Source organism: Vulpes vulpes, chromosome 12 (assembly GCF_048418805.1).
Source record: "Vulpes vulpes isolate BD-2025 chromosome 12, VulVul3, whole genome shotgun sequence".
NCBI lineage: Eukaryota > Metazoa > Chordata > Mammalia > Carnivora > Canidae > Vulpes > Vulpes vulpes.
The window spans coordinates 185,702,694-185,774,782 of record NC_132791.1 but is presented as its reverse complement, the minus strand read 5'-3'; positions in this window follow the sequence as shown (position 1 = coordinate 185,774,782).

The following is a 72,089-nucleotide window of genomic DNA, read 5'->3' as shown; positions in this document are numbered from 1 at the left end:
TCTCTTTTTCTCTGCTTATTGTCTCCTAGACCTTCTCCTGCCTATCTCACCCTCCTATTTTAAGACAGCACTACCATTTGGGGCACAGTCACGGTGATCCTGGCACTCTTTGACAACGGTAAAGCATTGTCACTGTCCCAGTTGTAGATTGGCTCAGCTCCTGGGTGTGGAGCAGCCGTGTTTCCTCCATCCTCGCATGTTTTGCTAGATCACTTGAACCCTTTCTGCAGCAAATCTCGGACTTCACCAGTGCTTGTTCACAGAGATGTGCCCTTCCAGACTAGGTCAGAGGCCGTGACCAGACTATTCCCCACTGGGTGTTGGAAGCCAGCAGTCTCAGCATGACTTCTGCAGCAGGAGCCCAGCAGGACCACAGGTCCAGCTGTGCGCTTGCCATCTTGCCTTTCTGTTCTAGATTGCTCTGTGGAAATGTTCACTTTTTTTTTTCAATGCTACAATGTCTTTTCAGACTTCCAAATACTTACTTATTTAATTGCTACAATATGTTTGGTGCAAGGTGGCATGTAGGAAGCAGAAAATCTGAATTTATGATCTTTCCTGTTTGGATATGTAAATGGTCTTTAAATATACTACCTATGTCATTGATCTATTGAGTCTAATTTATTATTGTTTTAAGTATTTGAAGGTGTACTTTCTACACTAAAAATAGTGAAGCTTCTTTTGTCATATGTGTTTTATTTTTCCGAATCTCATTTTATATAAAGACATATGACATATTATTTATTTATTTTTTATTTTTAAAAAAGATTTTATTTATTTTTTCATGAGACACACACACACACACACACACACACACAGAGGCAGAGAGAGAAGTGGGCTCCTCTCAGGGAGCCCGATGTGGGACTTGATCCCAGATTCTGGGATCACGCCCTGAGCTGAAGGCAGACGCTCAACTGCTGAGCTACCCAGGTGTCCCTCGACATATTTTTTAAATGACTTTAATATTGTCAGGTTTTATAACTCACCTTTATGGTTTCTTGGTTTCATGATATGGAGAGGAAACCTTGTCATTAGCAGAAAATGAAAAAAAAAATCATCTAAGCATTTCCCTAGCCTTTTTGTTTGTTTATTTAACTATCTGTTGCCTCTGAAATTTATTTTGATGAATGGAGAGACAAAGGACTCTAATTCTCCCCACAAGGACTTATGTGTTTACCAATATTACTTATGAATAATCCATATTTCCTTCCTCTTATTCAAATTGTAGTTTTCCCACATACTAAGTTCACAAATATACTGATGTATTTCAGGCTTTATATCTTCTATTGATCTGTCTATTTGCATTATTATCATGCAGTTTTAATCGATACATTATGATACGTTTAAATCTTTGAAAGAGGTATCACCTTTTTGTTATTTTCTTCAGTCTTTTTTTTCTTCCTGACTAGTTCTGCACTCTTGGTCTTTTAAATTAAATTATTAGATTTAGATTAATACTTTTCATGTTTTCCTTGAAAGATTTTTGGGACATTTATGGTAATCTCAGTACATTTACATATCAATGTATGGACTTAAATTGAGTAGTTTTATAAATAAAGATTATGTATTTAAGTGATCCTTTGTGTCTGTCATTTCATAACAGCCCTGGACAGTTCTTGATGCATCAAGCATTAAGTACTTAATGATATTTGTCATTATGTGGGTATTCTTATTTTATATTTTTGTTTATAATCAGGTATTATTTCTAAGAAAACATTTGATTTTTATCACTCATTTTATATTCAACACTCTCAATTGCATCTCTTATTATTTAAACTTTCTTCAGTCTCTTATTATTTATACTTCCTTTGCATTCGCATGTGATTTCTCCATAATAACTTATAATTTCAAAATGATTTAAAAATGCCCTACTATTTCCAAAATTTTCAAACGCAGTTTCCGGAAACACTGTTGTACCACCCTTATCTCATTCTCTTTTTCCTCATTTTATTGTCTAGTACTAAGTGTCTGATACTAATTTCATTGTACTAAATCATGGCTGTTACCATGTACATTCATATCTTTATTTTTGACTGTGATAGAAATGTTTCAATATTTTAATGAAGGATTAGGTATACTCTTGAGCTTTGAAATGTATTAAATGCCTTCTTAATATTTGTTGAAATGAATACACTAATTGTACTAATTGTACTAATACGACATGATTCTTACAGTTTTTAATTGAACCTCAATTGGTTATGGTGCTATATATATTACTGTATATTGGATTATTATATTATGTATTCAGATGCTAACAGTTATTTCTTTGTTTGGTATTCATAAATGAGATTGAACTGTGGCTTTCTACTTTTATGTTGACAGGAGTTGGTGTGTCAGGGAATATATCTTTTTACATGTTATTTCTGCTGCTCTATTAAGGCATTGACTTCAGTTTTGAAAATAGATTTATTTAGAATGGAAAGATATGCAACTATGACCCACTGTTTTAATTTTATAGTTATTCATGTAATAATTCCCAATAAATGTCAGATATGAGGAAAAAAGGAAATTTCTGCGTGGGAAAACTTAACTTACCCAATTACTCATTCAATAAACACTTAAAAGTATTTTCCATGTGCCAAGCACTGTCTAGGATCTAGGAAGGGAATGACATAGTCTCTTTACGCAGGCAAAGTTTCTGCTTTCATGAAGCTTATGTTCTAGTTGGGGGAAAAGATAGATATCAAGTGGGTGAACTAATATCACCATCTTAGAGTGATTGTGTTTCTGTATGAGTTGTTAGATAGAAAATATGCCAAGGAAAGTGAGCAAAGGTGAAGAGTGGAGTACACATCCATCCCTGTCCAGGAGAGGCCTCCAGAGATGATATTTGAGCTAATATATATACGACACAAAACTAAACTACTCAAGTACTATTTTTATAAGTATATAATGGACAAAATGGGGGGCACCTGGGTGGCTTAGTAGTTGAGCATCTCCTTTCAGCTCAGGGTGTGACCCCGGGGGTCCTGGGATCGAGTCGGGCTCCCTGCATGGAGCCTGCTTCTCCCTCTGCCTTTGTCTCTGCCTCTCCCCCTCTCTCTCTCTCTCTCTGTCTCTCATGAATAGATAAATAAAACCTTAAAAAAATAATGGAAAAAGTGGGCCCTTATAGTGATCTCTCTTTACAATCTTTTCATATACACAATGCATTTTATGTTCCTTTGGTGATAAATACATGAAAAAAGAAGAAAAAATACTTTCACATATAGGACGCAAAGAAACGAATGTTTCTGGTATTTGTCAGAATCTGTGCATACAAAGAATGGAATCCTTCAGAGTGACTCCCATAGCAAAGTTTACACATATTTTGAGAATGCAGCTATGACTCAATATATTTAGGGACTTGTTGCTGGATATTACTCCCACAGACAGTTTGTGAGACGCAAGAAATTCTATTTTGTATTCATTCTGAATTGGGACGCATATTAGCCAACAACAAACCCAATTCACTAACTTTGGCTCTGAATAAGTAATTTTAGGTGTTCACAAAAGTAAGTGGTGTTGTCCCTGAACAATAGTAGTTTACATAATTGTTCAGGCACCGTTGTGTAAATCAGATACTCTACGTTTCCCAGTGCAGGTACCAAAGAATTATTTCCAAAAGCTTTTAGGAATACCTCAGTGAAGTTCTTTCTCCAAAAAAAGAGAAATACTACTACTACTACTACTAAAAATAATAATAATTCTAGACTTTAGCCTCTTTATGAAAAATGTTTGTATTCTCTTACTCATTTTTTTAACCCTGAGTGCCTAGAAAATACCTGATATATTGTTTGATTCTTGGTTAATATGTATTCAATGAACAAAATATTTTTAATTCAATGCTTAATGACAACCAAATATTTGTTGAGAAGAAGTTACTATACCCTGCAAAGTGAACTATGTTTAGGCTTCTTTCCACTACTCTAATGAATAAATTTTTATTCAAATAATAAGTAAAGCAATATAGAACGACACAAAGAGAGGTATAGTTGTTAACTATCTGTATTTTGTACTAGAATAAAAATGGCAGGAGGTGCATTGTGAGTCAACCAATATTTAAAGAACAGCTGTCAGGAGACACTCGGGTGGATCAGCCGGTTGGGTGGCTGCCTTTGGCTCTAGTTGTGGTCTCGGGGTCCTGGGCTCCAGCACCACATCAGGGCTGAGAGCCTGCTTCTCCTCCTTGTGCTGCTCCCCCTGCTTGTGCTCCTTTCTCTGTCAAATATATAAATAAAATCTTTAAAAATAAATAAATAAGCAAAAAATAAATAAATAAGATAAAGAACATCTGTCAGGCTTTGCTCTAATACAAAAAAGTCATTGCCCTCAAGGAACATCCTCAAATTCTGGTGACACTACAGTTTTCTCTTTTGTTCATTCTCTGTTGCCACGTTGGTTTGTTTGTTTGTTTGTTCGCTTTCCTCCACCTCCTTCTGTTTCTCTGCCTGATGTTATTATTTTTACTTTCAAAAATAGATGAGAGGCTTTCAGGAATCTGAGTTGAAGTAAACAAAATATATGAATAATTGCAGAGATCACATTTTCATTGCCAGCTACTGCTCATAGTTCAGTCTTAAAGAAGTATTTTCAACCAAGCATACAGCATGTACAGCTGTTTTCCTATTGTTCTTTTGTGCTACTTCAGATTCTGCAGACACAGAAAATGCTATTAAATGAACAATTTATGCAAATTCCTCAGAGTTGAATGACATTTGCATATGCCGTCTGTCAAAAAGTTCTGATGGGAGAGAATCTGATAATCTTCCTGCCTGAGTAAGGTAAGGGGACGTGGACAAGAGAACTGAGAATGATCTTTTGAGCAACGGTCACGCGGAAGGCATGGCTCCATGAGTCTGCAACCTTCCCTTCTTGGTGGTTTTCTGGGGCCTGGTCTCACATGACCATCCAGTTAAAGAGTTATCATTAAAGGTTGTCTCACGTGACAAGTGCTTCATTGTGATATTTCTAATTCTTCTGTCTACTACACATGGGTTTCAGAAATACTAAATCCTTACTCTGCTAATAAATTTTTTTGTGGGTGATTAGAATATTAACAAAATAGTTCAACAGCCCTAAAAATAGTTCCCACAAAATACCTGATTATCTCGACCAATAACATCATCCATTCAACCAAACATCATTTTACCCGTGTTTGGTTTGTGTTCTCTCTCTGAACACCATATTTGACTGCCTTTCACGCACCGGGTGTTGTGTTGATAGTTCAAAGATCCTTGTGGAATTGACGTATTCATTAATTTGTTATCCAAATCCAAATTTGTGTGTATAGTATACACACAAATTTTGTGTATACACACAAAAGCTCTTAAATGGAATCTCTTCTCTCCACTACGGTTACTGTGGTAGATAACACACTGTAATCTTCTGCAATGTATTTCGTTTATTTGCTATGAACCTGGAATGCTTTTTTTTCCTCTACTCATTTATAACTGACATTTACATATGAAGGCAATTTATTTCACATTATCACTCACCGTTATGGAAAACTACAACTCGAGGCACATTCACATAGAAAGTATTGGAGAAACTATATCCGTTTTCAGTCTCTGGAAAGTGTGTTCAACATTGCAAGCACAGCTTCCTTGCACTTATTTACTTATTTGTGAGAGGTAAGTTTGTATGGTGGATAGAACGCCGGGCTGAATGAAAGGTGTGGAATAATTTGATTTTCATCTAGGAGTCATCCACAGGTTTGCAAGTATCCTTAGGGAAGAGAAAATACCTCATTAAGGGGCATATATCCCCATGATATGTAGAGTTATCACCAACATTTGTTGAATTGAATTATATTAAAGAAGATTGCTACAAATTTTACCATGTCTGTCTCACTCACTATGAATAAAATCAGAAAGCTGTCCTCGGTGGCAGAGATATATTGTTCCATTGGCTTTCTAACCCAAACCTGCTCCTAGTCTCCTAAATGCAGACCTTAAGTTACAGTGATTATGCAAATAGTCATAAGCAGTCATTCATCTGCTTCCTAAGCTGGTGCATAACATATAATTAAGCGTAGGAGATTTAATAAACACAATTGCATTCTCTTCATGCTTGAGTTTTCAATATTTTATTCCTTCCAGTCTTATTTGAGTTGCCTTGCCCATATTCTATCCTTAGTGTTTTTGAGGAATCATGAAGACAAAGAAAACCAAAAGTGAGTTCTGGGGACTTGGAAGTAAAACTATTCTAATCCCCAAGAGTCCCAGATCCAGTACAAATGTAAGCCACTTCATTTGGAGAACAAAGATTTACCTTGGAATCTTGGAAAACACAGATTTACCTTGACTTTACTGATCTTTTCCCCTTGATTCCCCTGTAATCTTTTGGTGAGATTATGTAAATTGTTTTACAAGGTAAGTTATATTCAGGGAAAAGTCTTCTGTTGATATAAACTGTTTTTTAAGACAAAGTTCTTTTATCCCACTGCCTAACAAGCTGACAAAAAGAAGCCTGATTTTGGAAGCCCAAATATTAAACTTCTTGGGCTCAGATATAAATTGGAGTTTGAAAAAAAATGTGAATCAATATAACAAAGTCCATAGCAGCGAAAAATTTTTTTAAATAAAGATATCTTACCCTCACCATATTAACAAACTCATAACCATTCAGGTTGAATTCAACGTCAGGTTAATTGCATTTTTGAATGCATGTCTGATTAGGAGAGATGCAAATTAGACTTTTTATTGTTCTGATTTTGTATCTGGGGAGTATTCTGTTTGGATGAAAGAAGCTTCCATTTGATTTTTAAATTTTTGGAACTGTTCTGAAGCATCAGAACTGTTAGGTTTGTGTATGCTGCTCAACATCCAGGCAGGAAACAGCATGAAATGATTGCTTAATATTCTAATGTCCTTAAATTACAGTCTTTATAAAGCTGCTTCATTGAACTGGTAGATTTTTTTCATCATTTTATTAGACAAATTGGCTTACATTGAAAATGTATAGTATATTAAGTGCACAGAGCTAAAATACTCAACTAGAGTTTGTACAATGATTATGAATATCCCAGTATCTAATTTAAACTGTTATCATTATAAATAAATCATTGAAATAGCCAAACAACTCTTGTTTATTATTCAAATTGTTATTTTTCTGTGCACTTGCCACATTATTTATTCATTTAATAACTGGAACTTCTAAGCTCATGCATGTTTTTATGAACAATCATAAAATGTTGCTTTTGTGATACACAGAGCCAAAAATGTATTTCAAGGTTACTGCCTCTCAAGAGCTAGTAGATCTTAATTACTAGTTGTGTGAAACAGTGTCTTAGATATGCAAGTTTTTTCTCAAAATTACCCTATATGTATTCAGTGATTCAGACTTCTAGCCAAGTGTTCTTATAAAAAGATGTAAATTAGTTTTTATGAGCATTACGGGGGAAGAAACTGATCTATCTTTGCAGAAGGTCTCTGTGATGAATAAAGCTTCGATGTAAGAAGAGTGTGCTATGGCAATTTGTGTTTATTACATACAAATTATTCCATCCAATATACATTTATTTTTATTCTTCGGATATGGACTAATTATCTACTAATAGCCAGGCACTGTTGTGGTCACAACATAATCATATTCAAATCTCCAAACAACCCTGTGAGAAGGATGCTATTATTTGCGACTAGGGACACAAAGTTTATGATTAAAAGGAACATCTGCCTTAAGGTCAAATACACATAATTTTAAAACAGTTTTTATCAATTATACTCCATTTGATTTGGAAATAACAGTCAGTCTCACTGAGTTACAGATTCTTATGTGTAAAGGAATGAGAATAGTATTGTCCAAGATGTGGCAAAGATAATTTCAAATAAAATTGTCTAACAAATGTGGAGCACTTTAGAGAATTTGACACACATAGGAGGTTATCAGGAAATGCTAGTTTCCTTTTCTCCTTCTCTCCACCCAGGGCAACTATGCTAAACCATATTGCAGTTTGCCCCAAATCACATGGTGTATGCGTGCAAATCTACAACTACAACTTCTTATTCCATGCTCAGTCTTTGTTTGCTGAAATCAACCGCCTGCCTGATTTAAGACTGCTTAGTTTCATTTTTCAACATTTTAAATTTAAGTATTTTGTATCCATCCCTTCTGTCCTTTATTGAAATGAGGGCAGTGATGAATTGATAGCTTTTTCAGTAGAAATGCATTTTTAAAAAAAGATTTTATCTATTTATTCATGAGAGACACAGAGAGAGAGGCAGAGACACAGGCAGAGGGAGAAGCAGGCTCCATGCAGGGAGCCTGACATGGGACTCGATCCTGGGTCTCCAGGATCATGCCCTGGGCCCAAGGCAGGCACTAAACTACTGAGCCACCCATGGAATCCCTAGAAATGCATTTCTTAAGAAAAAAGGGAAATTTCTATTTACCTACTTATATTCTATCAGTAAGAAGTAGTATTGAAATAAAATAATCCCATTACCGTGCCGTGTTTTGCACTGCTGGTACCATAATGCCTTCAAAATGATGAGATTCTGAATATCATAGAGTTTACAGTCTCATTGGAAAGACAGCTTGTAATCAAATAATAACACATGCAAAATAATAATACAAAGTTGCATAGGACAAGTTCCACAGGTGGAAATATAATAAGTTATGAATATGAGTATATTGGCAACCTGATCTGGACTAAATATTAGGGAGGTCTTCTGGAAGAGAATTTTGGAGTGGTTTTTGAAAGACAAGCAAGAAATAAATAGACAAACAAGTTTGGGGAGCAGGGGTAAAATGAAGCAGAGGTCACACAGGTGTATAGACCTAGAAACAGGGATTATTTTGTTGGAAAAAAAAAAAAACAAAAGAAAACTGAAATAAGGCTAACATGACTGAAGTTGAAACAAGAGTAGGTAGTTGTGTGATGAGGCTAGAGAGATCGATGAGCAGGACCAAATCTCACAGAGCATTGTAGGCGATGATGAGGAGTTATCCAGAAAATATCTCATTCACAGCAGATAGAGTTTTAATCACAGAGATGACATAACTATACTTTTAATTTCATTTTTAAGCCTTTTTTTGGTATTGTGTGGAGAAGGGTTCAAGAAGATGGATGCAAGAAAGCCAGTTTGGAGGTTGGTAAGATAGTCGAGGCACTAAAAAGTGGTAGCTTAGAATTAGTGGTGAAATGCTTTGCTCATGAAAAAAAAAAGTGAACAGATCTCTGAGACTTGTAGGCTGTTCTAAGGAAATCAAAGGAGTGGTGTATTTTGCTTGCCTTGCTTACCTTCTTCATCTGACTAATTTCCAATTACATCTCCTATTAGAAAGCATAGTAAATTGCTCACCCGATTTAAGTACCTTAATAAATTCAGTCTTAGACTCCTTGGAATGTTCACTACAGTCGTGTATATTTGTAAAAGTGTGCAAATAACTTAAGTAAGAAAAGTGCAGTTTTATGCATGTAATGATATACCATGGGAACATTGAAATATTTATCAGAACAATGAAATGGCATGGAAAAATGTGCAAGTTATATTCTGAAGTGAATAAACAATTTTTAAAAAGAATATCTGAAATGTGATCCCTCCTCCTTTTTTTACTCCTCCCCGCCCTGGCCCCCACACACATATTGAAGGAAAGGAAAACTGGAAGCATGCACCAACAGTGTGATGGTGATTTACTGGGAGTGATGAGATACAGATGATTTTTGTATTGTGAGTTTTCCATTTTTTTGTATTTCCACGTTTTAGACATCGAATATATATTACCTCTTAAAATTAAGAAAACATAGGCACACCTGGGTGGCTCAGTGGCTGAACATCTGCTTTAGGCTCAGGTCATGATCCCGGGGTCCTGGGATGGAGTCCTGCATCAGGCTCCCCACAGGGAATCTGCTTCTCCTTCTGCCTGTGTCTCTCTGCCTCTCTCTCTCTCTCTCTCTCTCTGTCTTTCATGAAAAAATAAACAGAATCTTTAAAAAAGAGAATAAAGTTAAGAAAGTACATAATGAGCTGTTTATTAATTATTTAGAAGCCTAGACAACTAGGTCAAGAATAAAGGACATTTGGATTCTCCCTATATGAGTCATGTTGGTCCAACAGATATCTTTGTATAGTACAATCTAAAAATAACTAACTAAATAAATAATACAGACTAATATCCTATCCCTCTTTAGAGAGTAGGAGTTGGCAAGATTATCTTTTCTAAGCTTCAAGTATTTGATGATGTTAAATTGTTTGTTTCAGGGAGCTTATGATCAGATTTAATTTTCACAGAGCCCAAAAAAGTAAATTAGAAATGAAATGTATCAAAGTTTTTCTTCCTCAGTTAATTATTCCTACTACATGAAGTAATAGTGAGTGATACCTTCACTTCATCTGGAAAACATTTTAAAACATTTCACATATCTGAATAAGTTTATACAGTTGTTTCCTATACAATTAGTTATATAATTATTGAACAATTTTCAGGAGGCATTGGCTTACACTTTAGATCACCTACATTTCATGGTTGAAAATACAAGCCTATCAATGCCTAAAATCATGCCATTCATCTTCATTATTGTCAGCATTGTTCCATTATTTTGATGCATGATGGTGCCATGCCCCTGGCTAGTGTGAGAACCTCCATGCATGAATATCAGATCCCAGAGCTTCAATCCTCATTGCATAATAGCATTCTTACCCTTGAACTGATTTAATATCCACTTACCAGCCTGAAAAGAAGGTATGAGAGGCCATTTTTCCAGTTTTTCTGAACACCTCTAAATACACAAGCTCTAAATAAATCGAGTAATAATACTCTGTTATGTGTGTACTGTACTGTATTTTGTACTTATCAAAGTATTTCTTCACTCATTAATTCAACACAGTTTTAAGCATAAATGCAGTGATATTCACCATGTGAGACACGGATTCCAATGTGAGATCATGCTTTCACAAGGTCGTCTTCATTGCCGTCTTTGGGACAAACAAGGAAAGCATTGATTACTCTCATTTTATAGATGGAGAAACAGATACCTAGGGAAATTTCCCAACCTGTCCAAGGACACACATAGATATAAATTATCCTGAATCTTCATGTTCTATGTTTTCTATTCCATCTTAAATCTTAACCACACATTGACTTAATGTATTATAGTCCACTTGCACTAGATAATCTTAATCACCAGAGAACAGTTAAAAAAGAAAAAAAATCTATGAACTGGGGACATTAAAGCTCAAGAGGAATGGACTACTATTCTAAAACTCCTACTCCTTTACCTGATGGTCACAGAAAACAATCACTATTTTTTTTTTATATCAGTGAAGAAGAACCATAGAGGCAATTAGGTAAAATACAGAGATTTCAAAGGATAAATTCAGGGGAGTATATGATAGCAATACAAACTTCTCAAAGAGAAGCTTGGGCTATGTTCTGTTTAGAGATGTTAACCGATTCTCAAGGTAACAAGGTAAAAGCCAGTATTGCTGAATTTATTACCTAACTACAGAGAAATGGGTTCTGATTCCTGTGTCCACCCAGTCCATTATAGAGACTGTACTTACCAGCATTCCCTATATCTAACGCAGCTCTGGCTATTTGGTAGGGATGGATAAATATCTGATGGATTCAAACAAGAGTAGGAGCAAGTGAGAGAGAATGAATGACAGAAGAAAAATGTTGATTCAAAGAACATTTTGTCAACGGGAAATAAATAAAGACTAGTGAGTCCTAAAGTACCCCCCAATTCATTTCTCTTGTGAGCTGAGCACACTCCTTCGGCATCTCACATTTATCATGATGTCTGTCCCAACTGCCAGAAACAGCAGTAGACATTCTTTGCTGCCCAATGATAATCAAAAAAAAAAAAAAAAAAAAGAAGAAGAAGAAGAAAAAAAGAGCACATGAACAACATTGGAGCCTGCAAAATCTGGCACTAACTCTAAACAGTGATTGAAGTGGATTATCCACAATTAATAGAAAAAAGTCGTTAAAGTGCATCAAGGATTGAAACTAGAGAGGATGACAAAGGTTTTCTACTGGGTAGTGACCAATTCAGAATTTGTCCCAGCCCAACCTTGCCCTTTGTGCTCTAGATAATTCTGAGTCTTGAATTATTTCTTGAGTCTTGATTCCCCGTTTATCATTACGATTATATATAAAAGCATATACTCTGTGAAGAAGATAACTAAATCAGTTATCTTCCGATACCCATCATAAGTTGAAAATATTGTAAGTCAAAAACGCATTTTACAGAGTGCCTGGGCGGCTCAGTGGGTTAAGCATCCGTCTCTTGATTTCAGGTCAGGTCACGATGCCAGAGTCATGGGATCAAGCCCTTAGTCATGCTCCAAAGTGGGTGTGGTGACTGCTTAAGATTCTCTCTCTCTCTCTCTCTCTCTCTCTCTCCCTCTCCCTCTGCCTCCCCCACCAGCTCATGTGTGCATGTATGCTTTCTCTCTCTCTCTCTCTCTCTCTCTCACACACACACACACACACAAAAAAAAAAAAAAAAAAAAAGAAAGAAAGAAAGAAAGAAAATGCATTTAATATACTGAACCTACCAGACATCATAGCTTAGGCGAGACTGACTTAACCTTGCTTAGAACGTTGACATTAACCTATAGTTGGGTAAAATCATCTAACACAAAGCCTACTTTACAATAAAGTGTTGAATATCTCATGTAGTGTGTTAAATACCATACTGACAATGAAAAACAGAGTGGTGGTGTGGGTACAGAATGGCTGTAAACAGGTTGTTTACCTTTGTAATTGAAAGCTGCCCAGAATCACCAGAGGGGATAGTATAGCATATCACTAGCCTGGGAAAAGACCAAAATTTCACATTTGACGTATGGTTTTACCGAATGCATACTATTTTCACAGCATCGTAACATCAATCATCATAAGTGAAATCATAGTAAATGAGGACCAACTGCATTTCTTTAGCATCTCTCTCTCTCTCTCTCTCTCTCAATTATTGAAATGATTTGTGTAAAATGTTAGGCCTTTTAAACAACTAGTGCTTAAAACCTTGAATTCATTGAACATATATTTCATAAGTGAATATTACATTGTTTTGGCTGCTGAAAATAAAAATTCAACTGAAATGTGTTCTCCAGTATTGAGGAAGCCATTGTCTAAGAAACTGTGGAAGTACTTAGTCTCTGAAGATCTTTCTAGACATTCATTTATTTGGTTCTGTGCAGCTTTAGGCATAAGGAGTAAATGTTAAGCATATCTTTTAAAGCTTGGCATGAATTTATTTCCAGTAAGAAACTAGTGTTGAATCAATTTGACAAAGTATAAACCACCAAGAACTGGTGTTTAATGGATTAAATACTGTAATCACCCTGCAGAATAAAATAAAATATCTCAAATCACTTCAAAAGGAAAAAATACCACCTATAATTCACCATTAATGTTACTTCATAGACTCAAGTCCAGTTTTTCTCTCCTGGATGTCTTATGATGAGTCTTACTGAGCTTAGTACCCTTTCCTAATATCTCATACCCATTATTTTTTAAATAATCTTCTCATTTCGCTTTCCCATTTAGAAAAACATAAGAATCAGGATGGAGCCAAGTAATTTCAACCCAAGGATACCATCTCACACTACCCCAAGAAGTGATACCCTTTGATCCCTCCACAAGTCTGTACCCATAAAAATTCAAAATCCTTATATTAAAAATGTATATTTATACATATTATTGATCCTGTAAGCCTGTATAATCTTAAATGATAATGATTCTCACATATTTCCATGCACTTGTGTGTAACATGCTGAATACCAGTCTAAACTTTCTCTCTCCTGTGTGTATATACGCACAGACCCAAACACATATAAATGCATCTATACACCTACATCTGGAAAACTAATATATATATGATTGTCTTTGTTGTACAGATGATTATATAATCATATACACACAAATATAGCTGATTAAGTATAATTGTGTATAATCATGTAATATGGATTATCCTATCTATGGATAACCATATACAGGTAAATACAGATACAGAAATACAATAAATAAGCTTAATATCAAATAATGTAAGTGAATTACCCCTATTTTACAAATGAAGAACTAAGACTAAATTATTTAATATATTTAAATGAGGAGCTAATAACTACATTAGCAAAGTTAATGAATAATTTTTCCTTAGCTGCAGTGGCAGAGCCAGTAACAGAACCAGAATATAAATTCAGGCTTCTACCTCCTAGATTACATCACTCCGCCTCTCATAGGGGTTGATCCTGTCTCTTTTTGATTGATCAGTGTGTACCACTGTCTGACCTAGAGCAAAGTAATCAATGCATATGTGTTGAATGAATATTATCATGTGAATTTTTATAGTCCATGGGTCCAATTTCATATGGATGAATCTTAATAAAATGGTTTGCTTGTGGATTGGTTTAATATGGACTATCACTGAAAATAAATTATTTAGAGGTAACATATTTAATTGGTTTCAGTGCTCTTTCCAGATAAGGTCAAGACGTCTATGCTCCAGTGGCCTCCAATATGCACTAATAATTCAATATTAACATACTATTTTTATGCTCTATGGCAATAATTTACTTTCCACAATTTATTCCTGTAAACTTTCTTCAAAAGTGTGCCTTTTCTGAACTCAAAGACTCATTTCTATTGTAGAAGCTTGTCATAAGTTGTCATAAGTCCTATGCTATCCCTCATCTTCCATCCTTCTTATACCTTATTACTTGTTTTTAATTAAGTGGTCACCTATTGTATCCTTCTGAGGCCTGTAAGTGTAATGGGTATAGTGGTGAGCAGAAACGGCTCGGGCATCATCAATTCTTTCTTCTAATCTAGAAGTTCATGTTGTCTTTTTCACTGGACCTTTATTTCTTTATGATGTATGATGATTTCATGAAGTCCTCCTCATTTTGTATTCTCCTAAAAATGACACAACTCTAAAATGTACTTGGGTCCCAGCATATCAGTTACAAAAGTCTGTTTGTCTTCTGAATACCAATTTCCCTTTCCCTTATTTTCAAAGTTTTGTTTGCTGGATTTTGTACTTTTGTTTACTCCCATCTAATGAGAAGAGATATATCTGGATGAATAATTTCTAGCAATGGCCCCTGTTGTAGATCCCCCTTTATCTGCTTCCTTTTGGGAACTGGGGAGAACTGCAGACCTCCTTCTTCTGTCGGCACTGGATTTGTAGAGTGCAAATTACTAGAGAACCAAACAGATAAAGATTTAAGGCATTTTCTGTATCCACCTCATCCTATAATCTTTTATTTGTGAGGGTTACATATTCTTTAAGCATGGGCATGGGTAACTGCCAGCCTCAACCAAGCCACTTTCTTTCTCTCTGAATGTTGATTGGATACGGACGAATTTAACCAAATTTAGAGAAAAGGGCATCACTGTTGATAATCCTCTTTTTATTTAATCTGCATTATCTTTACATTGAGTTGAAAAACATCTCAAATTTAAGAATGGGCTGCTCACAGCCTCTGCATATAATGTTATGTGCTCGAGTGTGTTGGCTTTCCCCCACCCCCAGATTTTTCTCAATTATTGTGCTGAGAATGTTGAAGGAGTATTTTCAGAAAATTCTAGTAAGATTCAATTTTAAGCTTGTAGTGCCCCAAATAGTTTTAAGTTCATAAAATACCTTACTGCCTGATAGGAAACAAAAGTAAGTTTTCTAATATTTCTTTTAAACGATCTAATATTTTGATAATGTAATTCAGGAGAATATTTGCTCTCTCAGGAACTCCCATTATCTTTCTTCTAACCAACAGCCCATGCTATCTAATCATCTCATTTAGAAATTAATAGATAATGGATGGTACAATAGAAATAGTGAACTTATTGAATTGTGTTGGTTTGACTAACAAGGCTTATATGTAATAGCTGATATCTCCCATTTGAATGCCTTAGCTGGCTGATTTTGGAAATCAATAAAGTAACTATTAAATCAGGTCTTTCCATTTAGGCGTAAAATATGCTTCTGTAAGTTATAAAAACTTAAAAAATCTCATTAATATTCAACATTATTTTAAACAAAAATGTTTTAGGTAATACCAAACTTTTGCAATGCAAAAAGCAACAAAGTGATTCAGGTTTGCAATTCTGAGAAGCAAACTTGAGGAAATGTTTCTGGATGTGTCTGGAGTACCTTTCATAAACAAACAAACAAACAAACAAACAGAAAGCAACAAATTAAGTATGCAGCCACAACCTCTTTCTAGCAAATATTGTTAAGTATCTCAATTTTTAAAATGAGTTTGAAATAGGTCCTGTTCCAGTTCAGGGTGGCTGCTATGGACAGAAAGACTTTGCAAGGCCAAGAGTAGTCAAGTGTGTGTTAGAGTGGGCATGCGAGGTAGCTTGATATCTGGGTGTTCCAAATGGAAATTCAAAATACTTGACCTTCTGACTCTAGAAAGATGGAGATGTACTTTTTCTTATTCCTCCAGGGAAGTGTAAGCAAAACCCTGCATATTATACGTAAAGCACATACTAAAAAGATTCTGAAAGGTAGAAAGAAGAAGGCACACAGGTGAGGGATCTTAGGACTGAAGTAATGACATGCTTTGAGTTTCCTGGGTTTTGTTTTTGCATTATGCATCTAAGACATGGAAATAAAGATGCTAGTGACATGAAATGTGCACACGCACACACACACACACACACACACACAGAAAAATAAACGAAAGAAAAAAAAAAAAGATCAACCAAAGCCTACTCCTTCCAGCCAGTGGACCAAGAAAGGGGCACAACCTAACAACACTGAAAACATTTAGATACTGCTGCGCTATAGACACCACACACTGTGGTTCTACCTCCACCCCGTCCCTAGCAAGATGGAAAGCCTAGACTCCCCACTCTTCTCAGACTGAAGAGAGTGGTCCCACCCCCTCCTCTGGGATGATGACAGAGAGGGCTGAGAATGTTGCCAGTTCCCATCTTTGTCTAGCTGCAATGACACCTTCACCTCCATCTTGGCAGCGGAGACCATGTGGAGGAGCCTAGGCCTCTATTCCCACCTTGGCTGTAATGAGGTACCCCTTCCCCCCGGGGGGGGTGGCATCAGAGGAGGCCTGGTGGAAAGTCAGGATATTCACACTGTCCTGTAGTGAACGAAGCCACCTCCTTCCCCTGCTCCAGGTCATCTGAATCCAGGAAGGAGAAGATAGAAGTACCAGAAATATACATATAGACATATTTTCAACCCTGAAATTTCATATCAATTTCTTGCATTCTGTGAATGCAGATTTTATGATTTATAATTTTATTTATGTACTATTTAATAATAATCCATAACATAAAAAACAAGATTTATCCATCCATTTACCCACTGTTGAAGATTAATCCATTTCAATTTTTTAAAATGTTTTATTTTTAAAATGATTCTCTTTATTTATTCATGACAGACACAGAGAGAGAGAGGCAGAGACCCAGGTAGAGGGAGAAGCAGGCTTCATGCAGGGAGCCTGAGGCAGGAACCGATCCCAGGCCCCCAGGAGCATGCCCTGGGCTGAAAGTGGGCGCTCAACTGCTGAACCACCCAGGCATCCCCCATTTCAACTTTTTAAGCTTTATTTTTTAAAAGAGCTTTGACAGTGAACATATCTGTGCCCAAGTACCTGTAATGTGTGTGTGTGTGTGTGTGTGTGTGTCTGTGTGTGTGTTTTATAGGGATTTGAAACCAGATTGCCTGGTTCTTAATCCAGAAATATGAAAAGGAAAAAAAAAAACAATATTGTTCTCCTTGACATGATCATGAATGGTACATCCTGATTAGAACACCATGGAATAATTTCTCTAATTTTAATTACGGGATTTTAGTCAGAGAGTAATAGTTAAGACATTTTAGTTTTCAATCATCACCGACCAGAAAATCTTCGTTTGAATGAAATGATACATTTTCTGCAAATCTTCCAATTTTTTCTTTGCAGCAGAGAGCAGGGTTTCTTCCCATTAAACCCCAGGATTTCTCAGATAAACATGTTCACACAAATTCCTCATTAATAAGGAGTCTTATATATTGGCTCATCTACATAGAAATATGTTTACAATATCTAGGAGACCACGTCTCCTATTACACAGTATTTTTGCCAGGATGTGAACAAAAAAAAATCAAATTCTCAAATCTAAGATATAAGCAATACCAGCCATGCCAATTGTATCTGTCAATTTATTTGTCAAATTTCTGAGAGAAATATCAGATTGTTTAGAGCACAGCTTTTGATCCAAGCTAATTATGGTTTTTAAAGTGATACATAGCTACCTAAAATGACAAACATGAATTATTTGACATTAAAGACAAACATTCAAGTGTCCTAACTTTATTCAGTGAAAATGTCTAAGACTTAAAGACCACTTTACCTAGGAACATTTAAAATGAGGCAAATAGGAAAAAACAAAAAAACAAAAAAAACAAAATGAGTTACCTATGGTCCCTTTGAAATTATTTAAGAGCCAAAACACTGTAAGGTTGCAAGCTGATGTACACACACAATTTACAAGCATGAATTTTGGGGAACGTGCAAGCTAGATTAAAATTATGGAAATGAAAGAACAAAATACCGGTTTCTAGGGAACATAAAGCAAGACAAATTGGAAAGGAAAATATGAATAACCAAGTCAGGCAGAAACTGGAAGAAAGTTAAGAACAACTAGTTAAAAATTACTTTGGTTACAATATCCCCAGATGATTATTTCATTTCTGCACAAAGATCAGAGTTGCATATAATGGGTACCGCTATCCGGCCATCCCCTAAATTAAGTAACAAGTTCCATAACACTTTCAAGTGCTTTGGAATTTTAAGGTTTTTAAATTCCTCATTTTTTTGTACTTATTTATCATTACATACACTTCAGTCTCCAAAAGCTGTCATGAATTAAATTCTCATTAAAACTCATTATCAGCGCAAATTCTATATGAGTGGAAGAGGAAGAGTTATGTAACAATTTGGGAAGGTGAGGAAAATACTTATACCAGAAATTTAGAGTGAGAGTAAATGATTCACTTGAATACATAATAGAGCTTTGAGTTTTTAAAACCCAAATATAGGGCAGCCCAGGGGGCTCAGCGGTTTAGTGCAGTCTTTGGCCCAGGGTGAGATCCTGGACATCCAGCATCGAGTCCTACATCGGGCTCCCTGCATGGAGCCTGCTTCTCCCTCTGCCTGTGTCTCTGCCTCTCTTTCTGTGTCTCTCATGAATGAATAAATAAAACCTTTAAAAACATTAAAAAAAATAAAATCCAAATATAGGAAACATGGCAGATACATAAGTTCTGAAACCATTAGTGATCATATTTATAATTTCCCTGTGGAGATTTGGGGCCCTGAGAAAATGTGAGTAATAGTGATATTCAAACTATTAATATTCTGATGAAATTATAAATGCATGCAAATTAATTATACGATGTGAGGTTCATTGTCGAAATTTGCTATTGGACATCCAGTAGGGGTTAGATGTTAAAACCTAACATTGAAAAGGCAGAATATGGAATCCTATAAAAAGATAAGTTTTCAGAAATTCCAAAACAAAAAAAAGGACAGCAACAAACTGTAGAGATCAGTTTTTACTTTGTTGTGTTTGTGTTGTGTTTTAACATGCTCATCTGGAAATAAGTGGACATTATTGAAATGAGTTAAAGGGAAAGATATTTGCAGAGCTAGGTTCAGGTATATGGCATCCCAAGGTTCATGCCTGTGGATACACCTCCCTGGCCTACATATCATACCCTCCAACACTTCTTATTTTCTTCCTGGCATGTCAAGGGCCTCAAATAAGGAGGACAGATCAGTGAATGGGTTACATGAAGAGCAGTTTTGGTTGCTGTTGTTTTTGTTTTTAATACATTTAGAGGAAAGTTCACATTTTCATTGTCAATACCCTTATAACTCATCATAAATTGTCATCATTGTTCTAGGATGTAAATTGTTCATGCAAAGTTCAGAACTTAGAGTTAATAAGGTGGAAAGGTATAACCCATAAAAACACTGAGAGTTTGTTAAACAGATTTAATTACTAACTTCCTGATCGTACCTGGTTTCTAAATTTGGCATGAGAGAAGAACAGAAGTGTGAACAGTAAAAGCCACTGAAATAGAGAAGCAAAAAAATATTAGTATCCAGGAGAATAAAATCAGGAGGAACTGACGTCCAGGGCTGGCCCTGAAGGAGTAATTTGAATTCTACTTACCCTAACATTGACATTAACACATATGCTGGACACAATTCAATTTTCAAATAAATCTGCCTGAACCCGTTAGGGAATACGAACAGGGGGTAGGACACGAAGGGCTGAAATTCTTGAGGAAAAAAACTGCAACATCATAAGCTCCACACTTATCCATCTTCTCCTAAAGCTTGTGCCGACGCACAGCAAGGTGAAATGGAACTCAAGAACAGAGAATAGAGTCCTGAGCTGACAAATTGAACTGGGACTAAATTGGCAAAATTTTTGAGAGGAGAAGACAGGAAAGAAGTGAACCACAAATTATTTGTCTAATATTCCGTCAAGGAATTGGCCAATTCCAAGAGGAGTTGCTCGAGCACAAGGCAAGACCGAAAGACCCAGAATAAAACAACAGCCTGGGAGATTTCAGCAGTCATATGCTGCTGAGAAGAGGAAGGCGGGAGTTCAAGCCCTCCAAATGTGAAAGGGACGTGGCAGGTCCAACCAACCCTGGAAGTGAGGGCAAAATTCAAGTCCACCGTAGGAGATGAAGTCAGAGACCACCCACAGCAGCATCCAGACATGTAACCGGTACTCCGCCAGCCAGAAAAGGAATGTAGTTTTCTTTGGAGTAAATAATAACATCCAAAATCTCTACGCTTTTTAATTAAAAGTATATGGCATGCCATAAAAAACTCACAAAGGTTGCAAAACAAAAGTACAGAACCAAATCATGGAATACAGATGATTCAGAGCACCTCGGTGGCTCAGTGGTTGAGCATCTGCCTTCAGCCCAGGGCGTGATCCCGGGGTCCCGGGATCGAGTCCCACATCAGACTTCCTGCAGGGAGCCTGCCTCTCCCTCTGCCTGTGTCTCTGCCTCTCTCTGTGTGTCTCTCATGAATAAATAAATGAAATCTTATAAAAAAGAGAATTCAGATGATTCATGTTTTGATATAATTAGGAGATGATGAAGAGACAGTAAAGTATCCCCCCAATTGAGAAAGCACTTTGAGACCAGAAGACAAAGTAGGCCATTCCATACAGTTTTACAGTTCTATTTCGGGTATCTTATTGAGGGGGGCAATGAGGCAGGTGGTGATCCAGGCACCATCCACCTATTCCCTCCCAAGTCCAGACCTTGGTCCACAGATTTTATGGAGCAAAAGGATATGCAGAGGGACCCTGTAGTGAGATCAAAGGGTTTGCCTGTACCTAATTGACAGCTAACCTTTCATTTGATCCTGAAGTACCACCTGTGCATCAGGAAAGAAAAAACTATGTTATCCCTAACAGATTCATGGGAAATCAAAGCAAGTGTCCCCCACCCCAGTCTTGGGCATTTTTTTTTAAATTTTTATTTATTTATGATAGTCACACACAGAGAGAGAGGCAGAGACACAGGCAGAGGGAGAAGCAGGCTCCATGCACCGGGAGCCCAATGTGGGATTCGATCCCGGGTCTCCAGGATCGCGCCCTGGGCCAAAGGCAGGCGCCAAACCGCTGCGCCACCCAGGGATCCCAAGTCTTGGTCATTTTAAAGGTATTTTATAAATCTCTAAGGGGGTTGGAACATGTAGCCCCAAGAGAGATCATGGAGCAAACATGAACCAAATGGAAGGCCGAAAATGAAGTCGGTATTGTCAGCACTCTTACAGATAATGATTTCATAGTAATTATAATTAATAAGTTCAAGATATTAGAGGAAAGTGTGAATTCCATAGTGGAGTCTTCTCTCTCTCTCTCTCTTCTCTTTCTCTCTCTCTCTCCTCTCTCTCTCTCTTTCATATTCATTCTCCTTGAGTTCCATTTCATCTTGCTGCAAATTGACACAAGAAAAAGGTAAATGCAGAGTGTGTGTGCTTGTGTGTGTGTGTGTGTGTGTGTGTGATATTCAAAGGACCTTTTTTGCTGTGTTGAAAAGAGAAAGAGAGGCAGGGATGGAGTGAGACGAGGAGAAGCCTGTATGGTGGTTACTGCAAAAACCTGTGCATCTAAAAAAAAAAAAAAAAAAAAAAAAAAAAAAAAAAAAAAAAAAAAAAAACCTGTGCATCTAAACATGGTGGTTGGTACCACAATGGTGACAGTGAAGGTGAGGAAAATTGTTTGGCTCTGGTTATTTCTTGAAGATAGAGCCAACAGGATTTCCTGCTGTGTTGTTTATGGGGTCTCAGGGAAAAAAAAGATGAGCCAAGAAGGAATCCAGTTCTTTTGTCATTAGCACCTGAAAGGAGCTGCCTACAACCAAGTTAAGAAACACTGCAGGAAAAGCAAGTTCGGGGAGGAAAATCTAAAGTTGTCTTTTGGGCATGTTATTATAAAAAAATATTAACTGAAATGGATAGTAAACTCAACCCATTTATCATCTATTTCAACATAAAAAGATGGAATACATTGATCGCTTTTTGCCTTTCCTAACAATTCCCTGGAGTAATATAGGAAGTAAACTTAATAGAATCAGTGATATTTACTACTTTTTGAGCATAAATCTTCACTTGTTCTTTCTCAAGTGAGTAGTGTGGTCTCTTACAATTACTTTTTTCCTCCAACCTGTTCAAATATTTGGCAGGAAAATGGCCTTATCAGGTCATCATGGAGCCTCTGCTATTGCTGAGCTAATAATACATTTTTGGAAAACTCCATTTAAACGTTGCAGATGAAAATCTATGCCCACTCTCTATGTCACTCCCAAACACATTGGAAGATGAGCCACAGGGGAAGCCCATATGTTAGAAAGGCATGCTTCATTTAGCTATTGCAACACGATGGCTGAAGGGTGCTATAGATGGAGTTGCTCAGAAAAGATTACATCTCCTGGCTTCTGGCAAAGAAAAAAAAGAAGCATAAAAAAGGCTGTGCTAAGGGCTAAGAGCTTTATTGAAATTCTACAGGAGCCTTACAGAAACTGTGAGCTTCTGACTTGTTATCAGGTACCTGCATTTGGGCATCCTGACACTCTATAATTGAAATTCATTGCTGGACCTTTAGTCTATAAAAATGGTATGCTGTCATTAGCGCTGACTGCTTGCTATATTCTCCTGTCACTCCTTAGGCCAACTTAAACCATCTCAGATGAAATAGCCTATTTCATGTCAGACCTCAGCGTTTGCCACTATTAAAGTGGAAAGCTAAAGCAATGTTTAGCAATGTGGTAAAGACTAATGCGGTAGGATTGCTAGAGAAGTAGGAGTCTTTCTTTTTTTTTTAATTCCCTTAAAATTTAATGTTCTCATATGGTACCATCTCTGTTACACTGCTTCTGTCAGAATGAGAATTATTACTTTTTTAATTGCATTTTAATTTAACCTGCTAAAGCCACACAGCTACCTTATACTTGAATGTTAGTTCAGTAATAAGACAAGTTAACATAAGAATTACAAGGTAATATTTCATACTCATGATGTGAAGAATTGAGGCAATTATGTGGATAATTCAGCCCAAAAAAAGCCATGTTGATATATGTATATATATTTTAAATGCTTAGGTAAGAAAAGAAATCCTGGATTTGGGAGATTTATCCTTTAGCTTATTCTGGAATACCTGTATTTATCATTTGATGTCAAGTTATACAGTCAGATGGTCGCAAAGAACTTTGCTGTCCCAATTACTCATGTTATGAGAGGAGTCACCTCATTAACCAAAGAAATCGAAGAACCTAGCTGTTGACAACTAGAATTGTTAAGCCGTCCCAAATTACCTAAGCACACAGACCTAATAAGGATGAAACTTCTCAATGATTTAAGAAACTAAAAAATACCACTGAAAATGATTTTGCTTTTCTATCCCACTGTATGGTCTCAATTTTTGTTCATGGATACGGAGGAAACAAAAGAAACAGGTGGTTTTGTTTTTTAACCACCACCATGAAATGATTTTTGTAAAAGTAGATAATGTAGATAATAGTATTTAAGGGTGATAGAAATATTTATCTCAAATTAATACTGGGTTCTGTTCCAGGTCACTCAAACTTAGCATGTGGTTAAATACTGAACATTTTTTTGTCCTTCTTTCTTTTTGAACCTTTAAAAGTTCAAGACTTGTGTGTGTGCATGTGTGTGTGCACGTGTGCGTGTTTATTTTAATCACAATGTAGTCATAGTGCATTGCCTTGAATGCTAGAATACATGTCTTGGCTTCATTGCTTATGAACATAGTGATCTTAATATGGGTCCCTTCCCATTTGAGCACCAGAATCCTTACCTTAAAATGATTAGTTTGAGGGGCACCTGGGTGGCTCAGTCAGTTAAGCATCTGCCTTTGTTTCAGGTCATGATCGTGGGGTCCTGGGATGGAGCCTTACATCAGTCTCCCTGTTCAGTGGGGAGTCTTCTTCTCCCTCTCCCTCTGTCCCTACCCACCTCCCACTCACTCACTTTCTCTCTCTCAGATAAATAAAGAAAATCTGAAATAAATTAAATTAAATTAAAATGAAATGACTAGTTTGTATTTGGTGAACAAGCTTTATAATTAAAATATGACACACCATTGGATTTTTCTATTAAGGAAGAAGTAAAAAAGTTGCCGTGATCTGTGGATGAGAAGCTCACAGAGGCTCCCAGGAGACACAGGTGAGCTTGTGCCTTAGAGACTGCCTCAGTGTATTTCACTAACTCAAATAATTTGCATGCGGTAAAATCACAGCTTTCATCTCAGTGTTCCTAGAGCCCAGAAAAACACTTAAACTGTAATACAACTCAATACAGAAAAAGTAATCCAATTAAAATTGGGCAAAACACATGAACAGACATTTCTTCAAAGAAGACATATAGATGGACAACATGAAAAGGTGCTCAACATCACTCATCATTGGGGAACTACAGATCAAAACTACAATGAGATACCATTTCACACCTGTCAAAATGGCTAATGTCAACAACACAAGAAACAACAGGTGTCGGCAAGGTTTGGAGGCAAAGGAATCCTCCCGTGCTCTAGGTGGTAATGCAAACTGGTGCAGCAACTGCAGAAGAATGTATGGAGTCTCCTCAAAAAGTTAAAAATAGAATGGCTATACAACTCAAAGCCCCCCCACCCCCCCACACACACACTGGGTATTTATCCAAAAAATACAAAAGCACTAATTCAAAGGGACACATACACCTCTATGTCCATTGCAGCATTATTTACAAAGGGGGGAAAGAGGATGGGAATTAAAGAGTACACTTATGATGAAAAAATAAAATAAAATAAACAGGTGTTTATTTTATAATAATGTATTACATTTACATTTATTTAACCATTGTACAGGAGCAACTGTTCAATGGCCATTTGGAGAAAATGTAGAAACTGAGAGAAAGGGGATCCCTGGGTGGCGCAGCGGTTTGGCGCCTGCCTTTGGCCCAGGGCGCGATCCTGGAGACCCGGGATCGAATCCCACATCGGGCTCCCGGTGCATGGAGCCTGCTTCTCCCTCTGCCTGTGTCTCTGCCTCTCTCTCTCTCTCTCCGTGACTATCATAAATAAATAAAAATTAAAAAAAAAAAAAAGAAACAGAGAAAGGAGAAAAAAATGTAGGTGAAAGTAATAGAAAGAATGAGAAGAGAAGGGAAGGAGTCAGCACCTATCATCACACATTCATTTTTGGTAATTGTTATGGACTGAATGTTTGTGGTAATCCAAAGTGTGTATATTGAAGTCCTGTGCCCCAGTGTGACTATATTTGGAGATGGGGCCACTAAGGATAATTAAGGTTAAATGATATTACAAGAGTGGGGCCTTGATCTGATAGGATTAGTGCCCTTATAAGAAGAAACACCAGAGAACTCTCTCTCTCTCTCTCCCCCCCTACACACACACACACACACACACACACACACACACACCCCAAGGAGAAGTCCATGTGAGCACCCAGCAAGATGGTGACCATCTGAAATTCAAGGGGATAATCATTATCTGGCATCTTCATCATGAATTTATAGCTTATAGAACTCTGAGAAAATAAAATTCTGTGGCTTACAACACCCAATCCACGGTATTTAGCTATGACAGCCTGATCAGATTAATTTAGTAAACCATCCGAAAACTGGAAGACAACTTTACTGTACTCAATGGAAGACGATTCTTTTTCTGTCTGTCCTTTTATCAAAGTCCTCCTTCAAACTCCCGTCCAAGTAACCATTCCCCACTAAAGCTTTTTAACTCCCAAACCCCAACCAGTCTCATTTCTTGCTGATTTCCTTTAGTTTTGGGTTTTGGTATGTTTTTTAATCCTTATCTATGTTTGTTTGTTTGTTTTTTTAATTTTGACACCCCCACTATACTCTAGAACAATTAGGTTAGAAACTCCGATGGTGAGAACCAGACATCATGTTTTAAAACATCTTTTCATGATTTATTTTAGATCTTTTGTAGGTAATTTATGTCCTCATCACCAGGTAGACTTTTCTGGGAACAAGATCCTAATTGTGCTAACGCTGTATCTCTATGTCACGAGATAAAAATTTGAATACTCAATTCAATATGCTTTTTGTTTATGCAAAACTAAAGTCTTATCTAGTAAACACAGTGCAGTGTGCTCATGATTAACATGTTATAGAGAAAATAGATGATATTTACATCCCAGGGAAAACAGCCACCAGTCATAAACCATGCTCTTTGAATTCTCTTTACAAAGTAAGTGAGTTGGGATGCATTTAAATGATGTGAAAGAAAGCTGGATCTCCCCATAAAATTCCTATACTGGTGCTATGGTCAAGAAAATCTATAAAATGGTCTTCTATAAATCAGTTAAATGCTCCCCAAAGGCAGAAATTAGGTAGGTTGATTTAACAATGCATACCTGTATTTGCTTCTTTTTCGTACTAACTATGACTCTCTCCATTGCAACAAACATTTACCTTTTGTAAATAAGAATAAACATTGTTTTACCAAAAATAGAAACAAAAACATTTGCCTAAGGAAGACCTTGATGAGCCTTCTGCCTGGGTAAGACTGGTGAGATACATGTAAGAGAGAAGCAGAGGTAACTCCACCGGTGGGCTGAAGAAATGAAGAGAATATATTTTAGAGGATGATGGTGGGCATGGTTTGAATGTGGTGCTGGGACAGAAAGCAAACAAAAGGCATTAATTTTAATTGAAAACCTATAAGGTTAAACACCCTACTCACTCACACATCAACGGAAGTCAGACCTCCACCTAAATACACATTGGTTTAGATAGATAGAAATATACACATTGGTTTAAAAATAATCAATTGGCTAATAGAGATTCAATGGACTAGTGGATTCATTAAAAAAAAAAAAAAGGCAAAAGGAACAATCAGACTGCAAGAAAACATTTTTGAAATTCAAAATGATTTTATGCTCCCCATATGGGTGGAAGGGTTCCCAGGGGAACAAGTAGGCCTAAATGAAGTGAAAGTTTAGAGACAGATTTTGAATAAAGTTAAGACAGATTTTGAATTTTTAGTATCAAGTGAAAAATAATAGTAATAGTAATAACAATAATTTTGTGAGGATTGCCTGGGTGCCTCAGTCAGTTAGATGTCCCACTCTTGATTGCAGCTCAGGTCATGATCTTGGGGTCTTGAGACTGAGCCCTGAGTCTGGCTCCATGCTGAGTATGGAACCTGCTTAACATTCTCCCTCTCCCTCTGCCCCTCTGTGCTTGAGCTCTCTACCTCTCTCTGTCTCTCTCTCTGTCTCTCTCTCTCTTAAAAAAAAAAAAAATATATATATATATATATATATATATATATATGTAAGGGAGGAATAAATAAAGAATAATAAAGATAAATACAGAACAGCAAAATTAAATTTAAAATAAAAATAAAAACTATTTTTATATTAAGTGAACATGTTTTCAGCCAATTCTCCAAGCGTGTAAGTGTGCAAATAGATGCACATTCAAAAAAAAATCTAATGATGAGATCAAATTATATTAAAAAATGTGTTAAGATTAAAGGCAAGTTTGCTAGAACTATAAGGAGAACAAACTTCTCAATGAAACGGTGAATAGTTGAAGTGCTATTCATGCTTTTATATCTAAATTTAATTTTTCTTTCCATCTTGGAGAATGAGAGACAATCTTATAGTCCGCCTGTACCAGATGAGGATGCTGATAGTCACAGTGGCTGTGGTGGTGGTGGTGGTGGTGATGTTGGTGATTAGGATAAAAAAAATTGCAACAACCATTTACGGCTGCCAGCAGGATCCATGTGACAGGAATGTAGATGGGAGTTTGTCTCAGGCAGCCCCACCTCAACCCTCGTGAAGTCGGTGCTACAATTTCCATCAGAAATGAAATCTTAAAACCTGTCCCGTCCCATCTGTCTAGCAAGTGATTGAGCTGGGATGGAAACCTGGATCTGTGTGATCCAGAGATCGTGTTTGTCCAGTTTCTCACACTGTCTACTGAGGTTTTAATTAACCTCCCTCTGTGGGCCTCTTTCTCTCTTTTTCTTTTCTTTCTTTCTTTCTTTCTTTCTTTCTTTCTTTCTTTTCTTTTCCTTTTCTTCTTTTCTTTTATTTTCTTTTGCCAAAATGCTACTTTGGTTCCAACTTCCTGTGTCAAGTGACAATTTATCATGCCTGCAGTCACACTTTTGGTTCCTGTCAGCTCTGAGAAAGAGTCGTATCACCGGTATGGTTTTCCACTCCCTAAGCAACTTGTGGATCTCATCCTCCCATGCAAGCAACTTGTCACATCTTCAGTTTTCTCACACATTTCAGTTCAAAAGCAGTCCTTGTTCTGTTTTTATTTAATTCTTCTTTTCATTGAAAATGTCCATACTGTCAAAGTGTTAGTGTCCAAACTCCCACTATTAAATTGTCTCTCTGCTCTGACATGAAAGATCTTCCAGCCATATCAACTACCCTTTTTCTTAACTTTTATGACAAGATTCTTTTTGAATTATGTATCACAGGGGTACTATAACTGCTCCTTGAGTCATTGACTATGTCCTTGGGGTTGTAAATGAAGCCTTTCTCCCACCTCCTCTATTTTTTTCTCTCACTGTACTCCAATGTCAAAGGAATAAGAATGGAAAAAAAAAAAAAAAAAAACAACTACTAAATCTAGAAAGGTGGAAGAATTGATCTCTGACACTCTTCTCCCCACACCCTCCCACAGCCTCTCCCTGTGTACTTTTAGATAAATTACTCAGTTAATCTGAATCCCAGATTCCTCTTCCATGGAGATGCTAACATATGTCCTACTTGCCTCATAAGACAGATTAAAAAACAAACTAAAAATCCTTGTGAACTCTATTTTCAAACTAAAATTTTATATAAATGATTTATTAAACTGAATTTCTATAAAAAGTTGAATTTTATAAACAAGTACTCTCTCTTTATTATAATTGCTAATTTGTTTAAACGAACTATTTTCTGATTGTCAAAATCCTTTAAACTGAAATCCACTTGGATGGATATTCCAAAGTAGTTTAGGAATGACAAACATATTAGTGGTAACTCTCTGAGTTGGTATTAATGCTTCTAAAGGAGTTTGTAACTACAGATCTCTTCTTAAGGTTATAAGCAAATTTTCCTGGGAATACTTTGCAGCGCCACAGATACGACTCTTTATAAGGAATAAAGTTGCATGGGCTAATACACACACAGGAAAACAAGTCTTTACTTAAAATACAGCTATATTATTCACGAGTAGTGTACACATACACACACAGAGACACAAGAGAAAAATTATGGACACTTGGAGGCTTCTGAGAGAACATCAAGCATAGAAACAGTCTTTGCATTGAAATAATCTGTTTACTAAAATAATAAAAATGCTACTAATAAAGAGGAAATACAGAGAATTTTCCTCAAACTTTACAGAGAGGAAAGGAAATACAACACACTCTATGGAAGACATCCTTTATCTGGTGACCAGAAGACCTACTGCATTCTTAGCTAGAGTATTATTCATTGTAAATCCATGTTCAACTATCTGGCTTCAATTTATTTATCTATTAAATTGGTAGGGAGCCATCTGAGTGGCTTAGTCGGTTGAGCATCCAACTCTTTATTTTAGCTCTGGTCATCATCTCAGGGTTATGAGATTGAGACCTGTATCGGGCTCCACACTCAGCATGGAGTCTGCTTGAGATTTACTCTCTCCCTCTCCCTCTGCTAGTGTCCCCTAGCTCACACTCTTCAAACAAATGAATAAATAAACAAACAAATAAATAAATCTTAAAAAAAATGGCATGGAGTCAGGGAAGAAGTTACAATGAAATCTAGCCTTAGAAAATTTCAGAATTAAAAAAAAAATGATCAGTAAACAACAGATATTGCCCCAAATCCTGGTTCCAACTACTAAGCCAAGTCATATATTATTTTTGGAGGCTTTGTTTCTAAGGAAAGCTTATATAAGCTTCTAAATTGGGGGAAAAAAAGTATGTTCCAAAGTGCTAAACTTATAGGCAATGTTTGATTTTACCAAATAGCCTTCACTTCCACTGAAAAATGAGTGTGACCACAAAGGACTAGTATTTCTAGCTTACCTGTCAATCAAATGTAAGGGCAGCATGGAAGCATTCTAAATCAGAACATTATTCAAGATCAACTATTCAAATATCCAGAAGTTATTACATTCCCCATGAAATGGTGAAGTGCATTTCCAATCCCATTGTCTTTTATAGAAATTAGTAAATCACAATCTATAGAGTGGGTTGGGTATATTCCTTAGTCAATTAACACAACCTTAAAACAATTATATTTTAGCTCTAACATGAATGGGTTGAAGAAGACAAAAAATGCTTCCTGAAGCTACTTATCTGTCACCTACTTTTTATTCATTATGTCATCTAACCCTTATGGTAATTCTAGGCTTATCTTTGTTTTACAGATAAAGACTTTGAAGATCAGAGATAGCAAATAATTTGTTCTTGGGCGTGCAAGTTGTGGGTAAATGCTTGATATTAGAAGACAGCCCCATCTACCACAAAATATCAAATTTATTGCTCGACACCCCATTTTTAAAGGTAAGAACTAAAACTTGGCTTGACTGTCTTTCATTTTTTACCATTGTCTCAGCCATTTGTGATTTCAAAGGGGTGATGCTTTCTCAGATCTTTCACTTTTTACTCTCCTAGGAGTGAGACTCTGATGTCGGCAATGTATTCAACTCCTTGCCATCATAAACTTCAGACTCTGCAATTTTCTGTAGCTTTTATCTTTATCCAATTTTTAAAGCAGATGCCAGTTGCATAAGCAGTATCTACAGCCATTGCTCAGCAAATTCTTCCTCAATGTTATAGCCTCGGGTACTTTTCATGTGTCTTACTTATGGTCAATTTTGCAGGAACCATAATGTTGAATTTAGTCCAGAAGAATGTTCATCCACCCCCTTGCACTTCTGTGCTTGAAGAAAAGTTGCAGTAGTGATATATCACCCCGTATGTTGGAGTTTCTTCTGGCAGGAAGGATACAGATAACTTTATTGAAAATATAAAGCTTCATTGAGCTCCCTCCCTCCGAGAGCCTAGCAACATTCTTTCCCTACGACAATTGGATGCACCCCACTTATCATCGTTCTTCACATAATGTTAGAAAACGAGGTTTTAACCTAGGAAAATATTGTCTGTAAGTGTTATACCAGTTTATTATTGGTTCAGACTAACACCCCCAGTCCCTTGAGATGTCTCACGAATCTTTAGCATATAACATAATGTGCCATAGACATATCTATAAAGAAGGAACTAATGAATGGTGAGTGTTGTCTTCTATCGTTTCCCTAAACAACTATTCCTCTCCCATGATATGTGTAAATACTTTATTGAACACAGTCTTCAAATTAACACTTGACCCAATCTTTTCTTTTTCACTTGACCCAATCTTACACCATATCATACTCTTAAAATTCAAATGTCAACTGTCATAGTTATTCTCTTGTTTCTGTCCTTCCCTTTTATTTCATCCCTGTCTTTATTTTTATCTCTATCATTATAACCACCTGAATGTATTAATTGGGCTCTTTCTTCCTATTTACTCATTTTTACTGGAGAAAATTCCCTAAAAGTGCACGTATATATTTGTGTGTATGCCCCCTCTGTATGTTTTTTTTCATGGTGGCAGGGAGGTGAAGTATAAAAACTAAAATAATTCCTTTCCAGAGATTTCCTTCTTATCCCTTCTCCATAACAAAACTTGACAGATAATCCTATTTCTAATAGCAAAGCCATAATTGAAAATATGGACACTATCAGGAGGGTTGTTTGCAGCATCATGCCATACAGAGAGAAAGAAAACTTTACTCCTCACTCTTAAGGAGAAAAAAGCATAACAAAGTGGTTTGATGACATCTAGTCAGAGTTCCTTCACTGTTTTTTTTTTTTCATCTTCTGCCATGAAGTTTCCATGGATACAGTTTTTATTTATCAGCAGAGTTTCCATGAGAAGCATTATTGTGTGTTGATAGGCACACAATGTGCTGATAGGCGTTATTCAATCCCTGCCTACCCCGGAGTAAGTTGAAGGTTGTTTTGGAAGGTCAGTGGGGCTATCCTGGATAATAGAGAGCTTCCCAATAAAATTCAGGGCACCTTATTAAATTTGAATTTCAGATAACAAAAATGAGTACTTCCAGTACACATGCATAATATCCATATATGCACGGGATATACTAAAATATCAGTTTTCATTTACCTGAAATTCAGATTTAATTGGTCATTCTGTATTTTTATTGGCTCAGTCTGGAAAGTAATAACACCTTTATTGGTTAGAAGAGGAACAATGGAATAGAATCTTCAAGTTGACACCTCGCTGAGTCCAGAGCCTAAGGTGGGGCTCAGATTCATAACCCGTGAGATCCTGACCTGAGCAGAAACTGAGAATTGGACTTTAAAGCATCTGAGCCACCCGGGCACTCCTCTGCATCCTATGTTCTATGAAACTCTGGCCAGTGTCTTTCTCTCTCTGATCTTCAGTTACTAGATCTGTAATTGGATACAGTAAAACTTAGCTGTGACTGTGAGGATTAAAGAAGATGGTGTCTGTAGAAAATTATAACACAGGGCCTCCCAAAGACAGAGAGAGAGAGAGAGAGAGAGAGAAAGAAAACCCAAAAATGATTATTTGGTGATTGTATTCATGGTAATATACAAATGGCTCCAATCAAAACCAATCTTTCATTGAATGACAGTAAACTCCGGACAAAACAAATGATGTCAACCCAGGGAAGGCATTGTAGAGCAAATAAAAGCAGAATAAAATGAAAGAGAGATGGCACTTCAGAAAAAGAGAATAGCACTTAAGGAATTTTGCATTTTTATGGCCTTTAATACTCACAACATACCTAAGTGTACAACTTGCTCAGTGGCCAAAAGTTGGATAAATAAAATAAAGATAAACGTCTGGATGACCCCTAAAGTGAATTTAAAATAAGTTAACTAAAATTTTAACTACCCCCCTCCTGCAGAAAATATAAATTTGACAGTTTTGATTTAATCCAAATTGTCTACTAAGACACATAAAAGTCAGTCTTTAGAGGCCTCTACAAAATATTTCTCACAATGATAAGGATGCAGTCCCAAATTACTGAATACATAAAGAAATAAGAAAAACCTCATTTCATAATAAAATAATCAATAAAGCTAAGCCTAAGGTTATCCTGGCATTATCATTAGCAGATAAGGATTTCATAGGAACTATTATAAGTAAGCTCAATGTAAAAGAAAATATGAAATCTAAATGATTAAGAAGACTAAACAAATATTCTAGAATTATCTCCGTCCCTCCCTGATGTGATCCTCAAGTAAATCTTCTTTAAAAAGAATTTCATATAGTCAAATGTCAATAGGAGGCATGCTGGAAACATAAATGGTTGAAATACTCAGAGTGCAACACCGAAGATACTGATAGGGCTTGTGCTAAGTTAGAAAACACCTATATAAAAAAAAAAAAAAAAAAAAAAAAAAGAAAACACCTATATAAGGGAAATATTTGCTATCTGATTTTAGCCAATTGTCGCCTCAAGTAGGGATTGGCAACCTTTTTTTTTTTTTTTTTTTTGTAAGGAGCTAGAGAGTAAACACTATAGGCTTTGTGGGCCATATGGTCTCTGTTACAACTACTCGACCCTGATTTTGTACTGTAAAAGCCATGGATAATACATAACTAAATGGTTGGGGCTATGTTCTAATAACTATTTATACAACATGTAATGGGTCAGGGTTGGCCTGTGGGATATAGTTTACAGAACGTAGTCTTTTAGAAATTGAGGTTCAAGTTTATCTAGTATCTTTTATTTCAAGAAAAAGTGGGCCACCGGATCTGGACTCCTGTCCTAAAGCAAATATGCATAAAGTCCTGAGAGATAAATAATTGTTTTCCACCCGTCAGAAAAGAGCATGGGATGGCAACCCATGCAAAAGAACATGGTTGTGAAAAATTGAAATATATGGACGGTGCAGGTAATTTGGTTTGGCTGCAGAACAGAAATTGTGTGGGGTAAAGTTAAGAAAGCCCGAAAGAATTTGGCATAATCAATAAGTGGCACTTTTTTCTCACTGAATTAGACAACAACTAAAACATTTGATGACAACAATAACAGCAACTAATATGGGTGAAGGATGCATTCAGATGGGTACTTACATACCAGCATTGTATCCAGCACATGCTGGGTTCGAAGATTTAGGTTATAAACTCAACGTTGGGCATTTTCATATTTCTTTCACTTTGATAATCACCTGAACACCCTACCTCATACCCCCTCCAACACACACACACACACACTAATGTAGACTTTGAAATCTGTGGGATGCAGAGTAGAAAGCCCAGAATCTCTGCTTCTCAGTTGTCGGGGAGGATAGAACATAGCCATAAAACAAATCCCCTGCCTTTGGTATTTGGGACAATCTCTACCCAAGAGACAAAGGTGAAGAGTGACTATCCACCAACAGGGTGATTTATGTTCTCTTTGGGAAGGAGAAACAAATGGCACAGTAGGATAGAAATGGTTAGGGACAATCTTTCCTTCATACTCAGGAGAGAAAATAAGCTCTCTACCCTCAACAGCATACAGAGTCCGAATATGAAATCCCTTGAGTGTATTGAAGAACTTATTTTTTGCTGTGCTCAATATAACAATAATACTTTTTTTAAGATTTTATTTATTTATTCATGAGAGAGAAAGAGGCAGAAACACAGGCAGAGGGAGAAGCAGGTTCCCTGTCAAGAGCCCAATGCAGGACTCAATCCCAGGACCGCGGGATGATGCCTGAGCCAAAGGCAGATGCTCAACTGCTGAGCCGCCCAGGTGTCCCAACATAACAAAAATCCTAAAGTAGAACATCAGTTATTTTAAATGATTTCTATTGCTAATTCTTCATAGCATGTATCTCATGACTTTGTTTTAAATCTGGTATAACTCTTCCTCGACTTATGATGAAAAATCCATCATAAATTGAAAATACCATGTCCACAATATGCTTAGTACATCTAACCTAGGTTTAGCCTCGCCTACCTTAAATGTGCTCAGAACACTTAAATCAGTCCACAGTTGAGCAAATCATCTAACATAGAGCCTGTTTTATTTGTATTTAAATTCGATTAGCCAATATATACTACATCATTAGTTTCAGATGTAGTGTTCAATAATTTATCCGTGCTCATCACATCATGCGCCCTCCTTAGTGTCCATCACCCAATCTCCTCATCCCCCCACCTCCCCTCCAGCAACCCTCAGTTTGTTTCCTATAGTTAAGAGTTTCTTGTGATTTTTTTCACTCTCTGATGACTTCTCATTTCTTCTCCTCTTTCCCCCCTTCCCTCATGATCCTCTGCTCTGTTTCTTATATTCCACATAGGAGGTAAATTGTATGATAATTGTCTTTCTCTGATTGACTTATTTCACTCAGCAGAATGCCATCCAGTTCCATCCACATTGATGTAAATGGTAAGTATTCATCCTTTCTGATGGTTGAATAATATTCCACTGTGTATATAGACCACATCTTTATCTATTCTCCTGTCCATGGACACTGAGGCTCCTTCCACAGTCTGGCTATTGTGGACATTGCTGCTAGAAACATTGGGGTGAAGGTGTCCCTTTGTATCACTATGTGTGGGTAGTGACCCCACTACATTGGGGTAAATCCCCAGCAGTGCAATTGCTGGGTCGTAGGGCAGGTCTATTTTTAACTCTTTGAGGAACCTCCACACGGTTTTCCAGAGTGGCTGCACCAGGTCACATTCCCACCAACAGTGTAAGAGGGTTCCCCTTTCTCCATCTCCTATCCAACATTTCTTGTTTCCTGTTTCCATTCTCTCTGATGTGAGGTGGGATCTCATTGTGGTTTTGATTTGTATGTCCCTGATGACCAGTGATGCGGAGCATTTTCTCATGTGCTTGTTGGCTACGTGTAGGTCTTCTTTGGTGAAACGTCTGTTCATGTCTTCTGCCCATTTTTTGACTGTATTATTTGTTTTCTGGGTGTTAAGTTTGATATGTATCTTGGATACTACCCATTTATCTGATATGTTGTTTGCAAATATCCCCTCCCATTCCATAGGTGGACTTTTAGTTTTGTTGACTGTTTCTTTTGCTGAGCAGAAGCTTTTTATCTTGGCAAAGTCCCGATAGTTCATTTTTGCTTTTGTTTCCCTTGCCTTTGGAGATGTATGTAAGCAAGAGGTTGCTGTGGTCAAGTTCAAAAAGGGTGTTGCCTATGTTCTTCTCTAGGATTTTGATGGATTCTTGTCTTATGTTTAGGTCTTTCATCCATTTTGAGTTTATCTTTGTGTACGGTGTAAGACAATGGTCTAGTTTCATTATTCTGCATGTGGCTGTGCAATTTTCCCAGCACCATTTATTGAAGAAACTGTCCTTTTCCATTAGTTATTTTTTCCTGCTTTGTCAAAGATTAGTTGGCCGTAGAAGTTGAGGGTCCATTTCTGGGTTCTCTACTCTGTCCTATTGATCTATGTGTCTGTTTTTGTGCCAGGACCATACTGTCTTGATGATTATAGTTTTGTAATGCAGCCTGAAGTCTGGCATTGTGATGCCCCCAGCACTGGTTTTCTTTTTCAATGTTCCTCTGGTTATTTGAGGTCCTTTCTGGTTCCATACACATTTTAGGATTATCTGTTTCAGTTCTGTGAAAAATTTCCACGGTATTTTGATAGGGATTGCATTGAATGTATAGATTGCCCTGGGTAGTGTAGACATTTTCACAACATTTTTTCTTCCAATCCATGAGCATGGAATGTTTTTCCATTTCTTTGTGTATTTTTCAATTTCTTTCATAAGTGTTCTGTAGCTTTCATAGTGTAGATTCTTTACCACTTTGGTTAGGTATATTCCTAGATCTCTTAGTTTTAGGTGCAATTGTAAATGGGATTGATTGCTTAATTTCTCTTTCTTCAGCCTCATTGTTAGTGTGTAGAAATGCAACTGATTTCTGTGCATTGGTTTTATATCCTGCCATGTTGCTGAATTGCTGTATGAGTCTAGCAATTTTGGGGTGGAATCTTGGGTTTTCCCCTACAGTATCATGTCATCTACGAAGAGTGAGAGTTTGACTTCTTTGCCAATTTGAATGCCTTTTATTTCCTTTTGTTGTCTGGTGTCGAGACTGGAACTTCTAGTACTATGTTGAACAACAGTGATGAAAGTGGGCATCCCTGTCATGTTCCTGACGTTAGGGGAAAAGCTCTCTGTTTTTTCCCCATTGAGAATGATATTCAGGGGAAAAATTAGAGAGGGAGACAAACCATGAGAGACTCTTAACTCTGGGAAACAAAGGGTTGCAGAAGGGGAGGTGGTTGGGGGATGGGGTGATGGGCACTGAGAAGAGCACTTGTTGGGATGAACACTGTGTGTTATACTATATTTTGGCTAATTGAATTTAAATTAAAAAAAATGTAAAAAAAAGAGAATGATACTCACTGTGGGCTTTTTGTAGATGGCTTTTATGATATTGAGGTATGTTCCCTCTATCCCTACACTGAAGAGTTTTAATCAAGAAAGGATGCTGTATTTTGTCAAATGCCTTTTCTGCATCAATTGAGAGGATCATATGGCTCTTGTTCTTTCATTTATTAATGTAATGTATCACACTGATTAATTTGTGAAATGTTGAAGCACCTTTGCAGCCCAGGAAAAATTCCCACTTGGTCGTGGTGAATAACCCTTTTAATGCACTATTGGATCCTATTGGCTAGTATCTTAGTGAGAATACAAAGCCCACTTTATAATAAAGTGTTAAATACCTCATGCAACTTATTGATTACTTTCCTGACAGTGAAAAACAGAATGGATGCATGGATGTAGAATGGTTGTAGTTGTTTCAGTTGTTTAACCTCATGATAAGGTGACTGATTGGGAGCTGTGGCTTCCTGCAGCTGACCAGCATTATAGGAAATGATCATAGCACATATCATGAGCCTGGAAAAAGATCAAAATTCAGAATTTTGAAGTATGGTTTCTACTGAATGCATATCACTTTCTCACATTCATAAATTTGAAAAATTCTAAGTTGAACCATCCTAAGTCAGGGACTATCTGTAATACAATTCACATTACTAAGTGTCTATCCAAGCTGTATGAGCAATAGAAAATGCCTTACAAAAGTTCCATGCCATCTAAAATGATTTAAAAACAAGCAGAATCATCATAAAAGATCTGAGAGTTACTATTCTCTTAGACGTCCATTTAAAGTCCCCCAGGGAGGCTTTTAATTTAATGCTTCACATTAAAAACTAGCTTTGAGTTGTACATTTGCCTCTGAGCCACTGCAAATAAATAATAAAAAAGTATGCCATACATCTTACTCAAATATTCTCCATTACCAAATGGACCCAATACCTCAGCCTTGTTGTTTATCCCCTGGATTCCAGAAGTATTTGTTATATCTACTTCCAATAATCTGATTGAAATTCTGGAGCACTGCAGTGAAGTATACATCATAAATTACTACTTTTTTTTTGCTAGATTAAAATCTCCTTCTGCCCTTCAACAAATCCTGGTGATGAGTTTCTCTCAAACTGCTAAACTTTCCAAATCCAAACCTTTTTGATACAAAACTAATCAGAAAATCTAACAGCTCTGCATGGCTAAAATGCAACAGAGAAATCACATCTCTGGCATTTTGCAGTAGGCAACAAAGGTGTTTATTTTAAAGTGATGCTCTGTTGTATAGGAAATGTGAGCATAAACATACTGTGCTTCTACATTTAGCTGTTCATTTATCCATTTATCAAATAACTTCTGGTGCTCAAAAGTAACAAAAGATAAGTGTCTAGGTGGTGGTATAGGCACGCAAACCAACAAAAATATAATACAAGTGCTAAGCATCAAAGTATTACCTAGAAAATAGTGATTTTGGAAAAATAATATTTTCCAGGTAATGTTTATAATAACATTAGAAAATAATGTTACCTAAAATAATGATTTCTTCCATTTATCTACTCATTTACTAAACATTTATTAGGTGCCTAGAATGTGCCGGCTATGCTCCTAAGCTCTAGAAATGAAACAATGAATAAGTCATAAAAGATTTTTCCTTCATGGATCTTATAGTCTAACACAGTGGTCTTAGTCTTTTACTTTTTAATCATACACTGAACAGTAAGATATTTTTAAATGCTAACAAAATTCCCTGCATATTTATTATTTAATAATATATGTATCTACGTATCTAAAACATAAATAAAATACAATATAAACCTACTCCAAAATTAAGAGAAGTGATAAAATGAAACATACTTTAAAAATATGAATTTATGTTTTGATCTCAATGGAATATTAATATAAGTATATTTACATCAGTAATTGTTAAATACTATTTTTATTCTTAATAACAATTTTGGTGAAAGCACATGTGTTCACATATGTTTAATTATTTTTAAAATGTTTAATTTATCAAGTAAAATCAAGCATTAGTTGATTTAAAAGCTAATGAATTTTAGAAATATTTATTAACAGAAAATTATATTTTCTAGCTTTATTCTTTTTTATTCTATTTTTTGATGTGTATATATAGAGAGACATATATATGTATATAGTATATATGTATATATAAGCTTTTAGCAGATAACACATACTGTTTATAGGAACAAAATCTCATAACTATAAAGAATACTCTTAAACATTTGGTTTTAATTCACTTTTCCCAGCCTGAATTTTTTTCTAAAAGCATTGGGTTTCTCATTTATTCCTTAGAATATCACCTTTAAGAGACCTTGAAACGTCCAGAGGTCCCAAAGGTGCCCTGTCTTGGCCTTGGCTCCGCTGTAGCCTTGTGTAGGGCTATAAATCATACTCCAGGGACAGGGATGATGGGTCATGTGATCCAGAAGAGAGAAAGAACAGAGTGTTCGAGGAACTCTGTAAAAATAGAAAAGAAGATCTACGATAATGTGCCATCCTAGGAGAGATGATTGTGATGACGTGGGAAACAGCCTCCAGAAGCTGGAGCTTCACGATAGAGTTCTGAAGTGGGCAGTAAACACTTGGAATGGGAAGTGAAGAAATCCTGGGAACCTGGGATTCCAGGCAGAAGAAAATATCCGTCTTGCAACATTCAGGAAGCTGATATTGTATATGCTGAAATGATAGGGCAGGTCCTCAGGTTGTAGTCCCACACGAGAGCAGATTTTTGACCCCAGGGACAGAGCCAAGGCATCAGTTCCCTCAAGACAACTTTAGTGCCCACAAGTTCACTGAGTTGCCTTACCTCTTTGCTCTTCTGGATTGTATTACCTTTGCCCTTTTTTTGTCTTGTATTGCTATTACTTATGTATTTCCCTTTTCCAGATAAATGAGGACTTTCTTGGGGGCGAGGTCTGTGTGCAGTTTTCATGAACTCCATTCCCTTATTCCCTTAAGCAGGAAGAAATTCAAAAAATGTTTATAGAATAGTTAAATATACTTTCCTCGATAGTTTGGATTTTGAATAGGCAAACCATAAGATACTGTTCTAAGAGGTAATCAACTTTGAGGGTGCATCATCAGTTATGACCCTTTTACACATAGTGACCCAAAAAATACCACAACACCACCACCAATACCAACAAATTCGCCCAAATAAGCTTAAAGGAAAACAGGATTTTTATTGGCTCATATAGCAGACAAGCCGAGGTCGAGGATGTGACTTGGTGCAGGAGTTCTTATAACACTGTCAAGTCCAGTTTCTCTCTATTTTCCATTTAACTAGCTTTCCAGTCCCAGTTTTCCAGGTTTCATTGTGTAAAAATGGCTAGAGGAATTCCAGTCTCACCTGCTCACATTTGGAAATCAGATGATTGTATGTCACGGGTTCACTCTGAACCCTTTGCTGTAGGGAGCCATCGTTAGGTCAATGAGAGAAAGAATGCTGAGGACATAACCAGCATACCTCCCCCAGAGGTATAGAAAAATAATAACATTTCTAAACCGCATATACCATCAGAGCCCTCAAGCTTCATGATTTTCAAAATTCTTTCAACTTTCTGCAGTTGTGGGTGTTTTTCACTAATGATGTTTTACTGCCAAATTTGCCATATGTTGATCTTCTCTAACAACCACTCTTAAGGAAAGGAGACCCAAGGGGGGCAAGCAGGAGCCACTTAAACCCACTTTTAAACTGAAACTGGATACTTTACTGTCACACAGCTGACACTGACATATGTTGTAGAATTCCTTTCTGAAATGATGGAATTGTTTTGACAAGTCTTAAAGTTAGAGTAATTTTTAAGACTCCAATGGCTATTATTCCTAGAACCCATTATTATGTGCACCTTTCTGTATCTCCCTTGACAAAAAAAAAAAAAAAAAAATCCACAAAAAAGCCCTAAAATACAAAAAACAAAACCCAAACAAACTTCTTCATCTGATTGTCTCTATCTCAAATTTTATATACTTGCACTCTGACGTTTTTGTTACATCGTCCAATCTTCAAATGCATACCAAGCCTTAAAAATTCTTCAGTACAACCAGGTTTAACGTAGATATTATAATGCCTTGTTCCTGTTCAGTACCTGCATTTTCTTTCTCCCTTTTCACTTACACGCAACCCATGTAGTGATGTCTCAAAGTGTTGAAAAAGTTCAATCGTTTGCCATCAGCTCATGTGATTTTTATCTTCTTCCAACTCATGTGGTTGACATCTAGGTCTTCGTGTGTTCATTGTGTTCATCTCTGGATTCTTTTTTTTTTAATTTATTTTTTTAAAATTTTTATTTATTTATGATAGTCACAGGGAGAGAGAGAGGCAGAGACACAGGCAGAGGGAGAAGCAGGCTCCATGCACCGGGAGCCCGACGTGGGACTCGATCCCGGGTCTCCAGGATCGCGCCCTGGGCCAAAGTCAGGCGCCAAACCGCTGCGCCACCCAGGGATCCCAATCTCTGGATTCTTATATTTGCAATATTTGAAAACTCTTGTAGTCATGGTTGGAAAAGCCTTATATCTGGTGTCTGATAGAGTTGTTGCTATTTCCTGCCTTGTGATTTATTGAGCCCATTTTGAGCCCTCAATTTGTAAAACATGAGGTGAGAATATATATTTATATATATTTTATATACACATATAAAATATAAACCATCAGAGTATTAGTTTTGCTATAGTAACAAACTATAAAATTCTCTCAGTGGCTTAGAATAACATATGCTAATCACTTATTCCTACTCTATGCTTATCCTAGGTTGGCTGGGATGCTGTTTCATGTTCTCTTCATTTGTAGAGCCAGAATGATGAAATAGCTTCCATCTAGATTTATTAGAAGAGAATAAAAAAGGATAAATAATGTACTTTCTCTTAAAGCTTCAACACAGAAGTGGCAGGTGGCATTCAGGCTCTATTACTTTGGCCGAAGCAAAGCACAGGACCAAACCCTAGCATCAAGAGGGAAGTGCCCCAAATATGTCCTTGGTAGAATTACAAGTATCTAGTGAATTGTACTATTGAGTCAGCTATTTCTCTTAAAGGAATTTTGAAAATATAAATTTAATTTTAACTAAAAAGCCCGCCAAATGGTAAATGCTCAGATTTATGAACCCTTACAATATATATATTTTTGAGGACCAATTTCCTTCTCTTTGAGATGAGATTACTACGTCTTAGTTTGCCAGTATCAGATGTTCTGCCTCCAAAATAAAAATAAAACTTTTTCCTTTCTCTCCATCCTCATGTAAAATCATCCAGCAGGGGAGCTTCTACAATGGATTTCTAAGTGGGCACCAATGTCTGGCTCTTGACCCTTCTTCTACTCTATTCTTCCTACAGTAGCTAAAGGAACCATTTCTAAAAAGCAAATCTGATGACTTCATTTGCTTGCTTAAAAGCATTTATGTCTTCTCATTCATTTGACAAGAACATTTAAAATCATGAGTTTAGTTGGTACGGCTCTAAATAATCTGAAGTCTGTTTTTCCTGCCGGCATCGCTTCTAGTCACCCTGCTGTCTCTTACTCTATGCTGGGTCTCCCTCTCTTTCTCAAACTGGACCAACGTATTTCGAGGTATTGTATATTCGGGGTATTGTATATTCCATTCTTTATGTATAGGGAGCTTTAACCGTACTCTCCATCTTGATCACTCCTTACGATCATTCAAGTTTCAGCTGAAAGAGTGTGGCTGTACCAACACCTGCCTTAGCGTTTCACCACAACCTGAACTTTTCTTCCATCAGGCTTAATCAAGTATGATGACACATTTACATATGTAACTTTACAGGTTTGCTTCCTGCCACTGCCCTTGCCCTGTCTTCATTGACACATCTATCGGATCCACTTTGAATCCCCAGTTGCTAATACAGTGCCCAGGACTCATTAAGTGTTCAATAATTTACTACCTAAATGAATTAATAAATGAATAAAAATAAAAGAGCAAATGCAATAATTTATTTTCAAGGGCTTTTTAAAAAATATTTATTTATTAATGAGAAACAGAGAGAGAGATGCTGAGACACAGGCAAAGGGAGAAGCAGGCTCCCTGCAGGGAGCTTGATGTGGGTGGGACTCGATCCCAGGGCCCAGGATCATGCCCTGAGCCGAAGGCAGGTGTTCAAACTGCTGAGCCACCCAGGCGTCCCTGCGAGGGCTTTTTTAATGTAAAAGAAAACATGGAAAGGAGGAACTATGACTATACCAACAATAATTATAAGATAAAACAGGTTGTGTTTTACATAACATTTTTTAATTTATTTTTTTCCCTAAGAGTGTTTAAATCTTTCTAAAGATAAGGGGAAGATAACTAGAAAATATAGTTTTGAATTTTTCTCATGAATTAAGATGTTGAAATGTTTTTGTAGAAGAGATGGAAGCCCTATTTTCATGAGACTGTCCTAAATGTAAGAAAGGGATCATGAAATTATAGTTTTCCTTTCCAAACAACAGGTTTATAGCTGACTTATTATTTTTCTTTTATCAAATGTCTACAATGTTCAAGATGCTAGATGAGGGTCTTCTATAAGAAGTGTAAACAGTGTGTGACAAACCACAGATGTGATAGAGCTTGGCAAGGTGAGGACCCAGGAGACCTTTCCTATAGTAGAGGAGTAGAATACAAGGCTCTCATATAACAGGAAACCACCAGCTTCTTAACACCATGAAGGAGCAGAGAGGAGGCTAGGAGTGTTCCAGAGCTTTGTGGATTGAGTTGCCTTGTGTGATTAAAAGTAGGTCTGAATGGGCCACCTAAAGGTACGACCTTCTTCACATGGCAAATGCCAGCCATGCAAGAGTGAAATGGCAACGCCCCTGGATCTGGTGGGGTCTTGACTCACTCATTAATCTTGATTGTGACTGACATCCAGGTAGGCTGGCAGCTACTATATCTATATTCATCCGTTCATTCATTTATTCTTCAACAATCATTCGTTGAGCATCTATCAAATTCCTGATTCTTCCATATGCTCTAGAGATAGTCTGGGAACAAAAATGTGCTGGTTCCTGCCCCTTGTGCATTTGGAGATGGAGAATAGAACATATAAAGGAAAGAGAAGGCCCAGGAGGACAATCCACAAGCTAGAATGGGAAAGAGTGAAGTAGTCCAGAGGGAAGATTTCTAAAAGTCTTTCAATATTTGCACAGAACCCAGAGGATCTCTGTACCACAGGAGATGAAGGCCCCACTTTGCTACTGAAGAGTCTTGGGCCTTTCTAGCCGAAAAGCAATTTGTTTTTAAGAGAGTCAGAGTTCTCTTGGAAAGGTACAGGACTGCAGCAGCAAGGTCAAGGATGGTTCTCTGATTCTTTTGTGGGCAGCCAGGGTCACTGAGGGAAAACAAAATGGAATAAAATGCCTGAGCATGCTTTGCAGAGGACTAGTGTGGCACTCAGCATATTTCCCAGGATACGAGGGGAAGGAAGTCTTTGGAACCTGGGCTAAACTCCTCGAGTGGGAATGGATCAAGGGATTTAGACTGTAGTTACTAACATTGTGAGAAATGTAAAGGCAGTGAGAGAGAAAGAGAGAAAGGATATTGACTTGTACTCCTCAGATCTTAGGGTCGGTGTTCGCATTTATAAATATTTCTCCCAGTTTCTCGACATAAAAACACATATAAAGCCATGATAATTACAGGGGCACCTGCGTGGCACAGTCAGTTGGGCATGTGACTCTTGGTTTTGGCTCAGGTCGTGATCTCAAGCCCACATCTCTGCACATGGTGTGGAGTCAGCTTGAGATTCTCCCTCTCCCTCTGCCCCTCTCCCTGCTCATGTCCTGTCTCTCTCAAGTTAATAAATTAATTAAAACAACATGATAATTTCACATTGTGCTTTTTTGGCTTACTGTTATACAAAAAGAATTGTTTATGGTTTTCTTGACTTCACAATTACCATACTGAGTGGCTACATTATTTTCTCTTTTAAAGACAAATAGTAACTCATTTAAGAAATAATCTACTCTGAGGCATTTTAGCCATTTCTATTTTTCATGATTATAATCAAATGCAAAGTAAAATTTAATGTGTGTATTATATTGCTTCTTTTGCAATTATTTTTAGTAACCTTTCCTAGAATTTAATTCACCGGGTCAAGATATTTTTGATTTTGTAAGCCAGATTGCTTGCCAACGATGTGGGCTATTTTTAATAGAGCGTCTTTACCAATTAGATGTTAATTGTTGAAGTTTGGCAATTGAATAGATGTTAAATGGAATTTGGTTATTGCTAAAACTTTTATTGTATAGATTCGATAGTGGCTATGGAATGTAATCCTTCTTCCTCTTAAACCTTGGAACCTGATGAATCTCGAAGAAATCTCAATGTGTCCTTTTTCTGGAATTACTGATTGACAAAATATAACTTTTTTTTCTGGTATTTCTTTTTCTGGTGGACTATCTAACAGAGTTCATTTCAACTCCCATTACTTTACCTCTGAGATCAGCCCCATCCCACCCCAATATTTAAGAGATGAATGCCTAGAATATATGCTCTGGATTGTTTTTCTCGTTTCTTCATTTGGCACATTTGCTCTTACACGCACAGCAGATGGTCATGATAGAAGGAATACCCAGCTGAGAAGGGAAAGAAGCTGTTGCTGTTGTAGGTGCCACCCCTACCTAGCTGTGTTCTCTTCTCGGCAACTAATAACCTCTTTGGGTCTACCTGGGCCTCAGTTTATTTATCTGAGAAATCAGACGGTAAATCTATTTGATTTCTTTTTCCTTTTTGAAACTCTGTATTTGCAGGTTTTTTGATTCCGATGCATTTTTTTAGTGTTTCAAATCTGTGATATGAAGATAAATCTTTCCATAGATATCAAGAACCAACACTGAGGAGTGAGGAGTGAGGAGTTGGTGTTGCCAGCGCACAGAGCCTAGTGTTATATACAGGTATCTGGTTAGCCGATCACCTACACGACAGAGGCAAGACGTGGCATTTGTGTGAAGATAAATTTTAATTGGAACTTAATTTTTTAATTGTCCCTTAACATGCACTTTACCAGGTTATGTTCATGATGCAAGATTGAAATGACAATCGTTTTGTGAATAGATCATTTTCAGTCACATGTCAGGCAGTGTGATAGAAGCAAATAGAAACTGTCAAACCTCTCAGAATAGGTTAGAGCCTTCAAAGCTAAGACAAGTTGGTCTGAGCAATCTTTACCATCAAGGTCTTACGCTCATACTACTTTAAAAGCTTCCAGCTGATCTCAGAGAAAAGTTCTTCAGTGTTAAATGGCATATAATTGAACTGAAGAAAAGAATAAAATCATGGAGTTGGTAACAAATGAAAACCAGACAAAAACACTGGACCCTTCTGTATTCCTTAAAATGATACTATCAGTGTAAGAGTTTTTGAATATATATAAAAAAAAAACTAATCTGTAAATATCACAGAGAAGTGTATCTACATGCATATTAATGTATGACATAAGCAAAAGTAAATCAAAAAATTATAAACACTGAATTAAAAGAAGTATAATGGTAAGTATGATACTTAGGAGAAAAGTTAAGGGCAATTTATGAATGAATCCTTTCATTGTCAGTAACAACAATAAAAATTAGAGATCAACAGTATTCTTTCTATTATTTTCTTCTGAAAACTTTCTTCCTTGATGTTGCATCTTAAAAAAGAAATACCTGATTCTGTTTCCTCAAGTATTATAACAACATGGAAACCCTTGAAATTTAAATTCTTTTAACTTTTCAAGGATCTCAATTTATTTATTTATGTTTTTAGTAAATATAGCACATTTTTATAGTATTTAAATTCTTGCATTCCTTTTCCTATGAAAAGAAAATATTCAGATACTCTGTGAAAATATTAAAAGATTAGGAAACTTCAAATTAATTCAGACAGGTAACCATTTATATTGTCTGGAAGTGATGATCAATAAGACCAGGACAGAATGTAATACAGTGAAGGGTCCTAAATAAAGAGAAGTCACTTCTGAGTGAACTTGTCTATAAAAGGCCATTAGTAAATTGTTTTAATAAAAGAGTATCACTGAACTATTTAATGACCTAAAAGGGAAATTGGGAAGTCCTTATAAATCTTAGAGTTGCTATGCTTTTCATTCCACTTCATCCTTCTCTGAAACATAGAAAATGTTGAAAGGAATCTGAAAACATCACCCAGTTGTTATTACTACAATTTTCCTAGATCCCCTGATCTTTTGACACTATGCCCAGTGCTCTCTGTGGGGCTGCCTCAGGTCATGCTCAGTCTTCTGGACACTACGGCTTACAAATCCCTACTCAACAAATGTCTGGGTAGTCGCCCACTCTTCTCCTCATTTGACTTTTAATGTGAGGACCCCTCTCCAAGTTTCTCTGAGAAGATTCTCTGTGTTATAGTAATTAGAGGAGTAAGTGTGCTACATAGGTTTTTGGCAGGGAGGGACCCTGCCAGGTAAATAAAGCCGCCCAGGTGTAACAGAGGAAGGGAGGTAGATATTGTGAGAGGCACTGCCGGCTTTGTTTCCCCTTAGAATTTTAAGTCTGTTTCAAACCTTTCCCTTACCTGGACAGTGACATCCATAGTGCTCCAGAAAATTTAATTGGAACAATCCCAGGAAACTGAGATTTGTTCAGAAGACTCACAGGAAACTAAGTTTAGATCGGAGGAGTGCAAGCATGCCAAAGCTACTCAATTACTGGAAAAATATATTAAAGATTGATTTGGTATTAACGTTTCCCCACAAGTATGGCTGTTAAGAAATTCACTTTAAATGTACCTATCCAAAAATGCTAAAATTGGGATTCGTATTTAAAATATAAAGTCACAAATTAATGCAAAAAGACCCCTGAAAATGTTAAGATTAAATGAAATGTCTTATTGGATTTGAAAATGGCTTTAAATGTGTCCAGAGAGAAGCACCTTATCTGCCATCCTATCGTGACCTCTATGAACCAGGATTTGGTCTTCTTCACCTTTATAAACCTCTGGAGTGGGCGCCGATGATGTTATGTGCCCAAAGCTCCCTTTTTCCAGTGAGTAGCCACTTTCCCTACTAGGCTGTTTTCAACTAGTTGCTCCAACACCTGGCTCAAAGATCAGCAAATAATCCAGGCTGAACCAAAAGATACTTTCCTGGATATCTGGAATGGATGAAAACAGCAACTCATTCTGACTACGTGATTTTGAAGGTAGATCACACAATGAATGAAGTGCAATAACACTAAGAAGAAACGTGATGGTGTCTTTGTCCTAGGATCCAGGTTTTGCTAAAACTGTGATCTTGTTACTGGGCTCTCTGAGACACTTGAGTACCTTTACAGAAAAATATTTAATTAACATATTTTTAAAAAAATAATTCTGCTTTTGGGGGGGACCTGAGTGGCTCAGTTGGTTGAGCATTCAGTGCTTGGTTTTAGCTCAGGTCATGATCTCAGGGCTTGTGAGATTGAACCCTGAGTCAGGCTCTACACTTAATAGGGAGTCTGCTTGGGTTTCTCTCCCTTTGCCCATTCCCCGACTCATGCACACACACTTTCTCTCTCTCTCTGTCTCTCTCAAATAAATAAATCTTTTAAAAATATTCTGGGTTTTTTTTTTTGAAATTCAAGTCTTCTGCGGTGTTGAATAAGCCAAAAACATAGATGTGTATAAATAACTCGTCACTCTTTCTCATTGCAATGTGACCACATGATCTAAATTATTTCTTGAAGGGGTTTGAGTTTCTGTTATCTGAACCCCAAAGAGCACCAATTAATTTGCACTGACACAAATTACATACTCATTTAGCATTTGAAAACAATTGAGTGAATGAAGTTAAGGGCTAATATGCTGAAACTCATGCCACATGTCTGAGTCTCAAAGGAGTACAGTTTTAGGAAATGGGCATAGTAAGGATATGTCAGATGAAAGAAACCCTGAAAGTCAAGAAAAGAGAGAAGATAGATGCAGGCTATGGTGGAAAGAGGTAGTTTAAATGGAGCGTGAGATCAGATAGAAAGATGGTAGGATATAGGAAGAGATCTGTTGTTATGGGTTGGTTTTTTGGGGGGAGGGGTTATATTTAAGAGAAAAGGGAAGGCATATGGTGGTTTAGGGACTTCAGAATGATGGAGTCAGCACTGTAGTTTAGGGCATTCTAGAACCTATGCAAGGTAACGTGAATAGAGAGTCAGGACACCAATACTGGTTAAGATTCTCTTTGAATTGAATACTTCAGTTATAATTGACTCTGAATTGCTCTGAGCTAGCGATAAGAAATTAGATGGATGAATTTCTTTAGAAGAAAGAATCAGAAATTGGGTCACTGAAGGAGGAGAGAAACAATAGATTTGTAGAGGATTCCAGAGTCTCATGGACAAGTTATCAATCCACAGAGGAAGTCAAAGCAAATGACATTTTTGAAGAAATTCATGTGTGTTGTAAGATCCGTTTTAGATACATCAAGCTTGAAATGTCACATTGGAGGTGACTAATTGGCAGAAGGAACCCATAAATGATGTTTGATAACAGGTTGTTGAAATATAAAATGACAACTAAAGTTCTAGTATTGAATAAATTGGACAGCCATTAGTTATTCCATCATTTTCCGAGATAATGCGAACCTAGTCCCCTTCTGAAGTTGAGAAATATATCTGTGTTTCATTTAGGTTTGTTTTTTACTGAAATATGACATATCAAATCTAAAATTTCCCTCACTGTAATAATGTTATTCATCACTGAAATGATAAAGAGCAATAATTTTTTATTATATAGGAGGTAAACTTATGCCTCTGGAGAGAGATTTTTCTAGAAGGGTTCTCTACAAATATTTGTCAGATGAATGAACGGAAGACTAGAACTCTAAGACAGGGGAGACTGGTATCTATCATATAACCCAGAGTCTAATGCAGACAACCCTTAGGACATGTCCACTGTCAAATATATTCCATCAAACTCAGTCTTGGGCTCACCTAGGGCCAGACCAAGACTAAGAAGTGCCCTGAGAAGTTAATAATTTGACGTCTGGTGTGAAAATACACATACACACACACGCACACGTAAATATTTATTCTCTATTTATAGAACGTCACCTGCTTCCGTATGTTGTAACTCATTCACCTTTTTCAACCACCTCTCCCCAAATGCCTTTTGCCTAAGAATATTAATGAGCAAGGCATCAGTACCAAAATAAAATATATTACTAAAAAAAAAAAAAAGAAGATGAGGGAGTTCTCCTCCAACAATATACAAGAATTCACTTGAAAACCGTCTGAGCCACATCTTTCCTCTCTGTATATCCTTCTCCTAAGCCACTGTGTATACCTAAATAATCTCTTCCAGGAGTTAGCCTTCTCGCTCCTGGCCCCGCATCAGGAAGCTCCCCACCTGCGCCCATCCTTCTCACTCGTAGAGCAAGTTAACTCTATCCCCATTCCTCCCCATTCACCAAACTTGCCTACTTCTACGTACAACTTAAAAAATCTTCAGCTGTGACAATGACCAATACCCAGAAGATAATGATTTTATGAGCAACAATGCAAAGAACCTCTAGCTGCCAGGATATGCTCTTCTTAAAAGAGAATGGAAATTAAAAATGACAAATAACTGTTTTTCTCTTGACTAACCTTAAAAATATTTCAAAGGATTTATTTTATGCACCAAAAGAGGTAGAGGCAAGTTATTTTTCACCATATATGCTGGAGTTGTGTATAGAAATCTGAATCGATTGACGCTATATTTCAGATTTATTCCAACAGTATTTTATTTGCCCTGCGAGCTCATCTCTCAATCACACTCTAGGTTTAGTTAATAGGCAATCCTGAATTATAGAACATGTGATTGAGAAGCCCGTGGTGTCAAATAAAAGGAATGTTGTTCCGATTCCTGAGTTTCAAATAGCATGTATTTATTTTAATGTACTTATCGTCTACATTACAACCAAGCCAACAACTGTATAAAATAGAACAGGCCTTACCAAATAGGTAGCAACATAGCTCCACCAACTGATGGACTCTCATCAAATTGGGAAAAAAACATCCATTTCAAAGTCTCAAAGCACAAGCTAATCTTAAAATATTTTCTTGGGGGGCACGTGGGTGGCATAGTCTGTTGAGCAGCTGACTCTTGATTTTGGCTCAGACCATGCATGATCTTAGGGTCGTGTGATGGAGCCCTGTATCCGATTCCGTGCCCAGCACAGAGTCTGCTTATGTGTCTCTTTCCCTCTCCCTCTGCCCACACCCATTCCCTGCCTCTCTCTCCCTAGGATAAGTAAATAAATATTTAAAACAACATTTTCTTGGAAAATGTGTGCTGCCAGCAGTTAGCTTCCTCCCCCCCTTTTTTTTTTTACCCTCCCTTCCTTTCTTTCATATAAAGTTGTTTGCAAAAAATGCAGAAAGATGTCCTTGCATTTACTAGTTAGGCTTATAGATAAGGAAGGGAGTTTATCACTGTGAGAATATATGAGGTTTAAGATTTTTTTTACTTTTATTTTTTATTTTTATTTATTTTATTTTTAAGATTTTTTAAAAATGGTGATATAATAATCTTAGAACTTAATAATAATATAATTAAGTTATATAATAATAATAATCTTAGATACTTCATATCTGGAGATGCTGGGGAAGGACATGACTCCTTTTTATGTGCCACTGTATCCATTCTTTCCTTCAACTCTAACCTATAAAGGATCTACACTAGGTCAGGTATTGACTAGTTACTGGAGAATAGTAACTAGTTTCACAATCTAGTAAGAGAAAATAAAAAAGAATGTAATGCGAGACAGCCTAAAGGGAGGGATGGAAAGACTCCAGTGTAGGCACTAGGCTCACCCTTAAAGTTTGTGAGACCTGAAGCAAGAATACACACGGAGGTCCACGTATCTAATTTTTAAATATTTAAGGGTGATAAATCTAGCTATCGACTGTTGAATAAAATATTGAAGCTTGACAAATATGTAATCACAACAAAGGTAGAACAGATGCTTGCTGACTTGCTTTTTCTCCAGGAAGCATCCTGAGACCATCAAGACTGCAACAAGTGCCTTCCATAAGTGTTCCAAAGTAACCTCAATTCTTCTTTTTTTTTTCAAGATTTTATCCATTTACTCATGAGAGACACAGAGAGGGAGAGGCAGAGACACAGGCAGCGGGAGGAGCAGGCTCCATGGAGGGAACCCGATGCGGGACTCGATCCCAGGACCCCTGGGTCACTACCTGAGCCGAAGGCAGATGCCCAACTGCTGAGCCACCCAGGCATCCTAGAAGTCTAGGATTAAACCCTGTTTAATCCCTTACAATGTAACACTTTAATTACTCTGGGTTTAAAGAAGGCACATATCTCCTCTGTAATTTTCACCCGTACCTTGAGCAGAGTAGGTCCTCAGTCACTTCGTGATGAGAAAATGCTCATTTTATTCATTCATTCATTCATGGCTGAATAAAATGAACATGAATGAATGAATGAATGAAAAAAATGAGCAAATAAAGGAGTGAGCAAATGGAAGAATAAGAGATACAGACAAAAATATCACACGGGAAGCAACGATTTTGGCAGAGTGTTAGTGGACTGAATTTGTAAAAGAGCAAAGGCTTGAGCGCAGGTGACAGCTGTGGGGTGGGAAAGTACTGATGCGCCAGATGGACATCCTCATCATTGTGGCCACCTGACGCCTGCTGGGTCCTGGAACGTGCAGGTTCTTCCCGGCAGCGCACAGCTCTCAGGTAAGCAGGTGGGATCTGAGCAGCCCCAGCCGCCCGGGGCCTGTGCTGAGACTGGCCTCATCACCGCATCTGGCCCCTAATGTGGGGTGGTACGAGGTTCTCAAGGAAGGCCCGAGCCCCCCGTTCTCTTGGTCTCAGGTAAGAGCCTCTGAATGTTTTTGCTGTGATGCGCTAACTTAGGCTTTCAGTTTCCCCCTTACTTTTCTTTTCCAATCAATTTTCTACCAATAAAGCTTGCCCTTAACTCCATAATCGTTACCACCCCTCATGCTCTCATACATATGAGCTTACCTAAACAAACCAAAGCACTCACTATAAGAAGGTGTTCTCAGGTAAATTGAAGGGGAATATGTCTGTTTATCAGGAAATCTTTATCAGTGTGAAATAGACTCAAAGTGGATGTTATTTAGCATGAAATCATGTGGAACGTCCCTGAAAGATTTTAAAAAGTAATCAAGAACATTCCATCTGTGCCCACTGATTCATAATAACTATAAGTTTACCTCTTCAAACAAGAAAACAAATTTTGAATTTAAAATATATTTCTGTGACACATAGCATTCTAAGAGATCTGTGGCTACCAAGTAACTCAAACAGGGTAGAACCATGCCAAGCTTCAGATTTCTTCATTATTAGAAGAAATTTTTAAAATGCATGCCTTCTTGAAGAAATGAGAAATAGCTGTCAAGAAATATATAATATAATAATATAATATAATATAATATAATATAATATAATATAATATAATATATGAGAATGGATTTATAGATGCATTTTGTGTGTAATAGAAAGTCCTCAATTGTCATTTTGAATGCAAAAAATAAAACCCATTGTTAAAAATTACTTTTTGCACCTAAATATGCATTTTATTGATTAATTTTTTAAATGTACATAACCAAAACTTCAAGTAAATAAACAAATAAATCAGTAGGGAGTAAAGGTGAATACTTAACTGATATCAAGACAGTACAATTTTGGGGTGCCAGGGTGGCTCAGTCAGTTGAGCATCTGACTCGATTTCAGCTCAGGTCATGATCTCGTGGGTTGTGGGATCAAGTCCCACAGTATGCTCCTTGCTTAGTGGAGAGGTGTGAAAGATTCTCTCCCCCGCCCCCTTCACTCTGCTCACATTCTCTCCCTAAAAATGAATAAATAAAACTTTTTAAAAATGGCAACGTCTTGTTAAAGCATAAAAGTAATGAAAATAATCACAAAAATAAAATAAGGGTAAACTCATTAAAATATAAGAAAAATTAAATGCAGAGCACTGATTTACAATATTAGCAACAAGTAAGACAACAGATTCAAACCTTTAATATGGAAATATTTGCTTCCATCAATAGGACAAAATGTTAACACCTAATTATAAGAGGGTGCAAATGATATGAGTAGCAAATAGATAAGCAAAGAAATATAAAAGATGAAAATATATATCATTAAAAAGCAAAATTATCGGGGATCCCTGGGTGGCGCAGCGGTTTAGCGGTTTGGCGCCTGCCTTTGGCCCAGGACGCGATCCTGGAGACCCAGGATCGAATCCCACGTCGGGCTCCCGGTGCATGGAGCCTGCTTCTCCCTCTGCCTGTGTCTCTGCCTCTCTCTCTCTCTCTCTGTGACTATCATAAATAAATAAAAATTTAAAAAAAAAAAAAAAAAAAAAAAAAAGCAAAATTATCTTAGCCAAAAAAATTAAATTTGAACAACAAATAGATACCATATTTATTTACCAAATTAAATAAGAAAAAGGACATTTGGAATTTTCAAGCTCATGTGCTGCAAGGAGATGGATAAGTCATACATTGCTGATAGCACAAAATAGATTTTAACAACTATTAATAGAACAATATGTGTCAAAATCCTTAATCATCATACTCTGATTATTTAATTTTATTAAAAGATTTTAATTATTTATCCATGAGAGACACACAGAGAAAGGCAGAGACATAGGCAGAGGGAGAAGCAGGCCCCATGCAGGGAGCCCGACGTGGGACTCGATCCCAGGACTCCAGGATCATGCCCTGAGCTGAAGGCAGACGCTCCACCACTGAGCCACCCAGGTATCCCATACTCTTTGATTTAATACTCCAACTTCTCTGAATATTTTCTGGGGGAGGATATTAGAGGTGCTGAATAAGTATACACGTATGACAACTATAAAATGTTTATAACAGCAAGAAATTAGAATCAATAAAAAATCCAATATTAGGAGAATATTTATAAGTATTTATATTAGAGTCCCCTTTCTTGATTAAGATTGACCTGGAGTAGAGTTGGGGAAAGGAACAATGAAAGCAGGTAGCCACTTATTTATGGGAAATTTTGCACTAGGTGTTACTATATTATGTTGTTCCTTTGGAAAATAAGCCCCCGATTCTGATGTAACAAACACACCCAGAACAGTAGCACCACTTCAGAGAATGTTTTCTCCAAAGTGATGAAAGTCTGCTTAGTTCTAGTCTTTATCAAGCAGAGTTGAGTTTTGTTTAACAAAACAAATTTGTTTGGCTTGAGTTGTAACTCAGCCCAAATTATTATGGTTTGAAAAACAAACCAAGTAACCAAAAGAGAGAGACAAAGGGAGAGAAAAAGGGAAAGAGAGATAGAAAGAAAACAGAAAGCAGTTAATTGGGCTACAAAATGCATTATTACTATCCCGGTTTTTGCCAGTCACGCGATTTTGATGAAAAATGCTCAGTGTGAGGGTGACCTGGCCTGGGGCTGGAGCAGGGAAGCATGGAGGGCTGCTGCCATTCCTCCTGTTTGTTTTACTAAAGTCTGGTGAGAAGATGCTCTTTTAGCTGAACCATGGGAATAGGTGCGGAATGATTTCGGGGGTACTAGCCCTCAGTGTTTTCCAAGATAGCTTGGCAGCCAGTGAATAGCATGTAATCAATAAGTTATGTTTTCAAACAATATCCAATGGCAATTTTTTTACGCAGACACAGAAAGTCTTAGTGTTGCAGCAATGTCCTTAATACTGATTATTTATAGAGGTTCTATTTCCCATGTTCACTGCTCTCTTCCTGGCTTGTTTGGTTTGGGGGTTTCCTTTTTTTTTTTTTTTTTGGTCTATTTTGAATCTTCATGAAACCAATTCCTGGTTTTATTGATACTCTTTATTATTTCTTTTTAAAAGTTTACTAATATTCTTCTTATATAGTTACTGTAATCTTCTCTTACTATTTGACATTTAGACTAGTGTTCTATAATTATGATCTTGAATCAAATGCTTATCATTAATTTTTACTTTTCCTCCCTAGTTCACATTTAAGGCTATATATTTCCCTCTAGAAATTGCATTAGCTGCAGTATGCAAATTTTAATATGTGGTATTTTATTGTGATGAAAAATCTTGTTTCATTTATGTATTTCTTTACACTTCCAAAAATGCACTTTTTAAGATAATCTCTTATTGATTTCCAATTTGGTGTTCATTATGGCATTCTCTGCAGTTTAGTATTTTTTTTAAATTTTTTGGGTATATAAAAGAAATGTATTTATGCATTATTTGTTTCAGCATCTTATTGGATTCAGATTCTTAATTGGTCATTTTAAGACATGTCTACTTGATATGAGTTTGCTGTAAAAATGGATTTGCCAATTTCTCTTCATATTTGTGACTTTTTCCCTATTTACTTTGATCAGATGATTTAGGGGAATGACTAGAAGTTAAGTGTTAAGTATTTTTTTCTTGCAATTTTTTTTATCTTTATCATAAGCCATATTGTTAAAATAATTATTTCTGTAAATTACAAGTAGAAAATACTTGGAGAACTTCAGTTATGTGGTGGATCTCCAATTACCTGACCTCAGCTACATGGATTTGTTTAGAAAGTGAGCTCATAGGTTCAGAATACTTGTTTTTTTCTCTTTCTGTGGAATTGAATCTCTAGCCCTGTGGTAGTTTATATTCTTAAGTGTAAACCAGCGGTTTGAAACATTTTAAATAAGGATAGAGAGCGACTGCAAAGACTGCAAAGAAAATTTAAGCCATGTCAATTTTACATTCTGTGTCAAATTGTTCCTGAACCTCACAGAGCTCTCTCTGGGAAGTATGTCTTTGGGTGTTTTCCCCTCGTCGTTAAAAAAAGACATTAATGTACTTGAATGCTATCAATCCATTACTTTTTTTTTTCACTTTGTGCATTATTAAATTTATTTTTTTATGGGATTGATTTCATGTAAAATGTTCCATGAAGGGCATTTCATTGCATTTCCTTGCTGCCCAGTGTCATTAACATGACATCGCACACCTATCACTGAGGATGATCCTGTGGTTTAGAGGAGGGGGCTGTGAAAAAAGCAAAAGCCATGTGATGTGTGCGACAGATGCGTTAGGTGCAGCACTGGTGTGTCTGTTCCTGTACACTGTGTTTGCTGACTCTCTTGCAAAGAGTATTGTTTCTTCTTATTATCGATAATTATGGGCCCTACACTCTGTTGAAGAGAGGGTGGTATCTTCTGTGGAAACCTCTGGTGCCCCCCCCCCAAATGGTATAAATGAGTTTCTAAAGATCAAGGCTTTCTCCCGCCCCAATCACGGTTCCTTCTTCCACCCAGCTGCCCGTAGATTAATAACTCCGCTGGCATTTACCAAGTTTGGTAATACTGTGTCCAATGCAATATTATATCCAATGTGTTTGGAATAGGCAAGTTCACATCACAACCTCTTAGGATAACATGATGCCGAGCTCCTGGGAGAGATTTTAAACCATAAAATATCTTGTGGGGGGACAGGCAAGCAATTTACAGAAAGATATATACAGTGGCCTATGGGTACTTGTGTGTGTGTGTGTGTGTGTGTGTGTGTGTGTGTTGGCAAATAGGAAAGGATGTAAAACACAGTTGCATGAAATGTATAATCATGTGGAATGTTTATCTTTCTACTATCTATAATTTCTGTGATGCAAATACACGACTTTTACGAGGAGAAAAAATAAACATAAAACATATAGGAATATGTTTCTTTTTGTTGTCTTTTGGTCACTGTTTCCAGCTAACATTGAAACAGTGCTTTTGAAAGAACAAATGTGATTTGTTTGGGTTTTTCTTACTGGTACAAATTAGAAGAATAAAGAATTGTGGTCTGAGAACAGGAGAAAAGTTAAATTATATCCTTTGGGGAGATACTGTAAGTCTTAAACTCGGACTTGGATAAAGTTGAGAGGTCGTTATTTCTGCCAGTATGTTGGAAGCAGCTAAAATCTAGAGTCAAGGGAATGATAGCAAGGTTAGGAGGCCCCAGGAAGTTCTTTTGTGTTTGTTCCAAAAGGAGGGAGCTTGGGTATGGCCAGAGTCATATCTGGGGAGCAATGATTTCTTCATTTGGTTGAAACTGTTGCATGCCCACTCAGTGCCGGGCGATCTTCTAAGTTGTACAGATTTAGCAGGAAAAGCAAGCTCTGTCTCCTGGAATTTATCTGCAGTAGAATGAGGACTGTCCCTGGGAGCACGAGGAGGCCTCCCCATGCAGGGCTATGGGATTGCAGGATGCTGCAAAGCAAGAGGTAGAGGCCCTGTTCCAAGACATGTGCCCTCCTGGTGAGGCTGACTCTAGACATGGCTCTGGAATGCAGAAGGTTCTGGCTTCCCATAGATACTGGGGCTAATGAGTAAAGCCAAAGTATAAAAGGTTCTGGTACAGCAATTTGTGCTTCTCTGATTCCTTAAAGCCACCTTGAGTAGACAGATTGTCAGGCCTGAGTGGAGGTGGCGGGCATCTGCGTGCCAGGGGAAGACACCCCAGTGCTGCTGGGCGGCCTCCTGCCTGTGTGGCGGCTCGCTGGTCACATCCTTGGTAAAGTAGACTGAAACCTAACCCAGTACTCAGATGACTGTGTACACATCACCTGCAAGCAGACATGAAATGCTGGGTGCAGGAACTAACCTGCGTCTGCACAAAATGGCCCAGATACCAGAGCTTCCATTTTCCATCTCAACAGGAAGCGGTAGCTTCACCGTATGTGGTGTCCCTCCTTTACTTACTCACGCGTTGAAAGATCTTACCCCGAGTGCACATATAAAGCCTCAGTAGATTCGTATGAACTTTCAAAGAAAGTTTAAATAATGCCTAATAGTTTTAATTTATGGGAGGATAGAATAATGTTCACTTCATAGGAACATGATAAGGATTGAAATGAGAAAATGTAGGTGTAGTAGTGTCATCATTTTCAGTATTCCTAAGGATATTCCAATTCTCTAAAAATATACATGTCCTTAAAAATATGACTAACTCGGGCAGCCCGGGTGGCTCAGCAGTCGAGCCCCTGCCTTCCGCCCAGGGCCTGATCCTGGGGTCCTGGGATCGAGTCCTACGTCGGGATCCCTGTGTGGAGCCCGCTTCTCCCTCTGCCTGTGTCTCTGCCTCTCCCTCTCTCTCTCTGTCTATCATGAATAAATAAATAAAATCTTAAAAAATATATATATGACTAACTCTTAATTCTCCCACTGTATCTCAACACAGTATATATATATATATATATATATATATATTAGGTTAAATTATCATTCACAAGGAAATATCAAGGGAACTTAAACTCATTTTGTATCATACCACAAATGTGTCACTCATGCTCACATTTATTATATACCTTTTGTTTCACGCTGTGCACTCAAAACCAAAACCAGAACTCCAGAACAAAAAGCCATCTTCTGCAGCTCACTACTTCATTGCTATGTAAGAGGAGTTAGTGACTTCTGTTAAGGGATCCAGATAGACCCCAGTAAGATGTGTGGACATTCGGATTCCAGACAGATTTTCAACTTTTCAATAAATTCCAAAAATGCTATGGTCTATTTCAGTTCTCCAAATGGATTCAAAAATCATTCCTGTGAAAAGTGTTACTGAAATGTGTTTCAAAGTCCCTAATACCATTAATACAACCTTCACTTACGACGAATAAAAGCCAGGCTCCTTTAATAAAACTGGAAGTACTACGGACAATTACTCCAGCAATGATCCCAGCAAGAAAGATATTTAATCATGTTAACAAAGGATATTCATTTTCCCTTGTTCCCCCTTTTTTCAAACCATTTCACCATTTTGTTCACAGAAGTCATTGGTTTCCTCTCGTCCTGCCTTGGAAATCATTATTATTAACCGCCATAGGTCAGCTTGGTGGGATCCACTCAGCTATTCTTATGCTCTGATTTCTCTTTCATAGCCTAGAGAACTGACCTTTATTGAATTTTAATTTTAGCTAAGACTTTTCATGCTTTCCGCAGCCCAGAAACGAATTCTCTAAGTGAGCGAGTCAGAACAGCAGTTCCTGTTGCAGTTTTGTACTTTTCAAAGCAATCAGAGAAAATCAGCCACTGTCTAGGAGCAATGCGATGTCCGTTCTGAGTCTTTATCTACGTGTTCTTAACTGGAAAATGTCAGCCCTTTTGTATCCGTTCAGCGTCTTCTGTTAAGGCCATGAATGATCAGCAGGTGCCAATGAGGAATTGCAGAGCTAAAAAGTGGAGATTTCTACCACGACAGGTATTATCCCACATATACTTGTTTGTTTATTTACATCTTGCAATCATAGTCAATTTTCAAACATCAGATAAACAGATAAAAGCCATCGGATCCATCTGGAGCAAATGCAGCAATTTTTTTTTTTTTCTCTCTGAGATTCAAGTCCACCACTAATGGAGGAGAAATATGACTTCCAGGCTTTCAGCGCAGGTGCTACAATGGAAGGCTTTCTGAGGGGTGTTTCATGCTTATACTCAGTTAAGTTTTGCCTAAATACCCAGCCATCCTTGTACTGATGGAATCAAGGAGCAACTGAGTTGGTCACACAGGCGGCAGCCACAGCAGTCACCCCCCCCCACACACACACACACAAGCAGGTGCACAGACTGGATGGGCCTCGATGCAGACCACAACAGAGGTTCAGGTGAACGTTGCATTTTCTCCAGGGTTTAAATTCCCATTGTGAACCCAAAGCCCCAGGAAGCAAACAGCTGACGAGTGAGGTTACCTCTCAGGAAACTATTCCTGGGCCTGATCATTTGAATTGCTGATGATGGTGAAGTCAAGTGGGTGAGAAAGATTATAGGAGCATCCCCTTCCTCACAAGAGCATTAGGGTTTCAATTCTCAGGAAGAAATGACGGTTTATGTCAATATTTCTCTATACACATGTTGCCCTAAGATTATTTTGACAAAAATCATGTGCCATGGTCAAATTTTGAAGAAATGCTTCTTACCACATCCCCTCTCCTGGAGAGTTACTCTGTGCATTATCTTATTAAAGACTGAAAGAAGCCCTGTGGCTCACATATCTCCTTAGCTTTGTTTAAGGAGAATTTCCTAAACTTGATTATTCACAGAAAACTATTTTCCAGGAATACCCATTAACATTCTATTAAGTTTATTCTTCTGGTGTTTACATTCTGGCAATAAAATTAAGGAGATAGACTGGCTGACATGTCAGGACCCACCCAGCTCTAAATTCCAGGACCTCTGCTCCCAGCGATGTGTATTACCCCATCCCTTTCCACTCTTAACCAGTTTCAATATTTATCACATCCAAGAGCTGAAGCTTTTTTTTTTTAGTTTGTTTTTTTTTCCTTTAGTTTTTTTTTTTTAAGTCTTTTATTTTGTTTCATTTTGACAGAGAGAGAGAGAGAGAGAGAGAAAGGCAGAGGGAGAAGCAGGCTCCATGCAGGGAGCCCGACGTGGGACTTGATCTCGGGTCTCCAGGATCATGCCCTGGGCTGAAGGCGGCGCTAAACCATTGAGCCACCAGGGCTGCCTGTCTCTTCTGCTTTAATGCAAATCCATTCCTCACTTCTAGCTCCTCTTTGAACTTTGAGAGCCACTCTGGAGGCAGCACCTTTACCAGAAACAACACTTTAATCAGTTAGAAGGCCACTTTTGTCACCCATCAGAGTTCTCTAAACTTTCTTTGATTCTTCCCTTGAAAGATCTATTCTCCTATCTTGGTCTTCTAATTTCCTTATTATAGATATAGGGCCTAAGGATTTTAATATTACAATGAAAAGGACACAAAATTGAAGGTTTGATAAACTTACGGTTGAAAAAGTCAAGGAAATAATATGACTCCTGAATAACCTTCCCAAATCATAACTGTTTCAGACCCTTAGACTCTCTTGCCCATTTTCCTTTCCCTAACCTCTGACCTTACCCAACATGGTCGTCTAACTTCCTTCACTCCCTCCCATCATTGCCAACCAGTAAGAGATACGTTAGCTTCCAGCAACACTATAGTTCATAAATCTCAGGTTATAGAGATGGAGGGCCATGTGAGATAGGGTGTGATATATAGTAATAAAACCTGGACCCATGTTACAACTCACTAAACATTCCCAAGATTTCTAAACTTTTTGCATGTTACTGATTCTGGCCCATTAAGGAATCAAAACTGATGTGTATGTCACTTGGGAGCTATGACAGCAAAATATCATGCACAAATCTCTAATATCTCTCTTTCTTTGCTGTGATGGCTCATGGTTCAACTACCAGATTGTACAGCCCCCATCAGACTTGATCCCTGAAAGACTGCATGGAGCAGAGCCCTCTATTTACCTATGAAGGACTCGTAGGATGAGTGAGAAGTATCTTTTGAGTTAAGCCATCATGGCTGGAGTTATTTATTATCACAGCCTAGCATGATGCTACATTCCTCAATACATACAGCCTTCATTGGTTAAAAATTATAGCCAGCTCCATAGTGAGAGGGAACAGGAGAGAAATCTCTGGACATATTAAATGCCATGGAGAAAGGAGCTGATTTTTTGGTGCAGAGAAGAAGCAGTTTCCAGTGCCCATGTCTAAATATGCCTTCAGTTATAATCAATAGACACATTACACATTCATAAAGTCTCATATTAAGGAATTCCCAAGATCATATTACAGATTCCTCACCTGACCATCAAAGTCAACATTTTTGTGCCCTAAGTGGCTCAAATGAAGAAGCAACACCTCCTTTCTCTTAAATAGTTCACCCATAGCAACCCCTATTTCAGTCATACTATCTTTATATAGAATCACACAACTAAATAGAAATGAAATCCTAAAAATACATGTTCTGATTTCTCAATAGGAAATTTGCTAACGCAATTCCTAATCCCTTTATGATTTAACTTACTATGGCCATGTTCTAATATACTCTTCCCCAAGAAAAGATAAAGGCCAAAACTATATTTTGTTATCTAAGTTGTACCTAATAATGACACAAAAATAAATTTTGACTGTTATTCCATCTCCCACTATTAAACACTTTAAGTAAATTTGTTCTATTAGAAAATGTAAAAACTGTTTAAAATAATACAGGCACATTAGCTTAGGCTAGCCATGCTATTGCCATGACTAAGCTCTTAAGGGAAAAAAAAAAATGCCTTGGTCCTTATTTTGACAAGAGCAAGTAGAGTGTAGGTGAATACAAGGGGGGAGAAAAGACATATAAATAACAATCTTTCAAACTTCTGTTCACGAATATTGTTTTTTGTCATCACAATTGCACAATGAAATATGAAAGTTCAATTTCCTCTTCATTTCCTTTTAATAAAACTTCTGTTCATTTCATTTCTGAGAGAAGATTGAATCTAAATTACTTTGACTTCTCTTGGCCTAACTTTGGTGAATGCTACCAGACATGAAAACAGGCCTTTTTGAGCATCACCCACGGAAATAAAGAGGTACAGCCTCCATCTCTGTGTTCTGCTCTGGATCTTCCTCTCTTGCCATATGGATCTTCTTAATGAGAACTGAGTGCTGGCTGCACATTATATTGTAATCCTTGCTCCATTTCTTAACCAGGTCATTTATAGAAAAAGCAAATCTACAAAGCGCTCTATGTAGGCTTTTTTTCCTAATGAAAGGAGAAAGTGGGGTTCTCTTTGGTGAGGTAGCATTTGAATTCATGTATGATGTTAAAAATATTGTTTATGAAATCCATACTGTGAGTTACATAGTGTTCTCCAAAATCGCCTGTTGAAGTCCTTACCCTCCCTCAGAACATGACTTTGTTTAGAATTCAGATCATTGGAGATATAACTAGTTAAGTGAAGATGAATTCATAGTGGAGTAGGGTTGGTCCTTAATCCAATATGATTTATATCCTTATAAACAGGGGAAATTTAGGGCGCCTGGGTGTTTCAGTGGCTGAGCATCTGCTTGGGCTCAGGGAGTGATCCTGGGGTCCTGGGATCGAGTCCCACATCGGGCTCCTCACAAGGAGCCTGATTCTCCCTCTACCTATGTCTCTGCCTCTGTGTCTCTCATGAATAAATAACTTAAATATTTTTAATAAAAAATAAATAAAAAGGGGAAACTTAGAGACACACACACACTTGGAAAATGTCATGTGAAAAATGGCGTTATGCTGCCACAAGTTAAGAAACTATCAGAAACGAGGAGACAATCCTTGAACAGATCTTTTCCTAGCACCTACAGAGGGAGCATGGACCTGCCAACACCTTGGTCTCAGACTCCCATACTCTGAAACAAAAAAGATAGATAATGAGCCACTCAGGTTATGGTATTTTGTTATACTAGTCCTAGCAAATTGAGGCAACCCGGAATACCACCCCCAACTCATTAACTTTTAATCATCTCCTATTGTCTAAGAAAATAAAGAAACAAGTTATTCGGGGTAGCTTTGGAAACTCTTGTTCCCTGGCTTCTGTGTACTTGCCCAACCTAATACTTGTTTCATACAATTTGACCTCTAAAGTAGCAATCCTTATTTTCCTAAAATTGCCTCCTCCCTCTACCTTAGGCCTCTGAATATGGAATTCCCTCTAAAAATGGTGGACAATGTATGGTCTAACCTTCATACAATTCTTATTATATTCTACAACTGGCATATTCAAGGGAGTGAACTAGTGATGGGCTATGTCTTCTGAATAATTTAAGGATGATAATGAAAGCATGAAGGGCATGTTCAGTGAAAAATTACTGCAGTAAATATGATTGGAGATTTCAAGAACCTCCAAGACCTTTTGGATGAGGGTGATAGAATAGTGAGATAGAAAGGTAGGAAATAATTACGGGAGAGTTCGTATGTGAGACCGAGACTTCAGTGTTGCAGTTATTAGTAGTGTCTCAGACATGACCATGAGAATGTATCCCTGAGGTGGGAAATAGCAGACTGATCTAAAAATGAGTTCAAGGACTCATGAAACCAGGGTGTTGAATAAATGGCTTATGTGAATGTTGAATTTTCTAAGAATAAGGAATAATGGTGGCACTATATAGGGATCTAATGACTAAAATTTTTAATGAAAGAGAGGAAGTGGCCAGAAAGCTAATGAAGAGGTATTAAGTAGAATGATCCGAGCTGATGTGCTTCAAAGGAACCCAGATTGTAGGGAGAAGGGAAAGTAAGCGGTCTGGATCAACAATGAAAGGTAAGGAGTACTTACTGTACCACCTAAAACCCTTGTAGGTACCATGGGGTGGAAAAAAAATAACAGTTTCATATTCTCCAAATACCATAAAAAACAGAACAACTAGGTTGCAAAACCAAAATGAAGAGGTAACATTTACAGCAAAACTAAGTGTGACAGTGTCTCTGCAGAAACGCTGAAATTCGAGTGAGTTGATCCCCTGTGAACCTCTAAACCCGAGCTCCCGACCTCCCTTCTTGGACAGAACCACACATTCATTTTTTACTCAGTCTACTCTATTCTACCCACACCCAACCTCTTAGACATTGTCAGCTCTTTGACCACGCAAAAGACCATCCAGAATTTTGGAACTCAATCTTCTTACTTTTTTTTTCCCCCTCCAAGATCTATTTTAACTTCGACATTTTCTGTGATTAAATTGATTTGGAAGAGAAAGTTTAAGGCACTGGGGAATGGAATTCAAGTAATGCCTCCAAGTTTAATTACATTTTGCTTATTAAAAGGAAACCAGACCAAAGGCAATGAACACTAAGAAGAGAACAAATCACTATCAAAGGTTGCATATTAGATGAGAATCAATTCAGAGCTCGTGTCAACATTATACATAAGATTTATCCTTAGGTACAGGAGAGCTGATCCACAGTAGGGAGGACCGGAATGAAAGCACCCCCAAAATCTCACATTATGACCTCTGGGAAGGCTTTCAGCATATAAAATCTTCCCCCAGGATGACAGAGATCTTTTAAAGCCAACTTTTTCTGCACAGTGTAGGAAGCCATCAACAAAATGAAAAGGTAACCTGTTGGATAGGAGAAAATATTTGCAAATCATATATCCAATAAAGGGTTAATAGCTAAAATATGCAAAGAATTCATACAACTGAATAACACAAAAACAAAACAACCAAATTTTTAAAATGGGTAGAGGATATGGATAGACATTTTTTTTTTCATTTTTTAAAAAAAGTTTGTTTATTTACTTAGTTATTTTAGTAATCTCTAAACCCAATGTGGGGCTTGAACTCATGATCCTGAGCCCTGATCCTGATCCTGAGCTCATGCTCTTCCAGCCAAGGCAGCCAGGAGCCTTTGAATAGGTGTTATTTTTCAAAGATATACAGATAGCTAACAGGCACGTGAAAAGATGCTAAATATCACTGATTATCAGGGTAATGCAAATCAAAACCACGAGGAGGGGATCCCTGGGTGGCTCAGCGGTTTGGTGCCTGCCTTTGACCCAGGGTGTGATCCTGGAGGCCCAGGATGGAGTCCCACGTCAGGCTCCCTGCAGGGAGCTTGCTTCCCCCTCTGCCTGTCTCTCTCTCTCTCTCTCTCTCTCTCTCTCTGTGTGTGTGTGTGTATGTCTCTCATGAATAAATGAATAAAATCTTAAAAAACAAACACTTGAAAATAGTACTACAGTATGATCTAGCAATTCCTCTACTATTTACCTGCAGAAAATGAAAACACTAATTTGAAAATATATGTCATCAAAGTATTATTTATAACAGCTAAGATTTAGAAACAACCTAAATGTACATCAATGGATGAATGGATAAAACAGGGGGTGGTATAAGGGCGCCTGGGTGGCTCAGTCAATTGAGTGCCCAACTTTTGGTTTTGGCTCAGGTCAGGATCCAGGGTTGTGACATTGAGCCCTGAGGAGTCTGCTTGAGATTCTCTCTCTCTCTCTGCCTCTGCTCCTCCCCTGCTCATGTTCTCTCTTTCCTTCTCTCTCTCTCTGAAATAATAAATAAATCTTTAATAAAATGAGGGATGGGCGGCTGAGTGGCTCAGTCGGTTAAGTATCTGCCTTCAGCTAGGTCATGATCTCAGGGTCCTGGAATCGAACTCTGTGGCAAGTGCCCTACTCAGTGGGGAATTTATTTCTTCTTCTCCCTCTGTCCTTCCCCTCATGTTCTCTCTCTTTCTCTCTCTCAAATAAATAAGCATGGTATTTAAAATATAAAAAAAATTATATTTATATATATAATATAAAATTATATATATATCTTTAAAATATAAAAAATTATATATATATATTTAATCAGCCATAAAAAAGAAATTTGCCATTATTGACAACATAGATGAACCAGAGGGTATTATGCTAAGGGAAATAAATCAGACAAAGAAAGACTAATACCACACAATCTCACTTTTTGTGGAATCTAAAGCATAAAACGAATGAACAAATAAAACAAAATTCACAGATACAGAGAACAGAATAGTGGGGAAAGGGGAGTTGGATGGGTGGGCAAAATGAGTGAATGGAGTCAAGAAGTACAAACTTCCAATTAAAAAATAAATAAGCACTGGGGATGTAATCTACATACTTGAACGTTGCCAAGAGAGTAAATCTTAAAAGCTCTCATCACAGGAAGAAAAATTATGACTTCGTATGAGGACAGATGGCAACTAGACTTATTGTGATCATTTCATAGTATATGCAAATATCAAATTATTATGTTGCACACATGGCATTAATATAGTGTTACACGTCAATTATACCTCAATAAAATAATATCATTCATTCATTCATTCATTCATTCCCAGGAAAGAGTAGATGTTAAAAGGTATTTGTTGACTGATGAAACGATGACTAGATGAATGAGTGAATACCATATCCATCTTCAAATTCTGAAATAAAATATGAGGTTTTGTTTCCAAAAAAGAAAAAAAAAAGACCTTGATGGATGCCCTCGTATTTATAATTAAACCTGTATCTGTCTGTCTGCCTAACTTTCTATCTATTCATAGCCATATGACATGTGATTGCTCGTGATTTAGAACCTAACATTCCCACTTCCAGGCTTTGGACAACTTACTTATTGTCATAAGCCAATTTTTTTTAACTTAAACAGTAGCCGTAACACCTATGAATTGCCATGAGGATCAAATTGGAGAATACAAATTGCTTTCCCATGATTTAAGAATCTGTAAATATTAGGTATTAGTAATATTATTACATATGCTGTTATGTTGTATGTCTTTGAAACAATGAGTTCATTTTTCAAACTATATTTTGTTCTCATGTTCTGACTTGCATGAGGGTCCTCATGGAGAAGATGGGAGAGAAGATATTAAAATCAAAAATATTTCAGAAAACAAGAGAGGAGGCCCCTGCGGCATTGGCCCTTGACCCACCATCACTGGCTCTGGGACTTGATGCCTGCCTCAGACATTTGCTGTAATTAGTACTGAAAGGGTCCCTAAGGGCTTGAAAAGGAGGCTTCTTCCCCCGAATCCACACTTCCTGTGTGGCTGGCTTCCCTGAGTTTAGGCCGCTGGCCAAAGGAGGCAGATCTGGTGGGGCACATGCTTTTCTCAGGATGAAGTGAACAGATGAAAAGCAGAGAGGAGGGGAATGAATGTCAAAGGACTTCCTAATGAGATCCCCCCCTTGTTGTGAGCCCTTGGGCTGAGGAATTAGTGTGCAGATCATTTGCTAATGAGCATGGCCATATCCATAGTATAACCTTTAAATGCTCAAAGAATGTCGAGTAATTCTACTGAGGTCTTTCCTCGTCAGGGTGTGCCGAGAAACAAGATTATCCATTTCCAAATGCAAGTCCTGAAAAAGGCAGTGGTACACAACACAAACTCTAGTAAGCAGCTCTAACACATATATCACTGAAAAATACTCCAGGCCTCTACCCTTTATACAGGTCAGTGGGGTTTAGGGAGGCTGCTTTCTCAGGAATCTATGGTGGGCAGCTGTCCCACTCAGACCTAACTGCCTCTTTCTTCACCCCACCCTCAGCAATTGAAAACTGAGGCTGAATCTCCTCCTTAATTGATGGGAGTTCAGTACACACCCCATAGTGCTCATTCTTTCCACCTTCCTTTTTTTTTCTTCTTTTTCCTTTGAATTATGCACAACCTACATGCACCAAATGTGTAGTGGGGCTTTGATTTCTTACTTTAAGGTATTGCATGATAGGAAGAAGTAAAAAATACTAAGTAGGTCTCTAAATGCCTATCCTGATATTGATTGACTTCTAATTAGAATTGGATGTTTAAGCATCTTATTTTAAATTAATTTTTCTTAAACACACATGCACACACCTACACTTTGACCTTTTCAGCTCAACCTCTTTGGGACAAAGGAAGACATTCTTCATGGTTCCCCAAGTACATACAAGTTTATCAGCAAGCCGTGCACATTCAATCACGCTCCCCTAATGAACTGCTGCTGTCAATTTAGTTCTCATAAAAACTCAAGTGAGGCAACGTGAAGAGTGGTGATTCCTTAGCCCAGGTCTGTGATGCCCCAGGGTGTCTCCAATTATTTGCAGGTGGGGGTTGAGGGTCTCATGAAATTCTACAACAAAACTAATTTTAATCCACTTCAATTTGCAAAATTGTAGGTCACACAGCATTTTGATTAAGAAGGACATTTCAGAAAATCAAGTGAGTCACAGTGGGGTATTGCAAATGGAAAAACAAACAAAAATCTTTAGTATAGAAATTCATAACCAATTATATTTTTCCTTCTTTTGTCCACATAGCAGGTGGTGGCTCCTATTGTGATCTCAATACTTGGGTAGATGCAAAGGAGAAGAAAATAAGAAAACCCAGTATTTATTGAGAATTTGCAATGTGCTTTTCATGGTAAGAGAAGATTTGGCATATTACATTTCATATCATGCTTACAACATCATTACAAGGTAGAACCAGTATGGACTACTTTACAAGAAAAGAAATTGAAAGCTTAGAGACACTAAATAATTAGCTCAAAGAATAGTAATTCTACTGAGTTTTTTCCAGAGCCCAAATCTGATAAAGCATGGAGCTGGAACCTGAACTTTGATCTTTGTGATTCCAAAGCTTACATTTTCTCATTACTATGTTTTTATAAGTGGGGGATGAGAACCCACAAAGAGGATATGATCTGGCTGAGAAGAAAAATCACTTGAAAACTCAAGGACAATTAAATAGACATAAGACAATTAGAAGTGTCAGATTTTATGGTAAAGAAATAAAAGATGATGAGATACCAACCTGGGCTAAGGGAAATTTCTTAAAAAGGAGGGGTTGCGTGAACTAACATACAAGACCCTGAAGAACAAGTGAAATTAGAGAGTGAAACAGAGAAGAGCAGAGATAGGATTTTCAAGTTAAGAGAAAAGTAGGAGCATTTAGTTTGGTGTGAGAAAGGCCATCTTGGTCACAGGGAGAATTGTTTGCCGAGTGGCCAATTTGGGTAGAGCAGTAGTGGGGGATCCATTTGGCTATGTAGTATATGGCCAGACTCAAGAACTGTTAAGCCTTTGTGGTCAGCTGCTCCTTGTTTTATCTGGTATTTTGTTTGTTTGTTTGTTTTATTTTTTAAAGATTTTTTATTTGTTTATTCATGAGAGAGAGAGAGAGAGAGGAAGAGACACAGGCAGAGGGAGAAGCAGGCTCCATGCAGGGAGCCTGATGCGGGACTCGGTCCCGGGACTCCAGGATCAGGCCCTGGGCTGAAGGCGGTGCTAAACTGCTGAGCCACCCAGCCCGCCCATTTTGTTTGTTTAATGGATGTATTAGCCATGTACACTGGATTAAGTACAGGAGGAGGCCAACTAAGAGCTCTGCACTAACTGGAAGTCAATTTGCTAGGAACTAGTTCTAGCCTTCCTCCATAATGTGGCTTAAAGAGTTACTGAGCCTCACTTAATTCAAATTGTCTTCATACCTCGAAATGAAACCATAATTCAACATTTGTCTGAATGCTAAAATTGCCATTAACAGCCCTGATCTCTTGACAAATTTCCAGATCTTTGAATTCAACTATTTGGCAACTCCATTTGGATTCAAACATATCATGCCTAAATAGAACTGATTTCACCCCTTCACAAAACAAAACAATGCAAAATATAAAGCAAAACTTGATAAGGATGATGATAATGGTGATGATGGTGGTTGTGATGATGGTGATGATGATGATTGTGGCCTGCACTGCTACCTTGGCCACATAATTTTGGTTTCTTCCAATTTTGACTACTTCTGACCAATGAATTCTCCAAAACATAGCCAAAGTACCCATTTAAAAAACATAAGGTGCAATCTCTAAAAGTCTTCAGTGTGTTTCCGTAACTCTTAGAATGAAATCTAAATCTTATTTCTTTGGCCTCAAGCCCTTAAATGATTTCCTCTCTGCCTTTCTGCAATT